Consider the following 72,089-nt stretch of genomic DNA (forward strand, 5'->3'; position numbering starts at 1 on the left):
GTAAAATACTTGCAGGCACTCCCGACCTCTCTCCAAGAACTAGCTCTGGTGCTCAGTGCTGGGGGATCTGCACTCTACACTTTAGAAGAAACAGAACCACCACACACAGAAATCTGCTGAATCCCAATTGATTGCATACTTCCCAACTGCAGATCTTGAAAAGGCTTTATTTAAAAGGTTTTTTTTTAATTGGGGCCCCATTTTACTCAGTTGGAAAGACCATAAGACTGAAGGCCACTTGCCTAATAATGTTGGCCACCTACAGGCAGTCAGAGTAGTGCAACATGGCTGGTAACTGCCATGTCTGATCATTTCACCTTCTGGCACGGATAAGGAGCATGAGCAGGACCAGACTAGCTGCTATTGAATGACTAGTACTAGAGAGTCATGGAAAAACAGACATGGCAGCAGCCAACCATGCTGCACTACTATGCTTTTTTTGACCAGCTATGGGGATGTTGGGCCGTATTTGGGATCAACCATCATTTTTACCGGCAATGCCTGTAAAATACCGGCCATGTGACAACTCTAAATACAGTTCATTTATTTTTATTACAGATAATAATTCACATTGCTGTATTTCAGAGCTTTCTGAATAACTGATTTCTGTATAATAGACCTCATACCTGTAAAGGTATGAGGATTCGTACGATTTTCGAGAGTCCCGACATTTTTCATCCGGCCGAGATCGGTCGTTTGGTCGATAGGACAGGTTTGATTTTGACCTGACCGTTTCCCCGGAGCCCATTGCGCTCTCATCGTAATCCGATCGTTCGGCCATAGGGCCAAACGTTCAGATTACCCCCGATATAGCCATGCCCGTTAGTGGCATATCGGGGAAAGATCAGCTTGTTTGGCGATGTCGCCCTACGAGCGGATATTGGCGTCTATGGCCAGCATAATTAAAGGATTGGGCTTAATCATCAAGCAGAATATAGCTAGAGATAGGGTTGCCCTCTGTGGCGTTTTTAACTGGGCATCAAAACTTAACAGTAAAACATTGAGAATACTAGATAGGAATCCAGCCAGTGATGCAATAACCTTGCCCTGGTGCCATAACTCCACCAACATCATTGTGCCCACCTCTGATGTCATCATGCCTGTTCCTACATCACTGCCCCACCCTCAATGTTATCTGCCCCCGTTTAAGGGTTTAGCCATCAGTAAAGGTGGCAACCCTAGTTTACAGGCCTATAGCTGGCCATAGACGCAAAGATCCGATCGTATGAATCCTCGTTTTGTACGTCCGGCGGAGATTGGTCGTTTGGTCGATCGGACAGGTTAAAAGATTTCTGTCGGCTGCCGATAATATCTTTGTATGTATTGCTAATCGTATGATTTTCAGAGAGAGACTGTCACTAGCTTTGTCAGACATAACTATCGTACGATTGCTGTGAGGGGCAGAACATCGGCTGATCTGTTCTTTAACTACTTATTTGATCGGAATGGTTAGTGGCAGGTCAGGAGATGGGGAAGTCCGATCATTCGAGGATTCATACGATTCTCTTTGCATCTATTGCCAGCTTATGAAATAGAACCTTTTCTGGCGTGAAACACGACTGTCTTGATTAGAGATTTATATTATTTGCTTTATTATATGTGACATATAGCAACTTCCCGTTCTTGTGTTACTTGTCAATTACAAAAACACAGTTATCCATGCAAAAATATTACAGCTTTCCCCATAGCAGGAAAGACCAGTCCAATCAACAGCAGAAAAGACGCTCCAGCCGCCGTACTGCGATCGAAGCGTAAAGTCTAGTCCGGAAGCGCTGGCGAACATTGGCCAAAGCCCCCTGTGCTGTCACAATACGTATTGAAGACGCCCTCCCCTCCTCCCAGCTTCTGTTGGACTACACTTCCCAGCAACCTTCAGATAATCGATGAGTTTTTAAAGCTGGACCAAATCAGTAACAGGGGAGCTGTGAATCAAAACACCCCTAAAAACAGAGCGTTCAGCTAAGGGGGAAAAAAAATAAAAAACGGAGTCGGACGAGTCCACGCCCACTGCAGCAAAGCGTGAGGGGAGTTGCGCCTCTCCAAGTCCCTGCCCGTCGTTCCTCCCCACACACACACCCAGCGGGCGGGAAGGCGTCAGCTCAACAGCGCCTCACACAGCGAACGACTGAGCCAGTGCAGCGAGCCTGGGGCGTCGCCTCGTCATCCGCTCCCCACCAGAAAGGCAGCCACACCCACGGAGGCGCAGACGGAAAGAGCAGTGTAATACCCGCAGCAGCAGCTCAAGAGAAACTCTCCCGACCGCATTTAATAAAAGCAAAACATGGCAGCGGCAGCGGCCTCGTCTAACCCCGGCGGAGGTCCGGAGATGGTGCGAGGGCAGGCGTTCGACGTAGGCCCGAGATACACCAACCTGTCATATATCGGAGAGGGAGCGTACGGCATGGTGTGGTAAGTGCACGGCCCTCTCTCTAATCCTGCTCATGGCCTTCCCCTTCTTCAGGCCGCAGCGTGTTAGGATTTGTCTGTCCCGGCCCATCCAGCTTGTGCAGCCGCCTCCCCACGCACTCACCAACCTCTAACATTCCTCCAGAATAAATCATTATTTCTCTGTTTAGTGCAGACAATCGCCTTGTATCTGCATTGAGCAATCCCGTAGCCATTAATCGCTGCCAATAATCACTGCATGCGCCATTGCTTTCCGCGATATTATTGCTCTCTCTCTCCCTTAATGCAGATTTGTGCTGATTCCCCCCCATCGCTGCGGTGTTATGGTGCCGACCAGTCTCTCTCTGCTGTATGGGAACATGTAAAACTAGATCAGTCTGCTAAGGGCTTTAGGTGTAGCCTCAAACCCACCCATACAGCCTGTTGCAATCTCTTAATTAGTAAAATAGGTGTGTGTATAAGGCCTGACCTACCATTGCTGAACTATTAACTCCTCAATCCATTGACAGTCAAGTCTTTAAGAATTGTTGTTGGAGAACAGAGGGAGTCAAGGTTGTACTTGCACTTAATGCTCTGTATGTGCAGCGTATATGTGAAGTGTTGGGGGTTTGAGGTTTATGCTTAATCCACTGTGAAACATGCTCATAAGTTAAAAAAAAAAACAATTTTACATTTGTTTGGTGTTTATCGACAGTCGTTCATGTTGTTTTCCTCTTGTCTTACATTCTTTCTATCTCTCCTATATCTGCTGCATCACCCAAACAGCTCATAGTGTAGTTTAATGCCATCTCCTAGGTCTGCTGCTAGTCTTTTAACATAGAACTGGATCTATTAAGACTTTCTTATTGGACGTTTCATTAAAGCGGTGGATCACCTTTGCGATAACTTTTAGTATGATGCAGAGTGGGATATTCTGAGACAATTGCCAATTGGTTTTTATTATTTGCAGTTTTTCTATTCAGCAGCTTTTCAATTTGCCCTTTGAGTAATCTGGTTGCTAGGACCCAAATTCCCCTAGCAACCATGCATTGATTTGAAATATGAATAGGAGAAGCCTGAATATAAAGATGAGTAATAAAAAGTAGCAATAACAATACATTTGTAGCCTTACAGAGCATTTGTTTTTTAGATGGGGTCAGCGACACCCATTTGCAAGCGGCAAAAGAGTCAGAAGAAAAAGGCAAACAATTATAAAAACTATCAGAAATAAATAATTAAAACTGATGAAAAAATTGCATAGTTTGTTATAGAATGGCTAATTCTAAGTTACCTCAAAGGTGAACCACCCTTTAAGACAGTACCGTAACTAGAGGGGGGTGGGCCCTGATGCGTGGTGTGCAGCCGGGCCCCTGCCCCCCTCCTTATGGCCCGAATTGTAGGCATTTTAGTGGCGCGGGGGGCCCTCAGGGGGTGCGGGCCCTGGCCGCTCGCACCCACTGCTCCCCCGGTAGTTCCGCCACTGCTTTAAGACCCAAATGGCTTCCATGTTGTAAATCCTATGTCTACCAAAAAATATGGCATGCCTCTTGTACGGTAATATGTCACTGCTTATATAGTTAGTATAACATTGTCATTGCACTATAGAAGGAGAGAGCCTTTAATATGTGCCCTTCTTACTGCACTACTAAAAATATTCCCAAAAAACGTATGCATCACTGGAAATGCTCTGCACTTTGCAATATAGGGTGCCAGCCAAACCCAAGCTAGTGCCACTAGTAGACCCGACTGTGACTGGGGACTTCAATTTACCTTTCCCTTTGTAAAAGTAGAGCTGAGGTTGGCTATCCACACCTTACTGTGGTTCTGGGAAATTACTTTTAGGGACTTGGCAAAGAGCAAGAGAGATCTGAATACCATGAAGTGAATTAGAGCAGCATTGCTTGGCTCTTGTTTATCTCCCAACACACTTAATTGAAATTTGCAAACCAGCCCAAATCTTGAACCATGTCCATAGTATAAAGATATTATTTGGGATTACTGAGCCACCACACACTTATCAATAATTAGACAAAGATATTATTGTACATACCTTTTCATTAAAAAAATAAATATTGTGGCTTGATTTCTATAAAGGATAAGGGAAGGCTGTAATGTAGGGGGATATAATTTTTGCAGGCCCCCCCCCCAGTTACCTTGTTAATACTAGGGATGCACCAAATCCACTATTTTGGATTTGGCCGAATCCTTCGCGAAAGATTCGGCCGAATGCTGAATCCTAATTTGCATATGCAAATTAGCGGTGGCAAGGGGAAAACATTTTTTACTTCCTTGTTTTGTGACAAAAAGTAGTTATTTCCCCCCATCCCTAATTTGCATATGTAAATTAAGTTTTGGTTCAGCTAGACAGAAGGATTCAGCCGAATCCTGCTGAAAAAGTCAAAATCCTGGATTCGGTGCATCCCTTGTTAATACTTATTTGCAGATTTGCCCAGTGCTGATAAATGCCACCGGGTGTTTGTTTTGTTTTTTTCCTCCAAAGAGCAATACCAAGTTGGGGTCACCAGAGGTGCCTTACAAAATATGCCCCCTACATTACAGCCTTTACTTATGCTTTAAGTAGTAGTCAACTACCACATAAGTACATTAGTGTGAAACAATTGTAAATGGCAATAATCTGAAATGGTAGTATATCATTAATGTTAAAGGGGTTGTTCACCTTCTAACACTTTTTCCAGTTCAGTTGGTTTCAGATAGTTCACCAGAAATAGACCTTTTCAAATTATTTTGTTTTCTATTTGTGACCATTTTTCTAATACTGAAGTGTAAAGTTTCATCACCTTCTAAAGCACCTCTGGGAAGGGGTTTGCTAACTCTGTAACTGTTCTAAATTGATACATTTTGTTTTGAGTGGAACCCCTTAGTTTCATTAAAGGCAGCTGTTAGAATTTACAATAGTTGTTAATCCACAGATGCTGCTGAGAAACGTATCAACTAATGTAGCAAATTGTAACAGTTCAGATGCTCCTGGATCACTGAGCTGCCAGACTGAAATAGTAGAGACAGGAACATTAAACTTTTTATTTTGGGAAACGGTAAAAAATGGAAAGCAATTGAAAAAATACTTTATTTCTGGTGAACAATCTGAAAACTGAACTGAACAAAAAGTGTTTGAAAGATGAACAACCCCTTTAAGCTGAAGTTGTTCTTAATATGCTAGTTTTGTTAATATATTTGTGTTAAATTTATTTAAAGGGGACATTTTGATTCAAAATGGAATTGTGCAACTGTTTTATCACATTTTCAGATAGCAACTTTTCTCCACACGGGCAATAAAAAGACAGAAGTGGATACATGTGCCCAGTTTCTATGAAGCAATGTGTTTTTATTATTCTTGAATTCTTTTTGTATTTTTTGACCTTTTGAGTACATCTTACCAACTTGTTTATATATTAGCGGCAATGGCACACTCATGATGGGACAAAACACCTGGAATTGCTGCTAGTGTCCTGATGCTCAGCTGAGCTTCATAGACTGAATGGTGCACTGATGACGAGTCAGGTCTTGCAGACCTGTTAGAATAGGACCACATGAGCACTTGCCAAGCAAAACCCTCTAATTTTTTGGTTGGTTAAGCTTTTAGGAAAGCGCTATGCGTAGGTCAATAAGCTTACTGGTCCTCTAAAATGTTATTTGATGGGTATATTAAGGCCGAAACTGATTTGTTTCCAAATTTGGAACCACACCTATAACTGAGAAATAATTGGCAAGTACAGATACAAACCCATTATGTGTACAGCATGCCAACAAATAAAAGAAGGGAAAAGTACAGGCTTCTATGCAAGTACAGTCACATATATCATAGCCACAGTGGGATTTATTTCTTCTTTTAATAGTAAGAGTTCCACTTTTATCTACTGCCTTTCTCTCTACGTAAACAAAATGCTGAGTTTGCAGACCAAACTAGAGCATTTCTTTCCAGTACCACAGACTTTACAGAGTAAAGAACATACATAAATATTTCTACTCAGTGGTAAAAAAAAAAAAAAAAGGTATTTTAGCTAAATCTTAGGCGTTTACTGCTTCTATGTTCACCAAATGCCAAATAGGATATATAGTAATATGTAATGTATGTTTTTGTCTTTTGTGATGTTACCATGCCTCTTTTGTCCAGGTAGAAACACAGCGCACTATTTCAAAGTGTTTCCACTCTTCACAAAGAATTGTGGATTGTATTGTATAGAAAATGTCATTTTCACACACAACATTTCACACTTACTTCAACCCACCCATTCACAGTTTTAAAAATCTCAGATTAAAGATTATTTTTTGTTACACAATGTCTTTAAAAGAATTGAACATTTGTAGATGGGTAAGGTCTGTGGGCGGTTAATGTATCTTTGTTTTTATCTATTTTCCTAATTAAAATATTTCAACTTTTTGAATTTTATTTCCTCTTGTATCTATGAAGATGTTAACTGCTTCAGTTTGTTTCAGTTTTTAGGTTTATGTCCAAGTTAAATAGCAAGTAAAATCCTTGTTTTAGGCTGAGTATTAGTGATGTGTGGGTTGGGTAAAACCTGCGACCGACTTCCGGGTTCCCTTTATAGACGTGCGCCGCCCCGCTGATGACTTCACAAAGGGGGCGAGCAGGCGCGCATCTATAAAGGCGGAAGTCGAAAGCCGGCAGTGTAAGGTGGCGGCATTTGCTGGTAGTGGGCGGGTCTGGTTTTAACTCTTCTTCCTGCACTCCCCGCTCGCCACCCACAAATGGGGGTGCGAGGTCAGCCAGAAGCCACCTGACCCGTGGGTATCGGTCCAGCCCGCACAACACTACGTATGAGTACCAGTATGTATTTCACGGTTTTTCTGTTGGGTTTAAAGGAACAGTAACATCAAAAATTAGTGTTTTAAAGTAAGAAAAATATAATGCATTGTTGCCCTACACTGGTAAAACTGATGTTTGCTTCAGAAGCACTACTATTGTTTATATAAATAAGTTGCTGTGTAGCAACGGGGACAGCCATTCAAAGAAGAAAAAACCCAGGTTACACAGCAGATAAGCTCGGTAGAACATAATGGTGTTATCTACTATTTAACCTGTGCAATATAGCCTTTTTTCAATTTCTGCTATTGCTACACCGCAGATTGTTTATATGAACTATAGGAGTGTTTCTGAAGCAAACACATCAGTTTTATCAGTGCAGGGCAATAGTACATTATATTTTCATTACTTTAAAACTCAATTTTTTTGTGTTACTGTTCTTTTAAGCTATTACTAGGCAGCTACAAAAAAGCAATCATAAATATCCGTGTGACGTAAGGAATGCTTGCCACTGTCTCAGACTGGAAGGTCACAGTCCTCCTTATCATTTTATTGCCTCTTATTGTGCTTTATTCACTTTACATAAATGCAGCTACTGATGTGGGTATAGCCTGCCAACAAGAACTATGCATGAATTAATCCATAGCATGGAGATTTCTCATAGACCATAGGGTATCCTAAATCTTCGTCTGCATAAGTATTACTTGTACTAAGCAAAAAAGGTTTATTCAATTCTCATTTTGCTGCCAGCAAGTAAATTCTACCTTAAAGGAGAAGGAAAGCTCGCCGGCGCTAACCCCCCTCCCCCCTCCCGTGTATTGCCCCCCCTCCCTCCTCCCCCCTGGCCTACCCCTCCCGCTGGGCAAATGCCCCTAACTAGTTACTTACCCTTCTGCGCAGGTCCAGTCCAGGGAGTTCACAGGCGACATCTTCTTCCACACGATCTTCTTCCTGCTTTGACCGGCGCATGCGCAGTAGGATCATTTCGCCGGTACGATCTACTGCGCATGCGCGTGACTTTTGGCGCATGCGCAGTAGATCCGTACCGGCGAAATGATCCTACTGCGCATGCGCCAAAACGCCGGTCAAAGGAGGAAGAAGATCGCGTGGAAGAAGATGTCGCCTGTGAACTCCCTGGACTGGACCTGCGCAGAAGGGTAAGTAACAAGTTAGGGGCATTTGCCCAGCGGGAGGGGTAGGCCAGGGGGGAGGAGGGAGGGGGGGCAATACACGGGAGGGGGGAGGGGGGTTAGCGCCGACGAGCTTTCCTTCTCCTTTAAAGGTCCCCTAGTAACTTGAGTTGTATATCTAGGACTATAAGATGTATTCAATCTCAGAAAAATAAGATGTTATTGTAAGATTATTAGAACACTGTCCATGTTTTCTCCTGTGTGCACATGCTATTTAATCTTAAACATAAGATCGTTATCTTGCTAAAGAGGCCTACAAGATCTGTGGAATGCATTGTCATGTCTGCACTGGTTTTGCAGCTTTCTTTACAATTTGAAAACTTGTTCCCTTAATCATCTGTGTGGTTTGCTCTAAAATCTTTGATGTTTCCCTTTCTCTCCAAGGGAAATAAATCTCTCGCAAATGTATTTTTTTTTTTTTTTTTTATTTCTCGAATGACTGTAATTTTCTGATTTTTGTGTATTGTTTCTAAGCAGTATGTGCTATTTGACTAAAATAATTTGTACTTGTGTATTTATACCACCGCTACTAACATCAGGAGATTATACAAATCTTTAAGGACTACAAATGACTGTAGATTTTACTGTATCAGCCAGTAGGGAAACAAACCCTTTAATTGTAAAGATCCATGCATCTGACCATAAAGCTGTCTTTTTAGGTCATTCTAGTCTGTACTGCCTGACTATCTTATGCAAATGTCCGCTCAGGGGTCAACTCCTGCAATTCAGCTGTTGAACTGAACAAACAGAAGAGTAGAAAGGTAGCCATACACCGTTATTTATGGCCACTCTTATTACTATCCACTCATTTTGTCACTTATTGAGCTTAGGGACCCACTCACAATACTGCATATACATAATAGAAAATTCACAATATAAGGCTGATTAGCAGATAATTACTTCATAAAATATGTTACCTACATAAAATATATTGAGTGATATAAAGAAATTGAAGTGCTGATATTTTCTTAACTCATTGTTTTTTTCCTTATGCCCTATAAATGTGTTGTTGATCCTGCTTGCAATTACAGACTTGAATATGGTTGTAATTTTCAGGCCACCTTGCCACAACCACATTTATCACCTCTCATCCTCATTTATAGTCTGGGTACATATGCCTTTTATACTTTACTAACCCAATATATTGTCCCATAATGACAGTCATCATCATATGCCTTTTATACTTTACTAACCCAATATATTGTCCCATAATGACAGTCATCATCATTTAGCATTTAAGATTAACCCCACCAATTGCATTGTGGTATGCTCTCTCCCCAAAAAAATCAGGTAGGTTAACATATAGGCACAGGCAAGTTCATTGACTCCTAACAAAACTGGACAGAGTGTGTCAATTTAATAAGGATAGGCTTATATATACACACACACACACACACACACACACACACACGCTGCTTAGGACAAAGAATGTCCATCCCAGAATTATGTCCGAGTAGCGACAGTCTCCCATTGATCTAGTCAGGCAATACATGCAGAGATATTATCTTTAGCCAATATAAATCTTTTAACCTGTCTGATCGACTGAACGACCGATCGCTGGTACGAATCTTCATTTCATACGGTGGTATCTTTGCGTTTGTGGCCAGCTTAATACATTCCACTAAGGCTCACTGTTGTAAATGAGGTATTATGTCCATAAAGTGCTGCGAAAAATGTTGACACTACATGTATCTGTTCCGGAAACCTGTTGTCCACAAAGCTCAAAATCATGGAAAGGCCATCTCCTGTAGACTCTTTTCTCCAAATAATCCAAATTTATAAAACCAAGTTCCCTTTTCTCTGTAATAATAAAACAGAAGCTTGTACTTGATCCAAACAAAGATGCAATTAATCCTGATTGGAAGCAAAATCACCCTATTGGGTTTATTTAATGTACATGATTTTCTGTGTAGACTAAAGGTATGAACACCAGATCCCGAGCATTCCCATACATGTATATCTTTTAATCTGGCAGTATTCCATTATATATACTCCCCACCTCCATCATGAGCAGATATAAAACCGATTTTAAAGACTGTTCCCACAATACCTTGCATGTACTGTGATCAACAGATTGCATGTTACATGCTGTAATCTAAAATTTCATTAGGTGAAGAAGTATTAAGTATTTTACTTGTACTTGCAGGTTCCATGTATTTCAGTTAGTCTGGCATCAGCCTTGTAGATGAAAATATTTAGTGCTGTGTTTTGTTTTCGATAGTTGTGCTGCGCCACATGGCAAATCTCCAAGGTAGTCGACAATAAATATTTGAAAATAATTAGAAGTATTTATGTACAGGAGGACTACATCTAGTTTCTATGATGTGATTATACAGTCAAATTCTTGTCTGCTCCTTTGCCCATTGTTTGATCAAAGTGGCATACAGCTGGACGACAGCCAGTTTTTTATCTAATATCTTCGAAACTCTAAACAGCCAGATCACTTGGGTGCATTGACAAGCTTATGCTGTTTGGTTGTTGTGAATCCGCTTTGCCTGCTATAATAGAGCACAAAAAGTGCACCAGTTTTCTATTTCTATTTACCCTGTTTATAGACTGGCACCTCCCTCTCTGCTTGCTTGCTTTTTTGGAAATGGCCAAAGCATTGGTCTCACAGACTGATCCTCAGCCATTGTAGCCTACTGTAATGGAAGAGAGACTGATCCTCAGCCATTGTAGCCTACTGTAATGGAAGAGATCTCAAATATCAAAAAACTATTTTTGAAGCCATAATACTAATATTAAAGTGATAGATATGTAGAAGCCTAATCTTCCTTTTGACAGAATAACTCAACTAAGGCTAAGTAGAAAGGGGGACGTGGGAGCACTTAAAGTATAAAGGAGATGCAGCAGATTTGGCCAACTTTACAGATGCTTTGATAAAGCAGTATTTTACATAAGGGCTGTTTCCTGTAAATTATTTTGGAGACCTGCAATGTTCAGGGATATAGTTGCTTTAAAGGCAATCTATACGCGTGAATAATACAGGCCTCTATATAATTGAATTGCATAAAAACCACTAATATGTAAAACACTGTTTCATTTGAATAAAGTTTCATTTCAAATGTCTTTTTTTTCCCTAATACTGAAAACTGCCATTTTAAATACTAAAATCTGCCCTCTTTTATTTGAGGCTCTGTACTGTGCAGGCGAGCCAAGGGCACACAGATGCAATGGTACTGAAGCCAATGAATGGATTCTAGCGATGTGCGGGCTAGCCCGAATCCCATATGTTTACCCGCGAGTCGGGCACCATATCAAGTCTTCAGGTCGTAGGCTGGTTTGAGTTAAGTGGTTCCTTCTGCTCTCCCCACGACCTAACACGTCCGACTTCCGGTTGCACTTACCCCGCCCCTTTCATGAAGTTGGGGTGGGTCTTTAAATGGTGAAACCAGGTGCATGCGCGTTGGGGTCAGCGCATAATTAATGGACACAGTTCTGTCTTTTGCGCCCACGTTAATTCCTGTTACATTTAGCGTGTTGCAACCTGCATTATTTCCTGTCAGCTGATCAGTGAGTGACACTGAACGTCACAAAATAGTGGGCTTGGGTAATGATGGTAAAAAGGACACTATTATGTCACTATGTGACAATTGTCTAACTTTGTCATTGTTTCCTTCAAATAGGTCCACCAATACATTTGTATGGCAATAACCTGTAAGTGTGAATGCACTCTCTCTGGCAGGGGGTAAATAGTACAGAATGGCCTCCTGTGCCCTTATAGCAAAGAAATGACCAGCCCTCTTTTCTACCATTTGGGTCCTGGCAATGCAAATAAAAGGGTTCTGGCATATTTTGTTACATTTATTGACAAGGTGAAACATTTAACATTTGACTTTCAACCTGTTGTGCCTGGGACTGTCATCTCTTTGTAGGGATGTTTATCTTGTTTCCTACCTTATTTTTCTTTTGTCATGGTATTATTTTGTGTGCATCTGTTTATGTATATTATGGGATGGATCTGCTGCGAAAATAAAAGGCACCTATAACCTCTCAACAGGATTTTCCCGATTAAAAACTGCAGCAGCCCACTCATCAGGTTGGATAAACTCTATGCAGTCTTTATGTGGTTCTGCCACCACCAAACACATGCTGTCACCATCCACCATCAACTTAATATGCACATAAAAATGTGTAGTTATTGTATAACCATAACATACTTATGTTAGAATGGATTGTGTCCGTTCCCAGCTCTAATCTTGGAAGACTTTTGGGGGGGTGGGGGGTTGTTTGCTCACCTTTTGAGTTAACTTTTAATGTGATGAAGAGAGTAATATTCTGAGACAATTTGCTATTGGTTTTAATTTATCTGTAGTTTTTGAGCTCTCCAGTATGCAATTTCAGCAGTGTGGTTGCTAGGGTCCAAACTACCCTAGCAACCATGCTTTGATTTGAACAAGAGACAGGAATATGAATAGGAGAGGTGCCCTTTAAATATACATTATAGTTAGACCAGTTATTGAAACTAAACTGAACTTTTGTCTCCATTAATTAGTACAGGTACATTTCAGAGTAAATCTTGCCTCATAGAGATATAGATATTCGTACTTTTAAAATTATTACTTTTAACACTAGCATGGAATATCTAGAACTCTTTGCCTTTAAGAAAATGTTTTTCTGTCAAGCAATCTTTGTATAAAAAGACAAGTTAATATCTGTTATTGTAAGTACTGTAGTATTTTTCTAAACTATAATTATCTCAATTGAATTGCCTGGCTTAAAGATCAACTTAATAATTTAACCTAAAAATAAACCATTACATGCGGTTTTAAGCTTTAGCATTGTTCTGAAACGCCACCATTTAGTAGCCCAGAGAAAAGTGTGATTTTATTCCTACAGTAAAACTTGTCACACTAAATTGTGAATGTGGTGCCTGAAGGGGATGTTTACAATACACTGGAACATGATGTGGTACAGTGCAACTAAGACTGAGGCCTGCACTAAAACTGCTCTTTTGAATCGCACACTGCTGGGAACACCATAAAGGGAAAATAAGTTTACGGTATGTTTCTCTTGTCGGTGTCGGCCCTTTTTTTAAATTAATTTATTTATTTTTAATATGTTTGAGTACTAAATCATTGTTTTCTGAACAGCTTATCTTTTTTTATGATAGGCAGATGTGGGCCCTATGGAAACCTTTGTAACAGCCTCTGCTACTCGGTAGCTTATTTGTAAGAACACACAATTATACTAGTGCCTAGTGACCATATGTTTAAATGCATACAACCCCTTTCATATGTTCGCAAATTCTAGCTCTTCATGCAACACGATTGCAAGAGACAGTGGGTGGGTTTGTGCTAAATTATACCTGTACAGTTGCCTTTAGCAGCCAATCAATAACGGGCCAACTACAAGCCCTTTGAGGAAGTGTGTAAGTATAAAACGCATCAGGCCATGTTTATTCAACAGAAGTCTAAAAAAGAATTATAATTTCAAGCAGCGGTTATTCAGCATCTGCTGATTGCTGCTTGGACGTAATTACTATATATATATATATCTATCTATCTATCTATCTATCTATCTATCTATCTATCTATCTATCTATCTAATTTATATTGTACTTGTTTCCCAAATTTCTAGGTCCAGTTAACTAAGGAGAGTAGGAAGCTGAATTGCTTCCCTATGAAAAGCACAGGCTCCCTGACTTTCTACACCAGAAGCATTGCTCCGCTTTACTGCCAATTCTAGTGCTTTTGCAAAAATTGTGTTCAGGAGATGATTTAAAGATTATTTTGAAGTCATTTTTGCAGTACATTTTAGCAAATTGATTTACAGTAGATGCACAGTTTAAAAATAGAAGAAAAAAAGATATTCTCATACTCTGGATTTTTAAAAAAAAAAAAAAAAAAATTCATTGTCACTGGAAAGGAGGCTACCAATTTTTAATATGTAACCTACGATGGAGCTATGCCTTTGAGGGTTTTTAATGAACTGTTTATGAATATTTTCTAAAGCTCTTTATTGGAAAAGGCTCAATTTACTGTTGATTCATACAAAGAAGTACAGCTTTGTTGCTATGGCAATTTAAACTCCCATCACGTCAAGAAAATGGGAGAATAGAATTTAGAAAAGTAGCGATATTTATGGAAATAAGAGCATTTTTTTTTCTTAACTCTTAAGCATACTGCATACATTTGATATAAACGCTTATTAAAATATAGGTGTTTTTAGGAAAACAGTTATTGGTTTTAACATGCGTTTATTTAACTGGCAATTTGTAAATATGATTAGGAGCTTGCACTGCTTAATTAAAATGTCACTTATAGATTTCAAATAAATAGGGCTCCATGTTGGGAAAGAACATGAACAATGTCAGGAGACCTGATGGTCATTACAAGGCAGTTGGCTGTTGACATTTGCCAGTGAAATTAAGAAAAATATAGATTTTCATTACTAATGCAAATAGGAGATTTTCATTGCTGAAACCTTCAACATTAGAAATAAATGCACATGCATAAAACAAAAACAAAGATACAGTACTCCCCATTTCTCACTTGTGCGATCATTTTCTTGTGTTTGCATTTTTTGGATGGCTTGTCTTCATGGAAGATGGCAAAACAAAGGAATGCTACATTGTCACAACTTGTTTAGGATGATCCTTATGTCTACAAAATGTAGACTTCCACAAGCAGTTGCCACTTTAACATAAGGTACTCAAGATAAATAGGATTCTTTGTGCAAACTAAAAGACCTGTACGGTTATGGGATATTTTATGCAGACACCCATTATCCAGAATTAGCTGAAATATTCTAATGCCACGTGTACAAAAATAGTATATATATATTTAAATGATTGCCTTACATTTAGGCCCTGTGGTGCTCTCAGGGAGAACAAAAAAAGTTAAAGAGCACTCCCCCACATGCAGAAAATTTAACAGATTTCGCATACCATGTTCGATTTGTTGCCAGAAAACCTTTCATTTTTTGATGTGTACTTTTGTCTGCTGTTTAAAAGGGGCACTACATCTGTTGTTCAACATGAGTCCAATTAATAGGGCTTCTGTTGAACAAACTGTTTTTGCTGTTATTGTGAGCGTAAGGGATGTTGGTAAATTGTATATTATCATCATGGCCTTTAAAGGCTTTGACTAATGTGTCGGATTGTTGAAAGGTTGTTCAACTATTAAGTTTCTTATATAGTACACCAGAGATGCTTACAGTTGCTCAAATTTTATTTTTCTAATACAGTATTAACGTTTAAACGTTAAAGGAATTGTGCAGTGTAAAAATAAAAGCTTGGTAAAAAGTGCATTATAGTTAGTTGGCGAAAAATGTAATCTATAAAGTCTGGAGTGACCCAATGCCCAACATAATAGCCAGAACTTCCTGCTTTCCAGTCAGTAACCAATAGGTGACTGGGGGAGGCATATGGGTCATAAACTTTTGTATTTGACTTGCATGCTAAGTATCAAAAGCAAACTAAACAGTTATGTCCCATGTAACCCCCATCCCCTTCAAGTTGCTGAATAACAGAGAGATGTAAAGTAATGTATTGGCTATGTTAGACATTCATTCCAACCTTTGTAGATTAAATTTATTGGTAAACTAACTATATTACAAACTTTTTTTTGGGGGTAACAATATTTTTGACATTTTAAAATTTGACAATACAATGTGTATATCCGACCTGAAACAGGCCTTTTTAAGAAGTCATTGTTAAAGTACAACAAACCAATAAGTTAATCATAATAAACAAAGCACCGCTGCAAATAACATTCTTATTCTGATTAACAATGTCTTATGAAATGTGTATCAAGTATAGGTACACCATTTTTTTCATGAAACTTCAGTACAAAGTTAAGCAGGTTCCAGAGAGAGAAAATAATATACGAACAAATCAAAAAAGAAACACCCAAAATAAGTCAGATAACCATCAATATGTGGAATCGAATTGTCTATAATGAAGCCATGGATGGCAGATTATTAGGAATTTGACATGTATTGGTTAGGAACTAGTTAGTTTTCCTTTCATCATAATCCAATCAATGTTGTGTTTAAAGGCTGGAAAAGATATTGCATTAATTTCCATGTCATTGCAAAGGTTTGCCACATTGCCAGAAAGATTACTGTAAGTAGTTTATCTTGAAGTTTTGTAAAACCAGTGCATTTACTGTTTAATCAGGCTGACAATGGCTGGAAATAACATTGCAAACCCTAGTCCAAAATCGGACCACCTTGGGAAATTCAACCAAATGTGATCCATGGAGCCAATTTGAGGGCAACCAGCAAGTGGGGTTGGCCATTTTCACATTTTTGGCAGGTCTCTCAAGTGTAAGATGCCATCTAAAAAAACAAAATAGTTTTTATGATGCTTCTAACAGAATGGTTTTAATTGAGCTTGATTTAGTCATTTCCCAACAAGTGTTTTAGGCATCAGATCTTTTTTTTTCCCCCATGCCCAAACATATGCATGTTATTACAAACTTTGCACAGCCTGTATATTTACCTGGATTTTATTTTTACACTGAACTGTTTAATTTTTCTGTCTGATGTTTCTGTCTGGCAGCTCAGTAATCCAGCCGCAGACTCTGTTACAATTTGCTACATTAGATGTTATATTTCTCAGCAGCATCTGTGGAATGTTAGTTGGGCTTTCAGGGGTCTTGTGGGTCCTTACTGTTTGAAATGGCTGGGCATTTTATTTATCTTAGGTGATAAAGGAATAAGATACCTATGAATGAATTAAGCAGTCTTAAAGTGATACTGACACTAAAATCTAGTTTTAAAAATATGAATGTACATTAAAAGTTACCTATGGGTCATGTTGATTGTCTTTTGCTGAGAGGTTTGTTTTTGTAAGTAATTGTTAGTTGAAGTTCCTATATCTGACTGTTTTGCCAACCTGACTGTCCCATCTCAGCCTGTCAGTTAGTTTCTAATGCTAATGGAATCCTGCTGCATAAATATGGCAGCCTCCTCATACAGGAACATGGGGCACCAGACAGATAATTTAAAAGCATCCTGCGAATACTTAATGGCAAAGTTAGAAGTAGCTTTCAAAAGCAATATTATGATAGATGTAAAAAAAGAGTTTAATTTCTGGTGTCTCTTGTTGGGCTTAACTCTTGTGTGATTTCATGCACGGTTGGATTATTTATTATATTTCCTACTTGCCATACTTCATTGCATACCTTGCCATAAATTGAAGTTTTGTTAAATATTCTATTTTAGCCATATATAAAGTTACTGTGCTTCATATACAAGGTATGGATCGTCACTAGACTGGATCTTTTTCTGAAAGGCATTTTGTACAAATTGATTAAATTCAGCAACAAACAAAAAAGAAAACATTTTGCAAATAAACGCCAACATTTATGGAAAATAGAAAATTATTGAACAGAATTTGTTTCATAGCTAACACTGGACACCCTGTAATAGTAGATGATAGAAACAGTGGTTAATAATGCTAATTAATTGTGGTTTCTTTGTTTTGCAGTTCTGCCCATTGCAACATTAACAAAGTACGAGTTGCTATCAAGAAAATCAGCCCATTTGAGCATCAGACATACTGCCAGAGAACATTGAGGGAGATCAAAATCTTGCTACGTTTTAAGCATGAAAACATCATTGGAATAAATGACATTATTCGAGCTCCAACCATTGAGCAGATGAAAGATGTGTATCCTTGCTGTTAAAATTGTTTAAGAATTATATTTTCAAAAGCAGTCATAAAAAATGATTTTCCCCCCTTTTCAACTTGTATAGTTTTCCTTTCTCTCTTTTCTTTTTGTCAATCCATCATTATTGCCTTACATTAAACAATCCAGGTACATTGTGCAGGACCTCATGGAGACAGATCTCTATAAACTCCTGAAGACTCAGCATCTTAGCAATGACCATATCTGCTATTTCTTGTACCAGATTTTGAGAGGATTAAAGTACATTCATTCAGCCAACGTTCTACATCGTGATCTTAAGCCTTCAAATTTGCTGCTTAATACTACCTGTGATCTCAAGGTGAGAAATATGTCTTCAGCACAAATTGGTATTTATTGTTGTATGTCATTAAAAGAGAACTCTTAACAGAAAGCTTACTTGCACGGAAGAGTCCACTCCCCTCTTTAAAAGAGAATTCAACCCAATTCAACTTGCTTCAGAAAAATGTCTATAGTTTATATAAACAAACTGCTGTGTAGCCATAGGGGCAGCCAATCAAGCACAGGACACTCATTAGATAACACATACGTTCTGAAGAATCCCATTGTATACTACTGAGCTTATCTGTTATCTGCTGTGTATCATGTGCCTTTTCTCCTTTTTCAGCTTTGAATGGCTGCCACCATGGCTACACAGCTGCTTGTTTATAGAGTTTAACGAGTGCAGAGCAACAGTACATTATATTTTCCTTACTTTAATACATTTAAATTTTTTGGTATTACTGTTCCTTTAAGGTAGGAGTACTTGAACCATGTTACTAAGAAGTTGAACCTTGCTTAATCAGCATTTGCTTGTACCGGTGAGCCTTTATTGAAGGTGAAAGTAATGGCAGACAACACATTTTGTTACCATTGTTTAAACTCCAGAGCAGGTGAAAGAATGTCTGAAGTTACATTCCTACTAGGATTACTGTAAATCACCATTAGTAAAACAAATACATTTCATATTCATTGCATAGTGGCACAAGGTTGCCTTCTTATGATGCATGTGTTTTATCATGATTCACACTAATCCTGCTATTACTGTAGCATTGGGTGTTTTGTCTGCTTACAACACTTGAAGCAAGAGAAAATTGCATAGTGTTATAAAATACAGAATGTATACATTGTTAATGTTCGGTACTTTGTATCTTCCAGATTTGTGATTTTGGATTGGCTCGTGTTGCAGATCCAGACCATGATCACACTGGCTTTCTCACAGAATATGTAGCCACTCGCTGGTACAGAGCTCCTGAGATCATGCTGAATTCCAAGGTAGAAAATCACCATGTAACTAGATTATGACTGATCATCTGTACATGTTTTGTTTGTGTAATTGTCTTGTAATTTAAAATATGCTTTGTACACTTAGGTTGTTAAATCAAACAATTGCTATTCATGTACAGTAAACATTATGGAGATATTTAGATTATGGAGCAATTAAAGTAGTAATATTTTAAAATATTCGGCAGTAAAAAAAACAAAACCCCAAAACAATGAGAAATGGTAAAAGTGAAACCAGAGTCGTCTGTTTCTTGGTTGCTGGGGGAAGGGGGTGTGTGTGATATCACTCAAACTTGCAGTGCAAAAGTAAAGAGTTACTGATGTTGCTCAGAGCACAAGTCACATGACTGGGGCCACCTGGTAAACTGTCAGAGGAGCATTATTAACTGATGCATTTTGTAAAAACATGTTTTCCTATGACAATCTCTATACGACTTAGTTCAGTAAAGGTATGTGAACATATAATTTTAAATGTATGAGAGTATTGATAGGTCTGTGCATATTTACAGTATGTATGTATGCACTGGGGGTTGTTTGGAGGGGTTGAGTTAGATGGGCTTCTGTCCTTCTGTTAAACCTAGATTAACTATGTAACTGTTTCAAATCAGAAATTTGCAGTGCTTTATCGACCAACAGCATGGTATGAGCTTTTTTACAATACCACAAATGTTAATTTCGGGAAGCACATTAATAAACAATTTATTTCAAAAACTTAGAAAAAATGTCGCTACCTATTTAAAAAATGCAGTCTCGGCAACAGTCTCAGGTGTGTGTTTAGATCATACAATTTGTCTTTAATGTTTAAACCAACTGTGCATATTCACATACATATGCACTGACTAACATACAAACATTTCGCTTGTTTTTAGGGCTATACCAAATCAATTGACATCTGGTCTGTTGGCTGCATTCTCGCTGAGATGCTTTCTAATAGACCAATATTTCCAGGGAAACATTATCTCGACCAACTTAATCACATACTGGGTAAGATCTAAAATACCTATTACTAAGTATTTACATATGTATTTATTATTTTTTGTATCTTTGTGTCTTAAGATATGTTAGTTTGTGTGTTTGAGAAAACAGCTTGACACATTTCTCTAAATAATAGGCACAAGCACAACCTTCAAAAAGTTTAGTAGTCAGGGTGGTGGCTTCCTGATAATTAAATATTAATAGAAATGCAAACCATTAACTACTGCACTTGGTACTGAAAGAAATACTGTAATCCTGTTTCTTAATTTTCCTTAATGCTTGTTAGAACATGCATATTATGAACAACAATTTTGACAAAGATTCATTGATCTCCTCCGCCCATCACATGTGCAGATCTTGCGTTTCTCAACTCCTGCTGAGCAGGCTGTGTGCTGCCTTGTAGCCTTCTGTAATTATTTCACTATTGTGAAGTGCAAGTGGGTAATCTGTGTGCCTTGCAGAAAAGTTGGCTGAATGTAGGACTTACCCCCTATATATGCTCAACGTTAACTTTGATTATTTAAGTGACTGGTATAATTGCAGTCACCATTTTAATCTCGATTTTGATATTTCAACTAATTAATTAGTTAATGGTGTATACATACGTGTGACACTCTAAAATTGAATACTTGTATAATCGCAATTAAATCAACTGATCTCCTGTTTGAAGAGCATTGCTTTGAAGCCATTTTAGCAGTTTTACATTCAAGGATCCACAAAAAATAGGCAGTGTTCCTCCGCATCAAACTGCAGGTTCTCAATAGGGTTGCCACCTGGCCAGTATTCTACCAGCCTGGCCAGTAAAAATGATGCGTGATGGTAATGTTATTAATGGGGATTTTTTTTTTTAAATATTGGAAGGTCTGTATTTTTTCCCAGAAAAGGTGGCAACCCTAGATGCCAGCGTTTTCTTATGGGAGGTCCACATGGGAATAGCTCTCTCCATGGGAATAGCTGTGGTCATTTCATAAACGTTTTGGATATCCTATTGGATTCCTTTCATTCCACTGCTTCTCAAGGTAATCGAAAACTTAGCGCAGCAGTAGTTCTCATTGTCTGGTTCCCTAACTTTTAGTCTGTCAGTCGACAACTTTTTCATTTGCAAGAATGTTCTGATCTTCTGGCTCAGAAGCCCATTCATCATGTTTATTTAACAACATGGCTTATGAATCCAATCTTCTAAAGCAGAGGGGCATTCCAGACTGGCAGAAGCTTTTGGGCCAGAAGCACAGTTGGAATGGCTGTCTGGTATAACACAAGCTATTTATCAATGTACAACTAAAGATGCCTTCTGCCAGAATTGTTCACTATACACAAGATACTCCAGTGGGGTTCAACTGTGTTTCTGCTTCGAGAAACTAAAAGATTTAAGTTTTTCACAAGCTTTTGGCTCTTAACCACTACATTAAGACCTTCTTTCATGAGGCAGCCCATCCCGTCATGGGACCTTCACTTGTTTCTGAGGACCTGCAGCAATCTCCCATTTTGACTTGCTACGTTTTGCAGGTAGCCTTTCTAGTGGCCATGGTTTCCATTAGCACCTAAAAAGTAAAAGTGCAAAAAAAAAAAACTCCTTTCAGGCATGTATTAGTGCAAAATAATCACAGCAACCCGCAAAATAAATAACTAAAATATATTACATTATATCGTACCAAAAGGCAGTAATCTGCCTCTGTCAGCACAACTCAGGCCAGTCACTCCCTTCTGGCGAGTTTTGCACCATTGGATGCTTCATCAGAGGAGGTGTTTCCATTAGAATGGTATAAAAGCATGGTGTCTTCTGCCTTTTCTGGTTTTCCATACGAAAAAGGCAGTTCGATAAGTTAAGTAAGAGTAAAGAAAAGGCATGACCGCTACCTTCAATCCCCAAAGCCATGTACTTCTTTTTCATCATTGAGGACACAACTTTTTCTGTCCTAATCCATAGTCCAAAAAAAACAGAACCAAGCAGTTTTACAAGATCGATTCTCTTTCTCTCTCTCTCTCTTTATTCTCAGTATGGCTCTTGACAGGGCCAAGGAACCTCTTCTCCCTCTAATTCTGTTGTGACTGCCAGTTCATTTGTTGGGTGTTTGAAGTATACAATGAAATGTAAATCTACTACCTCTCCCATTGTTATTCTTGCAGAATACAAGAGGGGCAATTAGCTTCACACTGCATGCAAAGGTATAGAAAAAGGCTATTCTGCTTGCAGGCAATCTGTTATTTCATTACACATGTGTAACACAGCTAGCTGGACAACATTTAAAGTGGGAGAATGTGTGTGTTGTTAAAGGACCAGTAATATCAAAACAATTTTACAAAACATTTGTTAAAATACAACCAAAAAAAACCACCAAGACAAAATACATTTTAAAATAGCAAAGCCTTTATTAGGAAATAACTTACAGAAACGCCGCTTCCCCTCCTCTTCAGAAAAGGCGACAGGGCTGTCCTGTGGCACTCAATTTCTCCTCCCTGGCTATTCTACTTGCATCCTGTCCTCTGCCCCCATCTCCTTCTCCAGCTCTCGGTGCCGATACCTCTTCCTGGGCTGCCAGTACATCATCCATCCTTCACAGTCAGTATTGCTTCACATGCAGCAATTGATATGATAGTTGTTCCAAGTAATACTTACACTATAACGTTACGTATAATGTGTGCCCATCTAGTAAACTGACGTTGCGGCAGGTCCGAGTGCCCCAGCATGACTTTGGTGTGTAGCAAGTTGACAAGTAGAGTGTGTTTCATTAGGATCCTAATTCTTTTTGCCCCGTGTGTTGGAGATTTCTGGCCCACAGCCGGCACACTTCTTAGGATTTGTCACTTCTCGGACTGTCTGGGGAAAGGCTGGGGGCAAGTACAGGACAATGTGCTCACTGTCGGGTCTATATGCGAGTGATAGTGCAGCACGTAGAACTAGCTCTGCCAGCCGGTAATTGCTCAATAGCTCATTCGGGAAGTGACTTTTCCATGGCGCTGGAGTAACGAGCGCACCGGATACAGCAAACAGAAGTAGAACAGGCAACTGACTGTAGCGAAAGACAGATGATTTACTGTAGCGGCGGTTTACTAGATGGGCACACGTTATACGTAACGTTATAGTGTAAGTGTTACTTGGAACAATTATTATTTCAATTGCTGCACGTGAAGCAATACTGACTGTAGCGAAGGATGGATGATATACTGGCAGCACAGGAAGCGGTATCGGCACCGAGAGCTGGAGAAGGAGATTGTGGCAGAGGACAGGATGCAAGTAGTATAGCCAGGCAGGAGAAATAGAGTGCAGCAGGATGGATTGTCGCCCTTTTCTGAATAGGAGGGGAAGCGGAGTTTCTGTAAGTTATTTCTTAATAAAGGCTTTGCTATTTTAAAATTTTGTATTCTAATGAATTTTTTGTAAAAACATTTTTGATGTTACTGGTCCTTTTATAAAAAAAATAAAAATGGGTAAACAGACTTGAGGAGGGTGCTGAAATGTGAATTGTGCTGTCTTTTAGTAACAGTCTGATCATAGCCACTGGAGAATGTGTGTATTTCTGCTTGTGTTGGGTGTCTACACTCAACACAAGATTTAAGTCACATATATACACAGAATTTGTGATAAATTATATAGCACTGACAAGGTCTATGGACAATTAAAGGCACTAGGCTGAAGGAACATTGACTTCTAATATCCTCGTATCTTAATATACACGTTTCACACAGTCATGTGACACAAACTGCATCACTAAGCCCTGGTTATAACAAATGGCATTTATAAGAATATAATTTACATATTTGTGGTTTGTGTACTATAATTGTATGTTTATAACTGTGTTTTGACTTTCCTTTTTTCTTTTTAGGAATTCTTGGATCGCCATCTCAAGAAGACCTAAACTGTATAATCAATTTAAAAGCTAGGAATTACTTGCTTTCCCTTCCTCACAAAAATAAGGTGCCATGGAACCGACTTTTCCCCAATGCAGATCCCAAAGGTAATTTTTTTTGGGGGGGGTGTCAAGCTTTCAGTTTTGCTGGTTGTTTACAAATATCTTAAGCAGCTTTTGCCCATTCAATTCTAAAGAGTTTGCCTAAGAAATGCCAGTTTGTTTCTATATAATCTACCGTTGCATCTTCCATATTTTGCTTTGTATGTTCATGTCATCCAGTCTACTTGATTTTTTTTTTCCTATGACCATGAGAAAGATTCAAAATTTTTAGCATATGGCCAGCCATAAAATTGTAGTTGCCAAAAATAAAAGAGTAAGCTGTAAAGCTTAAAAGTACAGCACCATCTTTATTTCCCATAGAGGGTAATTTGCAGTCTCTCTGCTTGTGTCAAAATTTTCTTTTCAATAGCCACAAGCCAGGCACTAAAGACTAGCCTGCTTAAACACAGTTGAGTCTGGCCACGTATCTTGTCATAGACGCAAAGCTGTAGTCATATGAAAAGATTTGTATGATTTTTGGACCATGTTGATCACCCCCAACATTTTTTTTTGTACCATGTGATCGGTCGTTTAGTTGATCAGATAGGTTAAAAGATTTATATCGGCTACCGATAATATCTCTGCATGTATTGACGATACCAGTAGGAGACTATCGCTACTATTTGTTGGACATAACTTTCATATGATTGATGTCTGTCTATTAATGGCCAGACCATAGTCTGATTTGTTAATTTTAGTACTTTATTTAATCTGAATAATTAGTAGCAGGTCGGCTGATTGGAACAAACAATCGTCTATCGTTTATGGCAGCAAAATCTGCATGTCTATGGCCAGCATTACTAGGAGGAAATAAGTGCGCTTCGGTTCACTTTACTGATATGTTATCGCAAGACTTTTAACTTTGGGGGGTATCCACAATGGCAACCTGGTTCAGCTAAGCCACAGACCCAAGGAGAGGCTTTAGTTCTAATTAAATCTGCCAGTGTTTGCACCTTTCTGATTTCCAGTAGTTTGGTATCGTTAGTCTTGGTCTGTGTTCTGATATGTAACCATATGGCTACTAGTAAGTGCTCATCTTGTGTAATTCGCCTTGTGCTACATGTTCAGTATGAAATGTCACATATAGAGGGGGTTATAGAGGAATTAAAAGAAATATTTCAGTTTGCATACCCCTTAAGTGAGCAGTACAGAAATCAAATACAGTTAGGTCAAATGTTAAGGAAATGGCACACAGGGCATTTTGCGAGCTGCCGTGCTTTTGGACAATTATGGTGGTCACTCCCTCCCTGACTATAGCTGCTTCCCTTTTATATGAATAGAAAATGCCAATACTGACAGGCAGTGATGCAGCTTGTAGGCTTGTAATGTAATAATGACCCCTTTATTGCTCCTAAAGACACCATTGTGGTCAAAATGGACCATGTGCCAGAATTTAGAGACTATCCAGAAATGCAAACTAGCATCTATGTCTGTCTTGATAGTGGAACAGGAAGTGATCCAAGCAATAGTGATTGCTTTTCTTGCTGAATAGAATGTCCGCCGAGTAAACATTTTACCACTTATTATTCAAGGACAACTAATGCTGGGCAATGAAAGTCCTTGTATGATTTCGATATGCAGTACCCCCCCTCCCCCGTCTGCATCTTTGTAAGCCCTACTGGACACTGCCTGTTACCAGTTCTAGAAAACAGTAATATTTTTGTTCGAAAATATAATTTTTCTGGTAAGGCTTTTTGTGACAATCCCTGAATATTTATCTCAAGCTCAATTAAACACACTAATCTAGGGGAGGGAGCATTTGTTTAGACAAGAGTGGGTTGAGCACAGCAGAGAAGATTGCAAGCATACAGGAGAAAAAATGTGCGTGTGTCTAGCATTCCGTTCTTGGTGAAAAAAAAATCAAATTAATATTTACACAGATCAGTGGATTCAATAAATCTTTACTTACAAATACAAACATCAGAACTAGCCTTTGTACATTTCCCGTGCAAATTAAGTGTTCTTATGAATATTCATACCTTTTGGGTTTTATTTTAACAAACAAACCTAAAACCAATATGGAGGGGAGGGGTGGTTAGGCCGTGAAGAATGTCCTGTATACTTTGGTGTATCTGTACTTTGTTAGTTTACCCATTATTCTGCGGTGTGGTTGAGTCTAGATTGTCAGCCCACGGACCCCAGACTTTCTCGAATTTGTCCGGGCAGCCTCTGCTCATGTATGTCAACTTGTAGAGGGGGAGAGCCTTGTAGATCATCCATCTTTTTAGGGTAGGTGTAGATGGTAGCTTCCATGAAATAATTGTTTTCCTAGTATAGGAGGATGCAGGAGAGTGCGCAAATACTTGTCAGGCTCTATATTTTACACCAGCCCCAAGAGACAAGCTTCTGGGGATCTCACATTTGGCAACTCAAGGGGTTGTTCTATAAAATTAGTTACTTTTGCCCAAAATTTATCAATCAGTGGGCAGGTCCAGAAAGCATGTTTGCATGTACCAGGGTTAACTCCGCATTAAAAACACAAATTATTTGGCATAAGGCCTATAGAGTTAAGTTTCACTGGTGTAAAGTAAGTTTACACAGATCTTTACTGCTAAATGGCTGTGGTTGGCCTGGGCTGGTACAGAAACCCAAAATATAATGTACAACATTTCTTTATTCATCTTATATCGTTATTTTTTTTTCTTTAGTTCTTTTTTAAGTGATGGAGGGGTGGTACCCTTCCTGTGTATGGGCATTATTCTTGCAAAAAATATCAGAATGAGGAACCTCTGTCTAGCATGTTTTGAGGAAATTGTATGGTCTAGGATCCCCAGAAGGCATAGGCAAGAGGCAAACACCCTGGTGAATTCAAAGTTATCTACTAGGTAGTTGATTTGGGTCCATAAGTTATGAACATGTGGGTACTTCCAAATCAGATGGGAAAGTTAGCTTGACAATTAGAAGAAACGGAATGCTGGCTCAAAAGTACCAAATTATTAAAGTTTGTGCAGTTGTAATAATTTCAGGAGTTTGTGACACTTGATAAAGGGTTTTACCCAAAACATGTAGTGTTTTACACTGCTAAAATAAATAAAGATTTGCAGTTTGAAAATCACTACCTGAAAGCTGTTTATTCCAAGCTCTACCATTATTCGTGTAGCCTGGCAATTAATTTAAATCTGTTTAAAGGGGTTGTTCACCTTTAAGGTAACTTTTATTATGTTATAGAAAGGCAAATTCTAAATTTTCAATTGGTTTTCATTGTTTTATAGTTATTTGCCTTTTTCTTCTGACTCTTTGCAGCTTTCAAATGGGTGTCGCAGACTCCCTTCTGAAAAAACAAATGCTCTGTAAGGCTACAAATGTATTGTTATTGTTACTTTTTATTACTAATCCTTCTATTCAGGCCCTCTCCTATTCATATTCCAGTCTCTTATTCAAATCAGTGCATGGTTGCTAGGGTAATTTGGACCCTACTTACCAGATTGATTAAGATGCAAATTGAAGAGTTGCTAAATAACTCAAAAACCTTCAATAATAAAAAAAAATGAATACAAATTGTCTCAGAATATCACTCTCTACATCATACTAAAAGTTCTCAAAGGTGAACAACCCCCTTTAAATTAGCAAAAAGTACAGTAGATTAGCAAATCGTAAAAAAAAATTGCTTCTGAATGTAAATGTATTTCAAAGATAAACTTGAAGTACAACACCTTTAGCTATATAATAGGCCGGTAACAAAAAAGAAATGAAAATAATTGATTTGTATTGACATTCTAGTTATTCCTGTCAAGTAATTACAAATATAGTTTTTTGTAGCAGATGATTATTGTTGAATGTATGCCAATCTTGATAAGTGCTAAGCTGTTTTCACCCACTCCACCCATTCCATCCAGTCTGAGCCATTGTTTCACGTACACCTTCAAAAAATACATATTCATGACTTAAGTCAGAGTTGTGGAAACCTCTTTTAGAAAAGCTGCTCTCGAATGAATTAAAAATTCTAAAGAAATAACATTAATAATAGGGTGGTTTCTCTTCATACCTGAATTATTGTTCACCTACAACCTTATTTGTAAAGGCAGGAATATATATGTTGTATGCCGTGCCACAAAGGCAAGCCCTGGGCAAGGCTTAGGGTAAGGCCACACTGGGCGTTTTGGGGAGATTTGGTCGCCTGGCGACTAATCGCCTCGTCTTTGCGGCGACCGATCTCCCCAAAGCCTTCCCTCACTCTGCGACGGCTTAAATGGAAAACTGCCGGCGCTAATCACACGCGACGGTTCGTTTTCGAAAGTTGCCTCATGAGGAAACTTCGGGCGACTTAGGAAAACGAATCGCCGCATGTGATTAGCGCTGGTGTTTTTTCATTTTAGCCGGCGCAGAGTAAGGGAAGGCGTTTGGGGTCGCTGCAAAGACGAGGCGATTAGTTGCCAGGTGACCAAATCTCCCCAAAACGTCCAGAGTGGCCTTACCCTTAGCTGTATTTTTTTTTTTTCAGCTACTTCAAAGGGTCAGTGGTCCTCCTCCACCCCCCCCAGTTCAATGAATAAGGCTTGTGCTGATCATACTCTGTTCTTATTTTTAGTTGTAATACAAATAATGTTTTAGGTAGGGATGCACCGAATCCACTATTTTAAGATTCCGGACCCTATTTTGCATATGTACTTGTTTGTGTGATGAAGAGTTGTGAGAAAAATAGGCAAATGGTATGTTCCATACAAGTCATATTAAGTGCAGTTATGTTGAACAAGGGGCTGTACTGCTCCTTTAATATAAATGTTTGAACATCAAAGGGGAGGGCAGTGTGTGCATCAAATGCAAATTTGTATTTTTTCTGTTGTTACATAGTGGGATTATTTATGATAAAGGTGATCTTTAACCATATAACTTATTTGTGAATGAGTAAAAGTAAATTGAATTTATTTGAAGGAGAATTCCAATAACTAATTTGCCATAAAACTAGAATTAATCTGTAGGGTTGCCACGTTTCTAATGTGGAGGAGCTGATAGGTGATGTTATGAATGCAGGGAGGGTCTGTGATGCTATTAGCACAGAGAATGTGCAGCTCTATAGTGACTCACTCTAGCCGGTGATTTACTAGTCTGGTCAAATCTGCCTGGTGACAACTCTGTTAATCTATTTCTCTGTATGTCCGCTTATTGAGTACTTTGGTACTTGTGTAAGAATAATAGACATTTGTGCATAGACATAAATTTAAATTAACTTGGAATAAATTAACCATTGGAATAGCTTGCTCTTAATAACCCAGATTTAAAAAGCAAAACGCCATATTACGACTCTATTAGTTCTCTCTGCAGCTGCCATATTTTAAAGAAAAATAAAATTACCAGCCCAGACTGTATATCCCACCTATTTCTGCAAAATAATCACTGTGCAAATGTGTGAATACTAAGCTGCAACTTGTGCCCAGACCGTGTGTAACAAACTAATATACAGAAACTGTTCTATAGATTCCTGTGGTCATAAAGTCCCCTGGCCCTTAAGTCACCCATACATGGGCCGATAAAAGCTGCCGACAGGCCGAGTCGACAGTTTATTGGCCCATGTGTGGGGCCATCCGACGGGCTTGCCCGATTGATATCTGGCAGAAAGTTGGACAGATCTCGATCGGGCAGGTTAAAAAGTCCCACGATCCGACAGCTCGTTTCGGATCCAAACGTCTCTTAAATTTAGATAAAACTGGATTATAGCACATTGAGTTTTTGCTTAACTTAATACACCCCAAACAGATGATGAAACTTGTCCAAAGGCTTCAATCCTCTGAAAATAAGAAGTCCTTTTAAACTTGGACGATCATAACTGACCCAAAACAATGATTTTGCCTTCTTCCTGTTTGATATAGCAGTTTGACTACAGCTGCTTTTATCGCATAAAGCAATGCAATGGACATTACTGCCTGTCGCTGTGATGCATGAGACACATGCATTGGTGACGGATGAATCTTTACTAAATTTCAGCCATTATTCTATGTTAGCCTGTGAAACTTGGTAGAAAGAATTTATTTCGGTGATGTGAAGGAGAAAAGCTGTTCATCTGCTGAGAACTGAGAATGCAAGTATTGTCACTGGTGATGCTATTATGCTTTAAGAAATGATTACTGAACCTTTTTTTTTTGTATTTTTTTATTTTCCAGCTCTAGACTTACTGGACAAGATGCTGACATTCAACCCACACAAAAGAATTGAAGTAGAGGCAGCTTTGGCTCATCCTTATCTGGAGCAGTATTATGACCCAAGTGATGAGGTAACTGCTTGATTTGCCCAGCAGGAAAATTAAATATAAGGATATTTTGTTATATATTATAAGTTACCAAAGCATTCCATGACCATATAAAGCACGAGGCCGAAGACAGTGTTTTTATACAGGTCCTGGAACTCCAAGGTAACTTCTAATACATTAATTTTTTTGCAACGGGGGGTACTTTATTCTAATACACAAGTTTGTTAGTCGCAGAATAACAGAAATTACATCACTAAAATCCGATTATAACAGATGGCCTCACTAAGCACAGTTTATATGTATTTAATTTACATGATATTCATGGTTCTTGTGTATTATATAGTGAATAAAGTACCCCTATTGTAAAATATAAGGATATTATAAGGCACAGAGGAGTTCCTTTTATACAGGTCATGGAACTCCAAGGTGACTTCTAATATCCTCATATTTTCCATAAAGGTGTACTTTATATATTATAATACCAAAGTTTTAGTGAGTCATGTGAGAAAAATTACCTCACTACTCACTGTTTATAACTGATGACATCACTAGTCACCGTTTATAAGGATATAATTTGCAAGATATTCATGGCTTTTGTGTATTATAAAACATAAGTGATGATCTTGTGTCTTGTTTAACTTCCTAAAACTGTAGAAAGTTACAAAATGCAGAGAAGTCAATTGGTGTTTTTTTTTTTTTTTTTTGTGGCATACCACATAATACATTTTTTTTTTTTTTTTTTACCCACATTGTTTTTTATGGCCATTTGAGTCTATGGCCGTTATTTATAACTCAGACAGGCAGACGGCACTTCTGGAATGTGGTTTATTAGGGTTGCTGCTGTTGGACACCTAACGCGTTTCTGGAATGTATCCCTTAATCATAGGCTAGCCTATGATTAAGAGATACATTCCCGAAACGCGTTGGGTGTCTAACAGCAGCAACCCTAATAAACCACATTCCAGAAGTGCTGTCTGCCTGTCTGAGTAATATGTACCTACAGTGGGGACACTGTCGACTGAGCACCTGGATGAGGGGAGGTTCGGTGAGCTGAAGCGTTCTTTATTTTTGTCTTATCTATGGCCGTTATTCCCATGGCGAAACCTGGCGAAAAAATTTGCTCATCGCTAATGACCTTGTATAGCTAAGCAGCATCAGAAATAATACACTATTGTAAAATCCATAGAGCTAAAACATTCACATCATGGTCCCATGATTGGTCACATGCATTTATTACTTATCTGCTTTGGAAGTTGTGGCTGAATAATCACAGTTGTGTTGTATGTCTGTAGTATTCATGTGGAGGTGTGGAGCCACGCACAGGTTGATGGCAGGGCAATTAATCTCAAATTATAGAATAGGTGCTGTTTTATTCCACAGTGTATACAGGTAGCAGTTTAAGATTTTCTTAAGATTCCATCTTGAAGTAAAGAGGTACTTTTTCTGCGCTCGTGAGTTTAGAATGCAGAGGTGTGCAAAGTTTTATTCTACCTTTTATGCACTCGTTAGAATTTAAAAAGGAATAGTTATTTTCCTGTTTAAAAAAAAAATAACAGGAATGGTTGGCCATAGTACAGCAGTCCTGTATAATGGGTTTTTTTTTTATTTATTTTTTTACAAAGGAACATTTTTTTTTTTTTTGGGTCTGTTCATGGGCATTCATGTGACGGATAAGATGCATTTACCACAAGATTGAATGTATAGCAATATTAAATGTAATTGATGTGTTGAATATTATATTTGTTTTCTACAATAATCTATTGTGTTTTAAGCCTGTAGCTGAGGCTCCCTTTAAATTTGAAATGGAACTCGATGATTTGCCCAAGGAGACACTGAAGGAGCTAATTTTTGAAGAAACCGCTAGATTCCAGCCAGGGTACTGACCACCATCTTACCACAGGTAAACTGTCATTTATTTTGTTTGTTTTGTTCTGTTCTGTTATGCTTTAATGGATTCAATATAAGATGATAATGTATTAGGAATAGCACACAAAGGGCCCTAGGTGAGGGCTCTACATGACTGCATGTTAAGCCAAATAACCCTTTACTGGTGGCCCATGTACAAGTATAGTTGGGGAGAATTAGTATTTGTACTTCAGAACTACACATTGTAAAGAAGAAGAGTTGTGTTATCTCACCCCTAAATATAAATGAGGGGAGGTGGCATAATTTATTTTAGCTTAATGGGGAAGTTCATCCTTTCTTAACATTTATTATGTTCTCATTATTCTATTATCTATTCTGTGAACTTTTTAATTGGTCTTCATTGCTTTAGAATGTGTTTTTATTTTTTTAATTATTATTGCCATTTCTGTCTCCTTCCATTCCTCAGCTATTAAAAACTGTGTGGTATGTGGGGGTCGGTGACCCTGGCAACCTGCCTGTGAGGTTTCAGGCCTACTACTATCCATCTTTTATTTTGATTCAAAAACTGCTCCTTGGTTGCTGGGGCAGCAGGTACCAGATAAACACATGACCTTCAGAGCAAAAATGTAAACTCAAAAAAAACTTTATGAAGACCAATTACATACTGTGTTAAGCTGCCATTGACGTGCAGATTTTATTGGTATTTTCCGGATAACACATCTTTCCATACTTTGGGTTTTCATACCATAAGTCAGTTCTATAACTGGTTCTGCCTCCAATAAGGATTAATTATATCTTAGTTTGGATCAAGTACACAGAAATCAAGTACACAGAAAAAGGGAAATCTGTTTTAAAAATTTGGATTAAATGGATAAAATGGAGTCTAAGGGAGATGGCCTTTCTGTAAGTCAGAGCTTTCTGGATACTGGGTTTCCAGATAACGGGTCCCATACTTGTAGTAAAAGAACAAATCCGGCAATGTTCTGGCCATCAATTGGCAGTCAATCGTAAAAAAGTTATATTTGACAAAATAGTAGTGACAGCAACCCATAGATATCGTCAGATAGGCAATACATGCAGAGATATTATTGTTAGCTGACAGAAATCTTCGAACTTGTCTGATTGCCATGGTACGAAAAATATTGGGACAATGCACAATGGTCTGAAATTCGTACGACCCTTTGTTTCAAAAGGCTTTAGCCTTGCATCTATTGCCAGCTTTAGAAGTCTGTTGTCTATGGCACAAAGAGTTAATGTTAAGGTGAACTTCCCCTTGTGTCTGAGTTATATGTACCTACAGTGGGGACACTGTCGACTGAGCACCTGGATGAGGTGTGTGAATTAGATATTCAGTTTAACATATTCTGGAGATATTTAAAGTAGGGATACACTGAATCCACTATTTTGGCTTTGGACGAACCCCTGAATCCTTTGCGAAAGATTCGCCGAATACCGAATCCTAATTTGCATATGCAAATTAGGGGTGGGAAGCAGAATTTTTTTTTACTTCCTTGTTTTCTGCGAAAGTCACACAATTTCCCTCCCCGCCCCTAATTTGCATATGTAAATTAGGATTGGGGTTTGGCTGGGCATAAGGATTCGTCTGAATCCTGCTAAAAAATGCCGAATCCTGGATTCGGTGCATCCCTAGTTTAAAGCCAAAATTCTTATTGCAAGTTGCTCATCAGTTGTACTAATACAGTTTATCATTCCATGGGTTTTGTGCTAGGCAAAAAAAAATGTTTACTGCTACTTGCTCACCAACTGTTTGGGATTGTTCTTTGGCAGTAATAGTAGAAACTAGAAATGTAATATATGTGTGGGTAGAAAATCCTGCATGCTTCCCCTTGTTTTGTGAAAAGATTTGCGATTACATTTACAATTCCTTTTATCTGTTGTATATTTAAGGGCACAAGTGTTATAGATGAAATGGACTCTAATTCTATTTCTTAGACTTCACACCTTTAAGTTTTGCACTAATGGATAAGAATTGATCTCTTCTACAAACTAGGCAATTTTTTTTTTTTTTTGTTTTTTTTTTGTTCTTTAGGTTTTTTATTATTATTTATTTGACAGTTTACAATTTATGGCATTTGCATGCCATACTTTTGTATGTTTGGTTTAAAAAAAAAAAAAAAATCCCCATGTTGGTCTTCTGAATTGATGGTTTACAATTTGTACATTTGCATGCCATGCTTTTGTATGTATGTTTAGTTCAATATTGCCCCATGTTGCTTTTCTTTATGCACGATATCTATTGCCTGTATAGAATCTTTTTGCTTTTGTATAATGTTAATTATGTATGCTTTTCCTTCAAGGGAAAGGATGTGAAGGACTTTGCACGCTGAGACATCGGTGTTGTTCTTGCCAGTTCTTCCTCCTTGGGCGTGTCCTGTGCTCCATCTCAGCTTGTCCAGTCTATAACTTCTTTGAGCCATTATGGAGGGCACTTCCTGGTAGTTGTGGCTTTTTATGCTTCTGATGAATTCTTTCGATATGGAGAATTGTTCTTGACACTCCTTTGTGAAAGTGGTGCGGCAAACACACACCTGCTGAGACCTTCATTAACCGCTTGTACATTATTATTATTTTTTTTTTTGTATTGTTTTATAAAGATGCAGTGATTTCTTTCCATTTTTCTGGGTATACAGCACCCTGACTTTCACCGGCCCTACACACTGTATCAAACCACACATTCAAACACTGTGGTATTTGGCCTTGGGTTTTTTTTTTCTTTCTTTGTTCTTTTTTATTTGGGAGAGTTAATTCTCTGGGCACTTTAAATCATTGTAACGCCCTATTTACTTGCACATATCATTTTAAACAAATGCAGTTGTAAGCTTTGAAATTCTAATGGAGCTTTTCATATATATATATATATATATATATATATATATATATATATATATATATATATATATATATATATATATATATATATATATATATATATATATATATCTCTATATATATATATATATATATATATATATATCTCGGTTACTAGCTTTCTCTAGCACTTAAGCAGAGCCGAGCAAACTATTTTAACCCTTTCCATGTTTAAGGGACCTTGTAGGTTGGAAAAAAAAATGCCCCCTAATAAAATCTATATGTGTACATGCTTGCAAAATTCAACCTCTCATTCTTTTAAGATGTAAAGCTGCTGCAATATATTCAAACAGGGGGAAAAAAAACTTTGGGCATTTGTGCCATGCACTGGCCTTCTCTGGTCTGCGTTTTTCATGCATGGAGAAATAGTAGTATGTTGAGGAAGAGTAAAAAGCAAGTGAAACCAAAATGTCATTAATGTTAGCTGAGGAAGGTTAGAATGAGGCAGTTCAGGGTTGAATTGTACACTGTCTATACAAAGTAATGCTAATGGCTATAATGCTAACCTGAAGAAAGACACTGCATCTGTAGGTAAGCGGTGGGTTTGTCGAGTGAGGGCTCTTGTTTCTAACCAACATCTCTACTTTATTATTCACAGACGTATATCTGCTTCATTGAGTCTACTACCTACAGTTCTGTAGTGTCTAAAAGATATAGTAACCTTTTTTTCCTGCCCACCTTGGAGCAACCAGCCAAACTAGCACTCATATTTTTAAACTATTAACATTTCTTTGCAAGTATTTGTTCTTGGAATCGTATAATGTGGAGTTTACTAGATGTTATGTCGAAGTGCGGTGCCTCCTACCACCCCCCCCCCCACCTCACTGCTTTTTGTGGTGAAAGATTTGCCTTGTTTGAAAATACCGTGCCCTCGCATGACTGTTAAGCTTTTCTGTGCAAAGATGATTGTTTAAGTGCCACATGCCTTTGATGATAACAGAAAATTTGTTACCTCTAAATTATGTTCAACTGAAATGTTATCCTGTAACCTACATGAGGATGAAACTGCTCTGTTTTAATCCTCTTCTTTATTCTGTCTTTCCTTGTCTGGCAGAGTTTTAACAATTTGTCTACACTGCCTGGGAACATGAACAAAAAATTGCACTTGTAAATGAAAATAAATTGAAATCTTCTCATTAATTTACAGGTTTATTATTTTTTTTAATTTTTTTTGAATTGCTTTTAAAGCCGTTTCAGTGGATGGTTTTGTGACGCTTGGTTTCTTACTGTAACTTTCTGATTATTTTGTGACCAGTTAACCGTTTTATTTTCTACATTTATCAGTGAACTATTTGTCCAACTAATTCTCCAGTTTATGGTGTCCGCTAGAAACAAAGCCATTTTTGCACGTGTGCTTTATTACTTTATTATCCGACAACCTCCCTTTTTTTGAGCTTTGCTTGAGAAGGGGGGGTTTGCTTTGCATCTAAACCAGACTACACACTTTGGTTCAGCAGATCTGCCATCGTAGAACTGCTGATCATTTTCAGATCATTGATCACTTACAAGCCACAACTGAATTTTCTCAAATAGTACTACTACTACTATTCTGCTTTGGCTTCTTTAAGCCGAAAGCTGGTGCTTTAATCACACAGAGCTGAAGCATTTTATTTTGATATGAATCAATTTGGGCATCAAACATGGAGTCATTGCTTGTTGGAAAGCTGATATTTTTTATATTTCTTGATTAAAACACAAACACCACCAAAGAGTTAGGACAAGATTTTTTTGTGAACTGTTGAAGGAATCTTCTGGAAAACATGCTGGGGTTGTGACCTATATTCTTGGAGTGACATGTTATCTCCCACACACATTGTATATGATATGCTCTAGAATGGTTTTGGACTCCACATTTGTATGATCAGACTAACTTCGTAGGATAGAAATGAAAGTTTACAGCTATGCACTGACACTGTTCAAACATGTTTTTCAAGTTCTCCTCAAACCTATTTATCATTTTAATTGAACAAGGGAAAGCAAAAGCCATATCAGTCTGAAAGGTGATTTCCATAACTCATTCCAAGTAAATGTATACCAGGAAGTGCTCGAGTTGATATTGGATTCATACAGCTGAAATCTCTCTACTGCATTTACAGCATTGCACCACTTCCTAGTTAACAAGCTGGGTGGGACCCTTATTCACAACTCGCACTGCTTTTGACTCTCACTGGCAGTTGATGTATTTATTGTGAATGGCTTGTATCCAAGCTGATGAGAATGTTCAGGTTTGGTGTAATAAAGAAATCACAAGTTTATGCGGAATGACACAGCTCTTCCCTTTTCTGCTTCTATTTTAATTTATATCAAGAAAAACATATTCCACTGCTTTGATTAGAGGTGATTTCAGGAGCAGATGGAAAGCCTTAACCCCTTACTGCTTTTTTTCCCTTCTTGTGGCATTGTCCCCCCACTAACTGCACTTCAAATTCCGCCTTCACGCCTGCTCTCTTCTAAAGCAAAATCAACGCATTTCTTCGTACTGGTTGCAGTTCCATATTGAATGGACTCTTGGAACAGTGATGTCAACTGTAAATTGATAATGCTTCACATCTCTCAACGGCTCTACATCTTTGGGATATAAAAAAAAAAAAATTGCCAATCCCCAGTGCAACCATTAATAATCTGGTGACCGTCTTTCCTTATTTTTTTTCTTATCCATATATTGCCCTGCAAACAGATTCCTTAAAGAGCTTGTACTTGCTTTGTACTGTTGGTGCCTTTTTAGTCTTGTATTCAAAATGTGTGTAGCTGATTAAGTAGACTAACTTTAGAAATTTTCACTGCTTGGTGGAATGATAATTTACTGCTTTCATGGTAGGTGTTAAAGGAAGATGCAGATCCATCTGGCAGTGAATAACTTACAAAAGAAAATATATTAAAAATATTTTAATACAAGTTCCTGTATGTTCCTTTAAAATGTATTGTAACAGCTAAAACATGTATTTTATTGTGAAAGGTATAACCTTTTAAATCAATTAAGGCAAAATTGTAAGAGGTTTATAATATTTTTTTTTGTTAATTCTATTGATGTATTTAACTTTTTCCTTACTTGGTTGAATGTTCTATATTTCTGGCTTAAACTTGTAAAAAAAAAAAAAAAAACCTTGTAAAACTAAAAATTCAGATTAAATCATTAAATTGTATTCCTGTATTACAAAATAGTATGCATTTATATACATGGATCCATTCACTTTGTAAAAGATTATTTTACCAGTTGAGACTTAATTGATATGTATTCCAGTGGCCATTTAATCTTGCTGCACTTAAAGTAACACACTGACCTTAAAGGGGTTGTTCACCTTTGAGTTCACTTTTAGTATGTTGTAGGAAGTGATATTCTAAGACAATTTGCAATTGGTTTTCATTTTTTATAATTTGTGGATTTTGATATTTATTTTATTTAGCTTTTTATTAGGTGGTGGTTAGCAGATTCAGCTATCTGGTTGTTAGGGTCCAAATTGCCCTAGCAACTATGCACAGATTTGAATAAGAGACTGGAATATGAATAGAAGAGGGCCTGAATAGAAAGTGTAAGAAAATGTAACAATACATTTGTAGCATTTGTTTTTAGAAGGGGTCAGTGACCTGTATTTGAAAGCTGGAAAGAGTCAGAAGAAAAGGGCAAATAAATAATAAAATAACGATAACTATAAATGAATATTAAGAAGGTAAAGCCCATGTGACTCCTACCGTCCGGTTTCCCTCCTAAATTGTGATGTAAAAATATTTGCAAAAACATTGGCCAACAGACTTAAGAGGGCAGTGAGGGGAGTTGTTCACCCAGGCGGGCTTTATGCCCCATAATGCCATGGATATAAACAGAAGACTGTTCAATAATTTGGAGGCAAACCATGACAACAAAGGAAATAGAATAATAGTGCCACTAGACACTGCTAAAGCATTTGATACGGTCTCCTGGTCTTACCTTTGGGAGGCTCTCTGACTGTTTGGTAACGGATCCCATTTTGTGACCTGGGTGAAGGCTCTGTATCGGCATCCCGCAGCCAGAATATTTGTGAACGGCATGCTGTCAGAACCCATTCATCTAGAATGGGGCACCAGACAGGGGTGCCCCTTGTCACCCCTACTTTTTTCATTAGCTATAGATCCCTTGCCAATACTAATTGGAGACCCCCCCCCCCAACATAATAGGTCTACAGATCAGTAAACTAACGCAATAGGTATTGTTATATGCAGATGATATGCTGGTATACCTGGCCAACTCCTGAGGGGCATTAGACTCTGCACTAGCCTTGGTGGAAAAATTTGGTAACTACTCAGGGTTGAGTGTGAACCAAATTAAGTCTGTAATTTTCCCTCTAGACCCGCTCCCCAACGATCCGTCACTAAACATTGGCCAACTCATGGTGGTACATTCCTTTAAATATCTAGGGGTCATAATTACAAGGAAATGTAAAGATTACGAGGAGTCCATCCTTACCCCAATAAACAGAGCTTTATCCTCAAAGATTGATATATGGGCACAACTTCCCATTACCCTACCAGGAACAATAAACCTATTCAAAATGGTGTTCCACCCCAAATCTCTGTATGCTCAATACAACTCCCCAGTAACCCCCAGATCCAAGTGGTTCAAACATGTAGACAGAATAATCATATTTCTATGGGCAGTAGATTGCTCACGCCTAAACTTTAAAATCCTACAAGCCCCAGTTACTCGAGGGGGCCTGGCCCTTCCAAATCTGAAAATGTATTTCCTAGCCAGCCAATTGACTTACGCCTATAGTGATCTTCACTATACTGGCAGCTAATATTATGGTATCATTCGAAGCCCTGGCCAACCTCTTGTACCGGGGAACCCCAACACCACAAGCTACTACCACTCCAATGCTAACCGTGATTGGTGCATTCCAAAAGGCCCTCAAACAAGCATAAGGGCAGAGGTCTGTCTGGTCGAAATGGGAACCCTTGTGGAGCAATATATCCTTCCCACATCTCTCTTCCCTCCCTGATATAGATATATGGGCCACACAGGGTATTAAGCTACTAAGTGATATTGTGTTGGATGGGGATATAAAAACTGTTTAGAGAGTCAACATTTACCTCAAAGCATGTATTTTTTGGTTCTCCAGCTCTGACATGCTTTCCTTGCGAAATTCCCTATCAGGCCAATAGAGATACTGGATACCACTCTCGAGAAATACATCAGAAGAAAAGATCTTGTTAAACCCCTATCCCACTTTTATACTATCTTAGGGCAAACCACCCAGGACCCACTTGCCAAAACCCTAGGGAAATGGAAAAGGGACATACCAAAACTTATGCAAGAGTTGTGGGAGCCCTGAAACAGATACCAGACTTAACAATACCCATCAAAGACAGATATATTCAAATGAAATTTCTAAACCAGGTATATCTCACTCCATACAGGATCTCCGAAATATTCCCCCAGGCATCTGATACATGTGTAAAATGTGAAAGAGATATTGGTTCTTATATGCATGTGTTTTGGCAGCTTCCCATTAATCCAGTCCTTCTCGAGAGATTTTGTGTATTACATATCAGATGTTTTAGAGCTACCAAGAATATTGTCACCTCAGATTTGCCTACTTGGAGTAGAGGAAGATATGGACATTAATAACCACACCAGACTGTTTTATCTTCAACTTCTTTATTATGCTATCTTCTTAATTGGAAAGCATCTCTCCCCCCCCCCCCCCCCGCGACAATACCATTCTGGCACAACCTGATTAACAACTCCCTGTCAAACCAAAAACTGATATCCTGCATGGGGTTGCCCGCAGAAATTCTTGGGTATCATTCCACGACGCAGAAACAAACTCCACGGAATGTATGCAAGATCAAGTTGACATTTGAAATGTTTGAATCCTTTCTCCTCCTCTCTCCGCTCCAAATCTTTCCCTTCTCGTTTTTCTTCTTCCTTTTTAATGTTTGTTTTTAAAATGCAAAAATAAAAGCTTATACAAAAAAATTACTAATGAATACTAATTGAAAAGTTACTTCAAGTTGGTCATTCTATAACATACTAAAAGTTAACTTAAAGGTGAACCACCCCTTTAACCTGCACATTTTGTAAGGTACCATAGGTCACAGTTGGCACACAGGATCATTTTTTGTCAATACATTTATTGGGTGGTTTTATCTTACACTATTTGCAAAGACAGGGCAGTAGCGTCATTTATATAGCGGATAATAAATTAGAACAATGCTATTAGAATAGGGTTCCTCTTGTACTTTTGTTAAATATGATTTAAGTATGCTACATGGCTCTGAATGTGCCTGTGTATTGAATCATTTTTAGTCCTGAAATGGCAAAATCCTTTATACATTTCTCTGAAATAGGATTGTTTATTTAATCAAATGTCTCGTACATAGATACTTGAGGGTTTATTTAAAGGGGACAGTTGCCCAAATTAGTGTAGAGCTTTTAGTAAAAAAAGTGTTGACATACAAAAACTGTACAGTTTGCTTTATAAAATATGGACAAAAACATGTAAATGGTACCTTCCTTGTCGCAATATATCCTTTAGCAATTATTAAAAGTAACCATGTCGATTTTGCAACAAACTGTTAAACCAAAATTTAGGCTTAGATTTTTTTAAAAGCGTTTCAGTTAAAATAGTGACACACCATCTGTTACTGAACCACAAATCCCAGAATGCCATGACACACTTTTGGCAGGCATTGTATCAGCTCCACAGTCTTAACTGAATCTCGCTAGCAAATGAATCCAGACTGGGAGTAGACATTTTTTATACCATTAACTGCAGCCAACTGTGGGAAATCTGTGCAACCTGCAGATGACAAAATCTCCTGCAATATACAATAGCTTTGCATTGGTGTCTGTGAATCACAGGTGGTAAAGAAATTGGTTTCTCCTGCATATTCTGGCAGTTACACAATGACACTGACACATATTGTGAAGTATTTACAAGATATTTGTTGCCTGTGTGTAACTTGCATTTCTCGCGGGTGACATCTTTGTCTGCCTTTACCCTTAAAAAATCTTTTACATTCCTTCATTCATACAGTTAACTTCTGGCTGAACCTCAAGTACAGAACACTTACATGCCTGTGTTTATCTGCAACCAGCTGTGCAACCCCACATGAAAAGTTTCAATAATTAAAGGAAGAGTAACATCAAAAAATAAGTGTTTTAAAGTAATAAAAATATAATGCAGTGTTGCCCTGCACTGGTAACACTGATGTGTTTGCTTCAGAAACACTACTATTGTTCATATAAACAAGCTGCTGTCTAGCAATGGGGGCAGCCATTCAAAGGAAAAAAAGGCTCAGATTACACAGCAGGTAGTAGATAAGCTCTGTAGAACATAATGGGGTTATCTGTTAGCCACTATTTAACCTGTGCCATATAGCCTGTTTTCAATTTCTGCCATTGCTACACAGCAGCTTGTTTATATGAACTATAGTAGAGTTTCTGAAGCAAACAGATCCGTTTTACCAGTGCAGGGCAACACTTCATGATATCTTCATTACTTTAAAACACTTTCATTTTTTGGTGTTACTGTTCCTTCAATGCACAGGTCTGCAGATCAGAGAAGATCTTCTCACACACTTCCATTTTTATAGATCTGCTTTAGTTCCTCTTGTTTCATTTTGAGTTAACTTTCAGTATGATGTAGGCGAAGGTGATATTATGAGGCACCCTAAAAATGGTTTTCATTATTTGTAGGGATGCACTGAATCCAGGATTCGGTTAGGGATTCAGGCAGGATTCTGCCTTTTTCAGCAAGATTTGGATTCAGCTGAATCCTTGTGCCTGGCTGAACAGAATCCAAACCTTTTGCATATGAAATCATGTCGCTTTTCATCACAAAACAAGGAAGTGAAATTTTTTTTGCCACTTTCAGCAGATTTGCAACTGCCAAATGACCCTAGCAACCGTGCATTGATATGAATAAGAGACTGGAATATGAATAGGAGAGGCCCTGAGTAGAAAGATGAGTAATAAGTACCAATAGCAATGAATTTGTAGCCTTACAGAGTTTTTTAGATGGGGTCAGTGAACCCTATTTGAAAGCTGGAAAGAGTCAGAAGAAAAAGGCTAATTAATTCAAAAACTATAAATAATAAATTGAAAATCTGCTTAAAATTACCCATTTTATGCTAAAAGTTAAAGAACTATCGCAAAAATTTAAATTAAATAAAAAAATTGAATATAAGCTTCATCAAGCTGAAATAAGAACTTACATACAATTAAAAATTCTGTACTGTTTCTAAAATAATAGTTTATCTTCACTATTCCTCCCTCTGCATGTTTCTCTTCATTCTGTCTTCATGCAGGAGTTGGGTGTAGATAATCATTGACAGATCCAGTATATCTTATAAGGGGGGCTCCTTTTGCATAGAAAATGTATTAGAGCTCACTCTATTAAAATCACCAGACATGTCTCTACATGCAGGATTTGTGCAAAAGGCAGTTATTTTGTTCGATTTTATTTGTACTGGAATCCGTTATTTGAATGAGCTCTAATACATCTGCTACAAAAGGAAGCCCCTCTATAAGATATTTTGGATCTGTCAGTGATTATCTGACACCCAACTGCTGCATGAAGACAGAATGAAGAGAAACTGATGCTGAGAGAGGGACAGTGAATATAAACTTGATTATTTCAGAAACTATGCCGACTTTTTAATTGTATTTAGAAAGTTTCTTATTCCAATATGATGAAGCTTATACTAAATTTTCATTTTCGCGATAGTTCCCTTTTAACTTAAAGGGGCTGTTCACCTTTCAGAGAACTTTTAGAATGTTAAAAAATGGCTTGTTCTAAGCAACTTTTCAATTGGCCTTCATTTTTTTTCTTATACTTTTTGAATTATTTGCGTGTTCTGGCCAGCTTTCAAACGGGGGTCACTGACTCCATCTAAAAAACAAATGCTGTGCAAGACTACAACATGTATTGTCACTGGTACTTTTTATTACTCCTCTTTCTATTCAGGCCTATTCACATTACAGTCTCTTGTAGGGTAACTTGGACCCTAGCAACCAGATTGCTGAAATTATAAACTAGAGAGTTGCAGAATAAAAGGCTAAAGAACTCAAAACCCACAAATAATAAAAAAATTAAAACCAGTTGCAAATTCTCAGACGGTCACACTCTACATCATACTAGGGATGTACCGAATCCACTATTTTGGATTCGGCCGAACCCCCGAATCCTTGGCAAAGGATTCGGCCGAACCGAATCCGAACCCTAATTTGCATATGTAAATTACCTAGCGAGGAAACTTCGGGCCCAAAGGATGTGATCATAATGGAGGCATATGCAGGCCTCATCTGGTGGGATATTCTAATCTGCCTGATTGGTAAATCTTAATTGGGTTGCCATTTATGTGGTGCAAGGACCCCCATACACTGGCCAATATACTGCTGAGTTTTCAGCTTTATCAACTCCTGTACAGCAGTTTTCAGTTATTTACATCTATCCCAATCTTCCCTTTATCAAATTTCCCTATCACAGGCCCCATAAATCTTGGAGTCAATTTTATCACAAACATATTAACCTGTTATTCCGTTTTTGAAGTGTGGATGGAAACCATATAAGCTTGAGGAAAGTACATAAATATCTGTAAAGTGCTGTGGAATACAGAATTCTATCAAGGATTCTTACCATTGTATAATTTTCATTAAATGGTGCTTGCGGGTTCACTACTAAAATGTGCTTATTGTGTTTATTCAGATAAAAAGCCAATTGCTAAATATCTTATCCCTAGAGATGTGGTTTCCAAACTGGTGTGTTTTCACTGGGGGAGCCTTGCAGATATGTCAGGGTGGACTCTGCGTGAGTGGCAGTAAGAGTAAGGTTTGGGAGATTGCCGATCCACTCTTCGTGATACACACCTGAAAACTCAGTGTCAAGTTGAAATTTGGGGGTGTATTTACCAGAGAGTGACATTAGAGCTTGCCACAGTCTGCCAGATGGAAAATCCGCCACTCTTAGTGGGTAAAAGTAGAGTTCACTCTTAGATATATAAATAATAGCGATGCCATGGTTTAAAAAAGGGGGTTGGCATATACAAAGAATTAAATGATTTTAACCTGTGTGGTCCATAATTAATTCACTCTTAAATTAACATACTCTTAGTGACCAAAGTGTTTTGTTGCTACTGCTGTCCTATATATTGTGGTCATTGAAAAGTGCCAAGCTGCCGTGAAATAACGCCTTACTTTTGGATTCCTTACTCAAGAGAAATCTGCAATGTTGCATATTTATGTATTACTGCTTTAGTTATTCTAGCAAATTTCTACACCACCCCAAGAAAACAGCTGTGCACCTCCTTCCTCTATAGGGCAGTTAAGGTGAACCTCAGCAATAGTCTATTAAAATGTAGCTAAGTATTTAACAATAGTTCTTTACATTGCTGTCTTGCCCACTATCCTATAGTATCTACTATCATAGGAGTGGTCATCATTTTAACTGTTAGGGACACCCATCAAGCCTTCTTTTCTGTTTGTATCTGAAAGTGGTCTTCAATTTGCCAAAGAAGAAAAAAAATTACAAAGTACAAAGTAGACCAGTCCCTGGATTCCTGTGAGTATTTGTACCGGTAAATATAAATAGTACCCGGAATGCACACCATGTCTTTAAATTGTCATGTCTTATTGCAGAAAATTGTGCACTACATGTTTCGGTTCATCAGGTGCATATGAAACATGTAGTGCACAATTTTATGCAATAAAGACATGACAATTTAAAGACACGGTGTGCTTTCCGGGTACTATTTATATTTACTTGGAATTTCATGAACTCTGACATGGGGACTGCAGCCTGTTAAGAAGCACGAGAATACGGATTCATACAATAAGGACAACCTTGTAACTATTTGATATTTGTACCGGTAGCCTTGCATTGTTTCCCTTGCTAAATCTGCAACCAAACCTTTCTATGTAGTTTGTATTTCAACTCTGTAACCATATTTTTATTGTGAGTGCAAATTCAGCTTTCCTTTATATCATCCAGCAGAGCACACATTCCTAAGGACTTTGATCACTTTTAATAGATCAGATATGTAGCAAAGTTGCTTAAAACCTTTTAAAATTTTATAAAATAGAAAAGCAATATTAAGCGTTAATAGAACCACTTATAAGAGAATTACATAAGCCTATCTTTGCAGCAAATTCTCTTAATACAGCCCACACTCCTGTATGAGAAGTTCTTTCTGGAAAAAAAGATGGCACCTCCATAATGCCTGCAAGATGTACAGGAACAGCTTTAATGCAGAGATAAGGAACCCAACAGACCTGCCTGCTCAGTTTCTGCAGACAACAAAAATATGAGCCTGGAAGCCAGAGCAGATTGCCAAAATATCGGCACAACTTCACTGACTTTGCCTGATTTTCTGTTCTTGACCAAGTGAAAATCCATAGATTATTGCTGCTCTGAGATCTCTAGAATATCCAGACTCTAATATCTGAAATAGAAAAGAGGATACGTGTGGATCTGTTTTCTCCGATGTAACCTATATTGACAGTTTGAAGTCAGTTTCAAACCAGATGATCAAGAGAACTGTATGTAGAGGAGCAGAATAATTGGCTTACCAGGACCAGCAGAAGAAAAAGCTTTTGGCAGACCTGTTCTGATGAGATGTCTTCTCTGTAGCCTTTGGCATAACTCTAAATAAGCCCAGGACTGGCACACAACAAGCTACAAGCCTCCACATCACCTTAAAGTGATACTGACACTAAAAAATACTTTTTAAAATATGAATGTACATTAAAAGTTACATGCTGATTGTTTTTTGCTGGGAGGTTTGTTTTTTAATTAATTGTTAGTTTAAGTTCCTAAACCTGACTGTTTTGAAAACCTGACTGTTTTGAAAACCTGACTGTCCGATCTCAGCCTGTCAGTTAAAGTTTCTAATGCTAACGGACTCCTGATGCACAAATATGGCAGCCCCTCATAGGTGATCACAGGGTGTCAGATGAGATAGGTCATGTAAAGCATTATGCAAATACTTTAAGGCAAAATTATAAGAAGCATGCATAGTCAATTTTATGGTAGATGTAAAAAAAGGTTCGATTTCTGGTGTCAGTATCTCTTTAAGGGTTGACTCTCTAATACAAAGAATATTTTGATGCATAGCCTTCACAGCAAAAGATAACACAAGCACTTGTGTTCGGGCGACTTCAGAATTTGAATTGCCGCGAATGCATTGGCGCTGGCGTTTTGTCATTATGCAGGCGGCAGGCAGGGGGAAGGCAGTTCAGGAAGATTGTCGCCCCGCAGAAGAGGCGATTGGTCGCCAGGCGACTAAATCTCCCCGAATCTGCCCTGTGTGCTTGAACCCTTAAAGGCATTGTTTATCTTCCAAACACTTTTTTCAGTGCAATTGTTTTCAGATTCAATTACTTTCCATTTTTTTAAATTTAAGTTTAATGTCCTTGTCTCTGGTGTTTGTCTGGCAGCTCAGTAATTCAGGTGCAGATTCTGAACTTTTAAAATTTAAAATCTCAGCAGCATCTCTGGAGTATTAGCAACTATTGTATCAACAGCTGCCTGTAATGAAACCCAGAGATTCTGCTCAGCAGGGACAAAGATAAGAAATGTATCAATTTAGAACAGTTTTACAGGTTTGGCGCCCCCCCCCCCCCCATCCTAGAACTGCTTTCGAATATTAGACATGACATACATTGAAAATAGTAAAAGTAATTGGAAAGAAGCTGTTTTAAATTTTGTTAATAAAGAATTGAATCTTTTAACTCCATGTGCGCTGCTCATATCTGAGAAATTGTGGATGATTGCCGCAGCACATGGCCCTGATAATTTCATGTGTTTGCAATAGGCTTCATTCCTGTGAACTACAGACTTTCAGCTTTAATTCAGTGGGTTGTACAAAAAGATTGGAACTAAAGCCTTTTTTTTAACAAATCACTTAATTTCAGGGGCTCAAAAGTAATTGGACAATTGAATGTTATTTCATTATCAATGAAGCAGATAAAAGCCCTGGAGTTGATTTGAGGGGGGTTGCTTGTATGTGGAAGACTTTGCTGTGAACAGACAACATGCGGTCATGGTGGATGATTGCAGAATCATTTCCATGGTGAAGAGAAACCCCTTCACAACAACCAAACAAGTGAACAACACTCTCCAGGAGGCAGGCATATCAATATCCAAGTCTACCATAAAGAGAAGACTGCATGAAAAGAAATACAGAGGATGCACTGCAAGGAGCAAGCCACTCATAAGCATCAAGAATAGAAAGGCTAGATTGGATTTTGCTAAAAAAAAAAAAAACATCTAAAAAAGCCAGCACAGTTCTGGAAAAACATTCTTTGGACAGATGAAACCAAGATCAATCTCAGAATGATAGCAACAAAAAAGTATGGAGAAGGTGTGGAACAGCGCATGATCCAAAGCATACCACATCTCTATAAAACATGGCGGAGGCAGTGTGATGGCTTATCCAGACAGCTCCAGCTCCCGCTCCCATACCTATAATGTAAAACTTACAGATTACAAAACTTTTTGTAATCTGTTTACAAACATCTAACTCTGGTTCCTTGCCAAACTTCAGCATGCTTTGCAGTTTTGCTACTGCTATATAAGAAAATAGATTTTTCTACTAAGTTTGTTCCTCTAGTTTCCATATAGAAACCAAGTTATTGCAATTCACTAGTGCAGAATAAAAACAGTAACTGACTGATATGTGTAATTGCACTGGTGCTTAATTGGCACATGCCGGTTAAAAGCTGATTGATGTATTAGGAAAAACAACCCCAGCCTTTCTCCCCACTGAAACAAGCAGTGTGTTACATCGACAGTGATTGCCAGGTGCACTGATCAGTCTGCTCCATGTTATTAAGCCTTTCTACAGTATTTTTATTTAATCGCAGTTTCTGTTGAAATATTCAGTCTCTCTCTATAGCACTTTTATTTTCCTCTTATTTAAATGTACTTGAATCCTCTTTGCAAGTTAGAAATTGGGTTGCTGTATAATTAGGCTTCTAGTTTAGTGACCGTTTCCCTTTAATTTCTTTTGTCCTTCTTATAAAACACAGAAGGCGTCATTATTTCATGCTTTACAGATCTTCACCAGCCCACACTACAATCTGATGCCTTTATGCATTTATGGTTATAATATATAACTTATTGTACCACTAATATCCCTGGGAATGTAATGTTTTATTTCTGCTTGTATGTATCCCATCGTACAGCTTTAAATTAATTCTGTCCTTTTGTCCTGTGACAAAATGTGCTTATAATTGGGAAAGATCCTGGTGAAACAAGATGAGTGGTTTGCTGTTGAGCTGAGAAAGCTCCAGCCTATGTGCAAGAATACATGGGTGCACAATGGCTTTGCTTTTTTCTGAATTAAATCAAATGATGCTACCACTTTCAACAAATGGTTTGCTGGCATGGCAACACACAGCATAAAAAAACTCACACAAGGAAAAAGAAAAGCAGCCTTTAAGTGCAGAGATGATGGTTTTAACCCTAATAGTCCTGGACGAGCCTGAAAACGATCAGAGAGAAGTGCATTGCAGGCTTTTTCAGCACTCACTGTGTTAACCATCTTTGTTGCTAGAGGCTCTAGCACAGAACCTGTTGCTGTGGTAGCACATGTCCTTGGATACAGGGAGCTGCAATGGGGAATTGTGTAAATTTATAGATTTTTCTTTCTACACTAAACAAGGTGCCAAGTACAGGAAGAGGTGGAGAATGAAATGACCTTGCATTGGTTTGCAGTAGATGCCAAGCACTTAATTTCCCTATGTACAAATCTAAGCATTACAAGCAAGAGATGTTAATGAGCATAAATAATGTATTATATGAATCTACTTATGCATAAAGAAGGACAAGCAGGTGGTTTGCAACAGATTGGTAAATAAAGCACAGCAACAAAACACTTTTATACATGAGAACTCAGTAATATAACCATGCAAAACAGGCCTGTCAACCCCTCTTCAAGATGCCGCATTTCTTTAAAGACAAACCTGTATGTATACACAGTAGATGTATATAAATACACATATGTTTGTTTATGGACCATAATTGTGTTTTTTCTTATAGACTGAAAATGAAGGGAGAACAAAATATATGATTAGGACTTAAAATAAAAACTCCACAGGGCAGGAATTCATGTGAAAAATGTTTAGTTTCTGTAAAGGGCTTTTAAATATATTTGTACATGATATAACCAACTACAGTTACAGTCATGCAAAAATGCACACATATGTTATGATGATGACTAGGGTTGCCACCTTTTTCCTATACCTCTTTCCAGGGGGCGGGGCGCTAGCTGACATCACAGGGGGTGTGACTGTGAGTATACGCCTGTGGGAGGGCTTTGCCTTGGGCTCGCCAGTGCTTTGTTCCGGCCCTGGTATTTATGGATGCAGTGGAGCCCTGAAGCCTCATTTAAGGTGAAATTAGTTCCAGGGTTCCCACATTTCACTTTGTGCTTAAAAAAATCTTGTGTACATATTTCATTTTAACACTCAGCACAGCAAATGATGTCATTCCAATTTGTTTTCAGAAAGATGGAGTTGTGCAATTGTGACCAGTGAGTCAAAACCCCTTTCAATTGTGCATGCACTTTTTGATGATTTAGACACAATTGCCTGCACTGACCTCAATTACAATGAACACAACTTCCCCTCAAAGTGGCAATTACATTGGAATTATTTGGTAAAGTAAAAAAAAATGTGTTTTAAATTCTTTTCCCAATACCTTTTAACAGTCCGGATTTTGACAGCTCAGCCCACTGTCCGAGATTGTTCGTGAAATGTCCCAACTTTCTCTTTGATCTCCTGCAGTGAACAGCCAGAAAAAGATACAACCTTTCTGAAATTTAATAAAACATGAGGCTTTTTTTGGCAGAGAGCTCAGAACACTCAGCACATGAAGCAAAGATACAATTGTAACTATTTAAGATAAGCAGGTCTCTTGGGAGAACTGAAACTCACAGCTTAAAGGGCAAATCACCTTCATTAGCAAAACTGTACTAACACATAAAAACATTGTCCTAAAACTCCCAGAACTGTGTTCAAACTTTCTATCTCCTGCCAAATTTTGTAAAATTGACGTTATTTAGGGGGTCAGATCTTTTTGCCCCTCTTTCTGTTTTTTTAAATGTTGGGAGGTATGTCTTTCTACTTTTTAATTCAGTGGCAGACACTACTTAGGGGCCTGGTTATAGCTGTGTAAAATTAATTCTGCTGGGAAACTGGTGTAAAATAAATGGCGAATTTATAAAGGTGTATTTTCTTATATACTGCCTGATCACTGTATGTTACATGGTTATATTTATGGCGTAAACCATGGAAAACGGTTAGGCAGCAAGTAAAACTGTGGTAGAAAAACGCCATCAAAATTTCTTTTCTGCTGGAGGAACAGAGGATTTGCAAGAAGCTGCTGCTTTTTATGCTGGAATTTTATGCTAAACTTCTTACCAGATTCTTTATGGCTCCTATACCCTTCCTGCACCAGCTCCCTCTCTGCCTGCTACTGAGGGCATAGTGTAGGGGGAGCTGTTAGAAAAGCCTTTTAACAGCCATTGGTTCTACATTTCCTGTTAGCTTTACACTACTTCTTTTTTTCAAGCTTTAATTCTCCTTTAAAATAACTACTAAAAAATGTCCAGCACCCTCTATTTGTCCACACTGAGTTTATCCCTGAGTATTCAAATCACACAGTTGACAGGTATATAAGACTGGTAAAAATGATTTTAGAAGACGTATTAAGACCAAACACAAAGAAATATAAAATAACGTGTACACAGTTAAAGGAAATTAAAGTAGTGCAATTAAAACTGGCAACAAGGAACCAGTATCAAGAGGCCTCATGCCAGTTGGTAAATACTCGATATTAAAAAAAAAAAAAGATTGTTTTTCCTTTATAGGGATTCAGTGAAGAGACAGATGTTAGAATTTGCATTGGCTGAATTGTTTATTAAAGGGATACTGTCATGGGAAAAAAAATATTTTTCAAAATGAATCAGTTAATAGTGCTGCTCCAGCAGAATTCTGCACTGAAATCCATTTCTCAAAAGAGCAAACAGATTTTTTTATATTCAATTTTGAAATCTGACATGGTGCCAGACATATTGTTAATTTCTCAGCTGCACCAAGTCATTGGAGTAGCACTATTAACTGATGCATTTTGAAAAAAACATGTTTTCCGATGACAGGATCTCTTTAACCAATATCCTAACACACCATTATTTTAACATTTACGGACACCCTGTTGCGGTAAAGATTGTTTCAAGGGATTTTACTGGATAATGTCTTTAGAGATTCTTTATTAAGAACACTATTGTTTCTAAGAGGTACAACTAATTGATAAACAATAAACAAGCTGGGACCTACAAGGGACGTTCTGTAAGGTTGTACTGTTATGCATACTTGATATCAAAAGTTCATATTTTTCAGTAGCCAATAAAGGCTGGAGTTGATTGAACAATTATCAATGATATAGTGGATAGAAATAATTTCTTATGATATACTGGACGCAAAAAGAACATACTTGGGTTCTAATGTTGTGCCAACATACATGTATCTCTTCACAGCAAACTTGGAGGAAAATTGTGAATATCAATAAGAGCTTTTTAAGAAAATGTCAAATTTGAATATAATAAGGCAGGCAATATAGAAATGCTCTGGCCTGAAGTAAACAACAAGTAAACAAACAAGTAAAAGTCCAGGTGAATTGCTCTGGTATAGATCTGGTATTAAAAAATGTTGTAGAGCTCCCACAGATGATAAAATGAAGGGGTTCTACCATTACTGGTTAAGGCAGCCAAATCTCTGATTGTGGGCCCCCTGTCCTGATTGACCCTGGGCATTGACCTATTTGCCCATTTATTAAAACAGCCCTGATGTTGGCGTATAAAAGTGCTAAATCACTGGGCACCATTAACTGTCAGGTACAAACCTTTCTTCCAGTACTGGGAAATACAATATCTTGAAGGTAGGTGGAGACAGACGAGGACACACAGTAACTATGCTGCAAAGTTCATTTATTAGACACTACATGTTTCGAGCATTAATGCCCTTTATCACGTGATAAAGGGTATTAAGAAAGGTGGAAGAAAGGTTTGTACCTGACAGTTAATGATGCCCAGTGATTTAGCACCCTTTATCATATGATAAATGGCATTTCTGCTCGAAACATGTAGTGTAAATGTAAGTAAAAAAGTTTTGCTAATGAAGGTAAAATCCCCCTTAAGCTGCAAGTCTCGGTTCTCCCATAAGACTTGCTTATCTTATTAGTTACAATTGTATCAAAGTGCAAGTGCTGAGCATTCAGGGCTCTCTGCCAAAAGCCTCTTTCATTAAGTTCTAGAACACATTGCATCTTTTTCTGGTGTGCAGGAGATTGAAGATAAACTCGGGACTGTGGGCTGAGCTGTCAAAATCAGGACTGTTGGGACAGTTGGGAGGTATGAGTCACTGCAGTCTGACAGTATGTAAAGCTGGAGGGCTCCACCATTGGTTTTTTTTTTTAATTGTGTGGTGCATGTGCAGGAAACAGAGCTTGGGCGTATCCTTACACACCACTCAAATGCATGAGAACTCACAGATAAAAAGAAGTGTGCTCAGTGAGCAGTTGGAACCTGAGAATTCTGGACAATGGCAGGTGTAAAACTGTTCTCCTGTCCCACATACCACATTGAACCTTGGGCTTAGTCACAGTAGGAGGTGAAACTATTCTGTATGGCATAACAAATGATGCTCCCCATGTTTTACAGAGGATGCATTTCTGCACTGCTTCAGGCTGTTCAGGGCCCACCAACAGAGGATTGATTCCGGATATCCACAGCTGCATTGACTTGCGGTTAAAGGGATCCTGTCGTGGGAAAACATGTTTTTTTTCAAAACACATCAGTTAATAGTGCTGCTCCAGCAGAATTCTGCACTAAAATCCATTTTTTAAAGAGCAAACATATTTGAAATTTGGCATTGGGCTAGACATGATATACATTTCCCAGGTGTCAACAGTCATGTGACTTGTGCTCTGATAAACTTCAGCCAATCTTTACTGCTACACTGGCAAGTTGGAGTAATATCGCCTCCCTCCCTTGCCCCCCAGCAGCCTAACAACAGAACAATGGGAAGCTAAACCAATAGCAGCTACTAGACACTTCTGCTGAAGGATTTGTTTATATTGTTAAAATCCCTAGACATGAGCATAGCACCCAAGCAGGAAAACCCCTGCTTCTTCCTGATTGAGTACTATCCTCATGTTTACCACAAAGTGGGGCTAGGGAGCACGACTTAGGTTGATTGTAGGGGAAAACAATAGCTGTCTCAAAGCAGGTCCATCCTGAAGTGCTGGCTCCTTCTCAAAGCTCAACACAATGCACTGAGATGGCTGCCTCCACACCAATATTACAGAATTCAAGAATACAACTTTAAAAAAGATGCATGCAGATTTAAATCAATGACACATAGGCCGTTGTTTATGTATTATGCTTTATTACTAATTTATTTTCTTTTTTCTGACAATATTACTGAAAAACAATAAACCAACAAATAATAAAAAAATACAACTTTAAATGGCAGAGTGAATTATTTGCAATGTAGTTTAGAAATAAAAATTAAACCATAAAAATCATGAAAGAATCCCTTTAAGGATCCAAGCTCATTTCATCTGAGGTTAATCTGCTGTGAGGATGGATTTGAGGCGTAGTATTAAACATTCGTCTACTACTTTATTTGATGAGGCAATGCCAATACAATAATGCAGCTTAATATTACATTTTTCTGTACCAAGCCTCTTAATAGACCATTTGAAATGTAAAATGCTTTTGTTGTAGGTTATTATATAGCATTGATCATTCTGGAAATGTACTCAAGCTGCCATAAGGGAGGCCAGATTTCAGAAAGTAAAAATAGGCAGCATTTGCATATCATATCAGTTGAACAAATTCTGTTTCTCTTAGTGGTAGAAAAGCAATTTTACTAGACAACAATCACTACTTCATTTAAATCTGACTATGCCAAACAGAGTCCCCCAAGCGCATACAGTCATGTTCAAAGGTTTGGGTGCCACTGGTCATATAGCCTGTTTTGTTAATGTTCTAAGTAAAAAGAAACTAACCTGGCCTCTGCAGGCAGACAAATGAAACCTGATGTATTTCTGTATATGCTTTATTTACTGATTGGATCATAAAAAGTTGCATGTTCAAAAATGTGTAAGTAGTGTCGATCTGGCATACCCGGGGCCCACCACCATACAATCATATGTTGCCTCCTGTCTAACCATGTTTTGTAAGGTCTCTTACAATACACGACATTTACAACAAATTGTATGTTACTGAACATCAGCCTGTGAGTATGCACTCAAAGGACTTTCCCCCTAAACTCTATTGGTTGGTTTGCTAATCATTAAATTGTCCTTCACTGGATACAATTACACAAAGCAAAACAGATCCATTGGCTTTGTGTAATTGAAGGGCCACACAAGACCATCTGTCAAAACTCAATGTAAGCAGACATTCCAACCTGCTGTATCTCTTCTCTGGCTTGAGAATTTGCCAAGCAGTTGTTTTATTTATTTTTAAAGAATTAAACCATAAAAATGAATGTGGCTAAAAATGCCATATTTTATATAATGAACTTATTGCACCAGCCTAAAGTTTCAGCTTCTCAATAGCAGCAATGATCCAGAACTTCAAACTTGTCACCATCTTGGAAAGTGTCTGCGACACTTACATTCTCAGTGGGCTCTGAGCAGCTGTTGAGAAGCTAAGCTTAGGGGTTGTCGCTAATTATCCAGCAGAAAATTAGGTTTGTCTGTAATATAAGATGATGCTACAGGGCTGATTATTAAATTCTGTAATTATCTGTATTAATTACTAATCAACCTTATATTGTGACATTTCTATTCTATGTGTACTGTATATTGTGAGTGGGTCCCTTAGCTCAGTAAGGACAGCAGCACAGAGCATGTGCAGTGAATCAGCAGAAAAGAAGATAGGGAGCTACTGGGGCATCTTTGGAGATACAGATCTTTACTGCTAAAGAGCTGTGGTTGCCTTGGGCTGGTACAGAAGCACAAAACATAATGTCTAGCCTACTACTTTAACAAGAAAAGATTAGATTGTTAGGAGCAAAACTGGAATTCCCTCCCATCTCAGGCTTTATCTCACTTCAGAAAGCACAATGCCAGAGTGGCAAGTTGTCACCTTTAAAGAAAATGCTAGAAATTGTTTTACATTTTGATGCTCCCAAGGGAAATGTTTATTTATATACCTATTGTGGTGCAGTTATTGCACACCCTCCCTTAATTTTATGCATGGAATGGATGGAAGCTGCATCTTAAAAGCTTTATTTCATCAGTCACAAATGCTTTTTTCTAAGCTTATGCTTCTAATGTTTTGTTCAATGCGCAGCCAACCATGGAAGTTAATTGTAGGACACATCTGCACCGCAACTGAAATAATGCATGCACATAGACATATAAGTCTGTTTGCCTTTACTACTAGTCAGGCCACATCTGTACATATCCATAAAGTATAATCACACAACAGACTGTCTTACTAGAATAGAGAAAATGATCCATGTTTCCCTGCATCTGCACAATGGACTGTAAGAAGATCAAGTTAGTAGTTCTTTAAAGGGATTCTGTCGTAATTTTTATGGCGTAGTTAGCATTTTTAAATGACACTGTTTACATTACAAATAATTCACTCTACCATATAAAATATTATTCTTAAACCAGCAAATGTATTTTTTAGCTCTAATATTGGTGTGTAGACAGCCATCTCAGATAATTGTGCCTGATTCTGGGCTTTCAGAAAGAGCCAGCACTTTACAACTGCTATCAGATAAGCTATTGTTTCTACTGGAGGAGTTGTGATGGGATTTTTACTATTGAGTGCTGTACTAGTATCAACTACTAGTCGGGGCATGGGAGCATTTTTAGCAATGCAGGTGTCAGGGTGCTGCTATCTCGTTACTTTCCCATCGCTGAAGGGCTGGTGGGGAAAAAGGGGGGGGTGATATCACTCCAACTTGCAATGCAGCAGCAAGAGAGACTGAAGTATAGCAGAGCACAAGTCACATGACTGGGTACACCTGGTAAACTGACATGTCATGCCCTATGTCAAAGTTCAAAATTAAAATTTTAAAAATCTGTTTGCTATTTTGAAAAAATTATATTAGTGCAGAATTATAGGGCAGCAGCACTATTAACTGATGCATTTGGAAAAAATAAACATTGTTTCCCGTGATAGAATCCCTTTAACTGCTCTCTGGATACAGACACTTATAAAGTAAACAAGTTTGTATGAAGTTGTAAAATTCCTGATAAGAGGGGAGAATTGTCAAGTTAAAATTGTGTCCATAAATCTAATTTATGCACACTAGAAAAATAATTAACTTAACTAGAGAAAACTTCATTATAAAGATTAGGGTAGTGACTGATTCACATCTGGCTTAAATGAGTTAACTGGCAGGGGAGAATATATGTATACTGGGACTTGCAATATTACCACAATTTGGCTTCTGAGAAGGAAGTTTCAATTGTGAGGCATAAACAGTTGTTGCAACCAGGATATTGCTACATCTCAAATTCTCATAATGCATGCCATTGCTTTTTGGCAAGTTTTCATTAAAAACAAAATTGTGTGACAAAGAGGAAACCTTTTTAAACTGTTTCATTTACATTAAAATATTTTTTACAATTTCTATGGGAGCAACATTTGGGCCATGCATGTGTATATAGCACTAGTGATGGGCGCAAATTCACTGCAAATTTCCGCTTTACGCCGACGGCAAATAAACTCGCGAATCTAGTGAGAAAATTCGATGTGTCAAAAAATTTTGGACACGCGTTGGAATTAGCCTGCGGAGGCTATGCGCTGACTGCCACTGATGCGGTGGAATAGGGACTTTCCGGCAAGCTACATTGGCACGCTTCCTGCAGTAAAAGTGGCTATACACGGAGAGATCCGACTTTCGGCCAGATCTTGAATGGGTAAGCCCGTCGAAATGGAAGTGAACAACATCCAGCCATTGTGATGACTCCTCGGGGTAAAGAGTTTTTATTCCAAAGCTCCCAACTTTTTACTGGGGTGCTATGCCCAAAATTCAACATTGTTTTTTAATCCATGTGCACTTATTTGTGAGTTGTAAATTTAACTTATGTTTATGAAAGCGAGTTTTACTATTACTTATGTCATCACTAAATAATACGTTTTACTAGATGGCACTAGTTCATACCCACTGAGATTGACCTTAGTACTATGATACGCTTTCACAGAATTTGTCTACACCCCTTTAGTTTTGGCACCACTGTTGATTTTAAATAGGGAGGTTGTTGTGTATGTTGTATTCATGTCCTGAAGATGGCTCGAGTTTAGGAGCTGAAACGCAGGGCTGCCATCAGAAATCACAGGGCCCCATACGGAAAAATTTCCTGGGCCCCCTGGGCTGCGCCCACCAAAAGCCCCACCTGCAGGTCCACCCCCCACCACACAGGTCCTCCCCCCACCACACACTAATAAAAAAAATATTGGTGGCTATGGTTCCTACATGTTAACAAAAAAAGGGTTACCTTTAAGGGGGCCCTGCCATGTTACACTTACTTCATTAGTGTGGCCCACCTGCTGTCAGTGAGCTGCCAACTACAGAAGGGAGGAGGGGAGCACAAGTGGCTGCATCTTCTTCCAGTGACAGCATTTTCTTCCCTTATTGGTCACAGAATTTCAAGTCCTGGTAAACTTGCATGATGATTCGATGAGCTGGAGGAGAAGTTCAAACCTCAGCTATCCAATCCCTGAGCAGCTCAACCGGGACTTAAACTCAGTGACCAATAAGTGGAAGTAATGGACAGAAGATACCTCCCCTTGTGCTCCCGCCCTGCCTTCCCGAAGTCAGCAGCACTCAGAAAGCAGGGGCCCGGCTAATCAAGGAAGTGCAGCGTGGCCGGGCCTCCCTTACCCTCGGGGGCCCCCTACAACTCTCCCCCTGATGGCTGCCCTGCTAAAACGTCAAAATAAACCACAAGTTTTTTTCACTGAGAAGTCCTGTGAGTGTGGTTCATTTTTTGCTCATATATATATATATATATATATATATATATATATATATATATATATATATATATATATATATATATATACTCTATATACAGTCATATGAAAAAGTTTGGGAGCCCCTCTTAATTCTTTGGAGTTTTGTTTATCATTGGCTGAGCTTTCAAAGTAGCAACTTCCTTTTAACATATAACATGCCTTATAGAAACAGTATTATTTCAGCAGTGACATAAAGTTTATTGGGTTAACAGAATATATGCAATATGCATCATAACAAAATTAGACAGGTGCATAAATTTGGGCACCCCAACAGAGATATTACATCAATACTTAGTTGAGCCTCCTTTTGCAAATGTAACCACCTCTAGATGTCTCCTATAGCCTTTGATGCAAGCCTGGATTGCTGTATTTTTGACCATTCATCCATATAAAATCTCCCCAGTTCAGTTAAATTTGATGGCTGCCGAGCATGGACAGCCTGCTTCAAATCATCCCATAGATTTTCCATGATATTCAAGTCGGGGGACTGTGACGGCCATTCCAGATTATTGTACATATGCCACTCCTGTATTTTTCTTGGCCTGCCAGACCTGAGTTTTACAGCAACTCTGCCTGTGGCCTTCCATTTCCTGATTACATTCCTTACAGTTGAAACTGACAGTTTAAACCTCTGAGAAAGCTTTTTGTAGCCTTCTCCTAAACCATGATACTGAACAATTTTTGTTTTCAGATCTTTTGAGAGTTGCTTTGAGGATCCCATGCTGTCACTCTTCAGAGGAGAGTCAAATAGAAGCACAACTTGCAATTGGCCACCTTATATACATTTTCTCATGATTGGACACACCTGCCTATGAAGTTCAAGGGTTAACAAGCTAATTCAACCAATTTGGTGTTGCTAGTAATCAATATTGTGCAGTTACATGCATTTAAATTAGCAAAATTTTTGCACAGCCAGTTTTGCACATTTGATTTAATTTCATACAACTGAATACTGATTCACTAAAAATCTTTGTTCAGAAAACACTCCAGATGTTCCTGGGAAATGAAAAACATACCACTGTTATCCTTTTTGTTGAAAGTTGAGTAAATTATTATGCAGTGCAGAGAGGGGTTCCCAAACTTTTTCATATGACTGTATATATTCAGCAACTGTGATGCATCTGGTGCATTCCACCCTTAAGATGCTATTATGCAGGAATTTTTGGCAGATGCTATATCCCACCTAGCACCCCGTTCAAACCTCTACCATCTTTAATAACTTTTATTATTGTTGGAATTTGCCATAGCAACAGTTTAGTAAATTCTCCATCCCACCACCATGTTTTACTGCAACAATTTGATTTGTGTTGCAGAGAAACTTTGCCCAAGTTACTACTATGTACTGTATTTACTGTATATGGCTGAAATGACAATAAAATCCACTTGACTTGACTTGACGTGACAAAACCCTTAAGGCCCTGGGCACACAGAGAGTTGGCTCTGCTGCTCTCCACCTCTGTTCTGTAGGCAGAGCTATGGAAGAGAGTGGATCCCTTACTGCCTGCCTAGAAACCGCAGGCCTGCAAATGTCTTCAGTCAACTGGGTAAATATTTGCACCTAAGATGCTCTTTTTAATTCTGTACTTTCTCCCAAAATACTTTTTATTCAGTTTACAATGCAGGGTGAGGCTGGGCTGGCAGGCACTGGGAAAAAACCCAACCCAGACCCAGTCTCCATCTGCTGGTGCTCCCCACTACCCTCTTGTGGTGGGCCTTGCACACCCCAGTCTGATCCTGTTCCAACTCATATTATAAGATTTTAGCACATAACATACTAATTCTCTATTTTGACATATAAACAGTTGCCAGTTTGAAACATGTGTAAACTAGTTCTCAGGGTTTTTCTGCCTATAGTAAATCTAGCCCCAGACTATAGGTTTGCTATAAAAACACCCCCACCTGCACATCCACATTGATAAACTACTACTGCAAAAGAAAGGTTAGAGGTAAATACCCTAATCATTGTGATCTCTGAATTCTACACTTTTGCAGTCTTGCAACTTAAAATGCTCTGCTCGAATATACAGTATAGTATATTTCTAAGCTTCATTTACAAAACATTTACAAAAAGCCTCTATCACTGGCATGCAAAGTGTTTGCATGGATGTGGCTGCAATTTCACATTTTCCTTAGCAGGTTGTGTCAATAGTAACAACTGACTTGGGTTAAGTCAATCTGATGCTAATGATGTTATTAAAGCCTCATGCCAGAAGTGACCGCATTCCAATATAAATGGGGAGGAAATTACATGCAATACAAATTGATTTACCAAAATTGATGCTATATTGTATAAAGTATAAAATCAATACTGCCAGTGATCATAGCAATGATAGTAAAAGAACCTGCAAACAGCTTTTATTATTTAAACACTAATATCACAACTGATAACTTATCAAATGGCTCTTTTTGAGAACTACTTCTGACTTCTTTTGGCTCTACACCCTAAACCACTGAGCATAAGATGTATCAGGAATTGGCCAGTAGCAGAACTATTGTTGAGGGGGCTGCACTATGGCCTGAACTCAGAGGGCCTATCGAAAGGACTAAAATGCAGGAACAATGCCGCGTTTATGTGGCATGCTATAAACTGCATTCTGAATAAAGAAGAATGGGGGAGACGCAGTGCAACTCTTGCACCCAGATCTGTAGGTTGTAATATACATTATTGGTATTACAAGTTGCTTGATCGCAATCATTCAAGTAATCACAAACTATAAACTTAAAAAATAGTGACTCAATGTTTAGTGATCTTCTAAGTTAATTTCAAATTGAATGCTTAATGGAATAAAATGTTCACATATGCTGCAAGTTCACTGGAATGGAATGTTCCACAGGACAGAAAACTTACTAAAATTCAGGCAGATAAACTACTTTGTTTTTATAAATGTAATGCAATGTTCTAGTAAACATTCATTTTCTCGTCACTAGTTGTTGATGTGTATCCTAATGGAATGTTTAGTGAAAGAGAATGTTCATGTATGTATCATGTCCACTATAATAACTGAACTGAAATCATTAGGTAAATGCAATGTTTACTTGAATGGAATTATTCAGGCAGGGCTGGTCCTATCAAATGTGGGGCCCAATTGGAACCATGTTGGCAGGGCCCCTAGACAAAGTGTTGCTGGCTACTGACACACCAAGTATTTAGGAAAATAAGGACATACAGGCACAAAATAGAAAGGAAAGGGGCAGACAAGGTAAGAGAGTGAGAGGGATGAAATAGGGGCACATAATAGGGGCACACAGGGTAAGAGAGAGAGGGAGGAAATAGGAGAGTGGACTGGACCAATTAGTTTGCGGCAGGCTGGGCTGATTCAGCTTGGGAGCAGGCTTGGTTGGATTGGGGGCAGGCAGGGCCTATCAAAGTTGGAGGAAAGCTGGGCCTATGAGAGTTGGGGGCGGGCTAGACCTATGGCGTTGGGGCATAGGCTGGCTTATCAGAGTTGGGAGTGGGCTGGACCTATGGATTTGGGGATGGGCTGGACTCTCAAAGTTGAGGGCAGGCCAGGCAGCATCATGTGCTGAGGGAAATATTATCTGTGCTGCCCTCTGGTGCGCGGCCCCCAGAGGTGCGGGGCCCTATTGGGCCCAATTGGTCCAATAGGCCTAAGGCCGGCCCTGTATTCAGGTACACAGAACGTGCAATAAAATTAATGTTCAAATGAACGGAATGCTTACTTAAATAAATGAACTTTGTTGTGTTGTGAAGAGGATGTTCAGTTATGCATAACACGGGGTAACGAAAGTCTCCAGAAAAGGAATTTTCATTTTAACTGTATATTTATTAAAAACGTCTTCTAGATGTTGAACTAAATGTTTAGCAATATGGAATGCTTAGCAAGACAGAATCGTTTGTGAAATAGGGGTACTCAGCTACAGGGATTGCTAAATAGAATGTTCAGGTAAATTATAAGTTTTATTAAATGGAATGTTCACTAAAATGTGATAGTCAACTAAATAGATCCTTTAGAATCCCCTTGAATTGTTATCCCCATTAATTTCTGGGGGCACCCATGTGACTCACGGGTCAGGCCATTATCATTTGAAAACACTGGCTACTGCATTTGTAAGCAATAATTGTCAGGGGCGTTTCTGCCATGAGGCAAGGTGAGCATCTTGCCTCAGGCAGCGGTCCCCCTGAAGCCACTTCTTGTAACTTTAAGAGCCAAATTTCCGGTTTTAAAACTGGAAATTAAATTTTTCTAGCACAGAGAGTGCAATTTCGCTCTCTGCACTAGTGATGTGGCTCCCCCTGGACCTGTTCCGTCGATGTTAAGGTAACCACGAGGGGCAGCATTGCAAACGCAAAAACACATTGTGCGTGTGGCACAGCAGGGGGGCTGGAGGGGGGCCCTGAATCTGCAGCTCAGTGGGCCCCGGGCCCCCCGAGTCTAGCTGCTTCTAGGAAAGCTTTATTTAATTCCTGGATACAAAAAGAACCCCCTCATTATCGGACACCATTTCTTATATGAACTAACTAAAACTAAAGGGAATAATTCCAAAGATTTTTGGTCTCCTTATTTTGAAATTTGTAATTCAAATACTGGTGGGTGTCTTTCTTTTTTTTTATTATATGTACATCCACTGGCTTAGTTCATTTTAGTTAGTTCTTGTTAGTCTTCTTAAATGGTATTTCGTTTTAATAATATTATGCCATTGTATTGAATATAACATATTCCCTTTATCTGCATAACATTTGCTGTCATACTGATCTCATTTGTTTAATATGAAAATCAAATAAAATATTTTCAGTGTGATGTCTCCGGTCCCTTTGATGTGGAAAGAGAGGGGAAGGATAAAATGATATATGCGGTTGTTGTGTCTCATTTTTGGCTCACTTTTTGAAAATACAATGTCAGTGTCTCCTTTTTTTTTTTGTTTGGTCTCGTAATTTGTGTTCTTTTCTCGCGCAAAGTGAAACGAGCCGTGGGGCAAATTTTTTATGCTTCCCTACAGGTTTGTTGACTTTACTTGGAGGTTCTGGCAGAGTAGATCTATTTGGGGAGCTGCAATCAAGTCATTATACCACGATATAGTGCTGAATGAACTTTCTTTTGCAAATTGTTTTACGCAGTTTCAAGAAAATGTTCACCACTGGCGAAACGCAGAAGTTTGCTACGAATCTGTAGACGGCAAAATGTTTCACCCCTTAACTAGTTCTGACACGCTTGAAGATTTAATCTGCTAATGGATGGTATGGTGACAGATTAGGAAGTGACAAAGAGCCGCAACACATCTCCTCTTGATCCTATAATTTGAGCTGGCTGCCAGAATGATTGTAACAATACAAAAGGCAGGCATGCTATGCAAGACCCCTCGTTCAATATTGGTCTGTATTATTGGGCACAATCGTTCAGATACCTACCAGTTTGTATGGATGCCTTTAAGGAATATACAAAAGGCACATTAGTTATGAAATAGAACAATAGTGCTGCATACAGCTCTTCTATGTCACCAGCATGACCGTGCTGTCAATAACTTTCTACTGGTAAACTCTGCTGCCATCTGGAGGCCAAATTCCAGGAGAAAAAAAACAAAGCAGTGCTGAAAAGTGTAGTTTCTATCATCGCAAACAATCCAATTAATCTTGCACTATGTAAATATCCTATTTCTCTGGAACACATCCATAAAAATGATGCAGTGGATGATGGACGCCAGCTTTCAGATGATATTTCTGTTGCTGAGTCTGCTTTTCATGAAGCTACATAATCAACATCCCAGCCCTGCTGCTGCTACAGTTACTTTTTAATCTCCCCAATCTCATTGTATCCTCTGGGACTTTGTGCTGTAATTGGCATCGCTGCATGCCTTGATGACTTCTAGAAAAAATATCTGCTTTCCTATAACTTTTATTTATTTCCTATTGATTACATTAGTATCACACCTCATTTCGTTCTTCTAGCTGGGCCTGCATGTAGTGGCAACCTTACCTGAACCAGAGCAAGCTTCTATATATTCTTTTGTGCTGAGGTATTAAATGAGTGCACTGTATGATTCATATTTTAATTTTATAGGAGTTATATGTACATATGTATGTCCTGCCAGGGGTTCTTTCAGTCCTTCTCAATATGATTTACACATCACACTGAGTTGATTCTCTCTCCACCATTTTTATATATTTCTTGGAATTTCACATAGTTTAGTCTCTAAAGAAGTATTATTTGTCATTATTAATTCTGTTCTGAATTTCTGTCTGATTTTATGATAGGGTTGATTTTCATTTCTTAGATGACTATCTTTGGACATGTTCCCTGGATGATTCTCTAAATCTTCTGTAAATCATATTAGTTTAGTATGTGATCAGGGGTGTAACTACAGTTGTCGCATGGGGGCCTAGGGGGTGTAGGAGTCCCACTAAGGCCCTAATTAATGAACAATTCCAATATATATATCGGTATACATACATATAAACTGTATATATATATACACACACACACAATATTTTGAAGACCTAAACTTAATTTGCTATGGGGCCCAGTAACAACTAGTTATGCCACTGTAGGTGATAAGAAACACATAGAAAAGGGTTGCCATCGAGCAAAGTGCAGTCAGGGGCCCTGAGGCAGAAGGGGCCACAGGAGATGTAAAAGTGATTTGTGGGTCACAAATGGGACAGGAGTTGCAGAAAGTGGGGAATTGGGGATTTAGATGGACAGTGAACATGATTTGCTATAACGGGGCTTTACCTGCCATAATCCTGTGTCCAGACCATTTATTTCCATTGGAGTGCCATTTTACTTATTGACAAGACCCAATTCCCACCAGGGGTCCAAGTGACGGGCTAATAACTGGGGCCCTTGTAGGTTGGGCCCTTCTGTCTAAGTAGTCCATTGATTGTGGCCCTGGATACAGGTATATAAGAGACAAAACTGCAGTTTTCAAGCATTCTATGCACAACACCACAACACACAAGTTTGCATGAATGTGTTGTAAATAAACGGCACCCCCCATAAATGAAGAATATTTAAATGAATTGATTTGCTGCTTATTTCTATCCAGTACATGTAATAATGTTTCCTATGAAGCATTAATTCTGTTATTGCTGCAGTTTGCTTGCTAACAGCGCTGATACATTTAGGGGCCTATTTGTAATGCTGTGTAAAACAGTGGAGAAAAACATCACCAGTGATGTTGCCCATAGCCACCAGTGAGATCTTTGCTTTTTTCTAACTTGTCACTGTTGAAATCAAATTGCTGATTGGTTGCTTTGGGCAACATCATCATTGATGATTGTCTCCAATGTTTTACACAGTATGATAAATAGGCCCCTTAACCTTCTTTTGAATCTGAAACCCAGCTTTTTACATAATGCATGTAATGAAAGTGGAAATTTTTGATTTTTTAAGGCTTTTTTTTCTTTTTTTTTTAAGTAAGTAGAGAGCATTATGTTGTTACAGGCCAACTAATTATGGCTGATAGATGGTGATGCACCTACAGTTTGCAGCTGGGTAAGCTGGTCATACTGATAATTCTAGTTCATGCAGCTGACTTTTTAATTCCAATTCTTTATATTACCACTAGATGGAAATGCTGCTTTGCTTCCCAGCACAATAAAACTAGAAAGTAAGGTCAGTTTCTAAAATAGGGCCTCAAAAGCACAGCAAACAGCAGTTTTATTATTTAAAAAAAATACCAAACTTGAATACCATTGTCAAAAACTTCAAAGATGAACAAACCCTTTAAGAGTGGTGGCAGACGTGAAGATTCGGGGGAGATTAGTCGCCCATCGACAAATTTCCTCTTCTTTGGGCGACTAATCTCCCTAAACTGCCTTTCCCACCGGCAAGAATGTGAATCGCTGGTGGAATGGAATACGGATTGTTTCCTCGTGAGGCAACTTTGGAAAACTAAGCAATCTGAATAGTCATTTACATGCAGAGAGTAAAGGGTTTTTTTCACCTTTGAATTTACTTTTAGTATGATGTAGAGAGTGATATCCTGAGACAATTTGCAATTACTTTTCATTTTTAGTTATTTAGCTTTGTATTCAGCAGCTCTTCAGTTTGTAATTTAATTTCTGTATTGTTTTTACCAAGCAATAAATACCGCCAGGGACACTAATCTCGAGTGTCCAGAACAGAGAAGGTAGTGAGCGAAATCTGCCCTTAAATCTTTTTGCCTAATGGCAGCAGTTACAGTTTAATAAAAATGACAAGTCTTTGATAAATCATCCCTATATAATATCACTGAATTTACATTTCAAATCTGTGCTATACCTGTATTTAAATATTAATTGGTTCATTTCCACTATAACAATCCAGGTAATTGCAGGAGCAGGAAAACTATCATGCTTTTCTCGTCCATTGCAAGATCTTCTGTTGGAAGTACAAAGGGTATAGTAGTTGTGTTGCTATTACACTGTAATGGAATGCTTTACTGTCACATCATTGCAGACACTTTTGTTTCTCCTGTTCTTTCCAAGACTGCCATGCTAGGGACCTGACTACCCTACTACTTTAACACTTTCCCTTCCAGGTAGGGGAAGATTGTTTTGTTCTGGACTCCACTATGACTCTGCTGCCTGCCTGTTCCAATCACTGCATTTAGTACAGACCTGAACCAATGTTTCCTCTTATTCCTTCTCGGTTATGTGTGCAAAAAAATTCTTTTGTGCGTACAGTTTTTAAAAACTGTGTGCGCAGGTCAGAATTAATACAAATCTTTTTGTGTTTTCATACAAAATTCTTTGTGCACACCACAATTTGTTGTGCGCTGGCCTCAAAATTTGTGTACATGAGCGCACATCTTAGAGAGAACATTGACCTGGACCATTTATGTTTTATATTACATTAGCCTCAATTATTAAAGACAAAAAAACTGATGCTGGACAAGGCCCCTTGTATTATTACAACCTGCCCAACAGAAAGATATAAGAACCTGCAGTCATATGTACAAGACAGAAAGATCTGCACTCAGGGGAGTAGGGTAGGAGTAGGGAGTCGTTTTTATTTGGGGTGGCTTCCCATAGAAGTGAATGAAGAACTTATAATTACCTGTGTGTGTGTGTGTGTGTGTGTATATATATATATATATATATATCAGTTGGTATCTTTGGGGGGAGGGTAAGCCTTCCTAAATCTTTAGTATTCTATGTCTGACTGTATTGCGTAAAGCTTTACAAGAAACTACAACTATGACTGCAGATCATCCATTTAACACAGAACAGAAAAAACATTGTTACATGACAAATTCATCATCAGAAGTCATCTGTCGCAGAATAAATTGCTGTTTAGCCATGTGCCTTTATGTGTGTTCCGGGCAGTCACGGACTGAGGTGTCTGGGGCCGCCCCACCCCAGTTGCAAATACCAGTCATGTCTTCCAAATGCCGACCACCCCTGTGAGTACTGGTGTCCCGCAATCCCAGTACAACCCTGGTTCTGCAGGTAAATACTTCTCTCACACTATATACATGAACAATGTGCCATCTCCAAATAACTGGCTACATTTGGGTTACATGTGTCCCAGTTTGAACCTTCTGTGTGCTTAAAGAGAAGGTATAATAGTGTGTGAAAATGAAAGATTGCTAGAATAAAAAAAAAAATCACAGCTGGTACCAGTTAAACAGCATGCCATAAGCATAACCTATGTGGTCACCTGCAAAGGATTCCTGCAGACCTAGCACATACATGCTTTCATTACCTTTATAAGAGGAATGCTTATGAAATATGCCTAATTAATGGTTGTGTAGGTATTAGTGCAGCCCTATATATTTTTCCATAAACTTTCTCTTTCAAACACATGATGGGATGTTTAGTGTGGACCACTTTAGGGGTCATTTACCTACCGCACCACAGTGTGCAAAGGGCAATTCCATATATAATTGCTATTTTTTTCCCCTACAACAATTTAGCAGTTTTTTCCCCCATAAAGCCAGTGTTATTGCAGTCTCACAGGGGGAGTTGCACCAAATGCACTTGTGACTGATGCATCAAAATTGACACAGTTATACTTCCGATTTGACACAATTTGTATGCAATGGTTCTGAAATTTTTCTTAGTCCAGCTGGTATAATTTGTGTTGTTTGGCTTGACATCTTCACAGGCTGCTGTGGGAACCCTGGAGCTACTACCTGGTTCAGTGGTAGCATACCTCCAACTGTCCTGTTTATCATGGGACAGTCCCAATATTGACAGCTCAACCAGCAGAATATGTGGCAGATGCACTTAGATACTTTTGTTACAATTTTTTAATAATAAGATGAGTAGGTCTCTTGGGGGAAACTGTGACTTGCATATTAATGGGAAATGCACCCTCATTAGCAAAACTATAACACCTAAAAACAACAGAAATGTGTTCAAACTTTCATAACCTGACAAATTTTGTAAAATGACCATGGTAATTAGAGGGTGTGGCCACAAACAGGGGCGTGCTTAAAGGGCACGCCAAAAAATTGGCGAGGCTCCACACGGCAAATCTTTTTGTCCCTCTTTCTTTTTCCAAAATGTTGGCAGGCATACAGTAGTGGTAGCTCTGGTCTATAGGCACAAGTGTGTGAAATTCAGTACAGGAGGCTTGAGGAAGGCAGCATCGCCACCAATAAGGACGTGAAATGAATACAAGTATCATTAATAATTAACTTTTTTTTGTACAACTGACCGCAGACCACTGCTTGTGGTTGTAAATTACCCCCTTTTGTCATCTAATATAATAATTCTGGCAAAACTGACATACTATAGAGATAGTGTATATCATTCATGTTAGTCCCTCCTTAGTGGAGCTTACAACTGAACATCCCTACTATGCACACAAACTATGGGCAGTTTCATCAGAAGCCAATTAGCCTGCCGGTATACTTTTAGAAGAATCCCATGCTTACACAGGGAGAATAAACAAACTCACTGCAGATAGTGCCCTAGTCAGAAATAAACCTAGAACCACTGCCAGGAATAACACTGTGCCACTGTTCTGCTAGAGAAGTTACACCCTTACTTGTAGGAAACATATCCTTTGTACAGTACAGACTAAAAGTAGCAAATGACAGTCCAAATCTACAGAACCTGACATAATTAGAGTGTGTGTCAGGCCTTGTTACAGGATGAATCATGAGCAAATATATTTTGTACTGTAATAGTTATCAAGGTATAAAGGTATGACAATGGAAAAAACAAACTGCCAGCTCTTTTTGTTTTGTATATTTTTTTAGAATCCTAAATAAGTACCTTCAAAAATATTTGTCATGATTAATGTACAACTTAATTAAACAAGATTGCCATTCATTTAGTATTGCACAACTGTTGTTTTTTTTTGCTCTGGATATTTGAGCTATAATTGTGGGTGTGGTGTGGATAAACTTGTATAAAAGTATACAGCATTTCAGAATGAGATAAAGGCCATAGCTTGCTTGTGAGTCATGAAAATAATGTTTCTTTAAAATGAGTGTGTATGTCCGCTAAGGAAAGGAGATTTATGCTGCACTGGTACAGGGAGTATGGTTAAAAACAATGTTATATATATGTTATATGTGCTATATAAATAAAACATAGTAATGAAAAGTAATTTCAGCCTGTGGCTTATTGATCAAAATGAAACCAGCAGTGATTATTACATGACCATGAATTCTTTGTGAGATTTACTGCTAACAATCAACTTACAGCAAAACCATCAAGCAAACTTCAATAAATGGGACAACACTGTATAATTGGACCTATCCCTGGAGACCACTGCGTACATCCACACAAAGGTAATGAAATCCCTTCAAGAGGATTCAACACATGTAATTCTGAAGGCATGGTATATAGTCTCAAATGAGGTCTTTTACATGTGCCAAAATTCACACAAGTTTAGAATAAGACTAAATGAACACAAACGTACCATAAAAAAATATTAACCCAAGAATAAAAAAAGAGCGAGTCAGATACTTCTAAAAGGAAAACTTTACTGGCAAGACATAATCGCACAGGCCATAAGATAGACCGTGAAAGTCAGAATTTCTCTACAATGTGTCATGAGACCTGTGCATCATTATAAAAAATGTCTTTTAGGGATAATGCTTTTGGATTTGGATACTTGATACCCGAGACCCTAGAGGTTTAAACAAGGAACCTAGGATGCTTTCTATATTGTAATCCTTGATATGGCACAATAAAGTTAACACATTAACACTTAATACCATCTAACGAAGCTTCTGCTGTGTAGTCATTGACCATTTTAACAACTTGAATCATGTCCAGGATATTTCTCTGTCTTGCATAGAGGGTATTTTAAATGAAGAACTTCTATAACATGAGAAATATGTTGTAGTTCAGAGGATGAGAAGATTTGTATATCACCTAAATACACCACTACGTAGGATAAGAGAAGAACTTGAACAATGTCATTAATAAAGTCTTGAAAGACAGCAGGGACATTCCACAAGCCTAAGAGCACAGCAAGTTATTCATATCAAACATTCAAGTATTGAAAGCAATTTTCCACTCGTCCCCCTGTTGGATGAGGATGGGATTGTAGGCTCCACTTAAATCTAATTTTGTGAAGATCTTGGCACCTTTAAGATGATCCAAAAAACTTTGTTCAAGCCTTGATAATCTATGCAAGATCTCAAACATCCATCATGTTTCTGAACAAAGAAGAAACTGGCTCCAGCAGTGGAGTTGGATTTTCTACTGAATACTTTTGCTACATTTTCTTGAATATTTCATGGCTTTGGCTTCGGATAGGTTCTTCCTCTAGCAGGAACTAAATCAATGGGAAAGCCATAAGGTCTGTGTGGAGAGATAACCTCTACAATTTTCAAAGATCTCGGTAAAGTCTCTATAACAGGAGGTCAGAAGTTCGGAGTGGAAATTGCTGAGATGGAAATTGGAATTGAACAAAAATAATTGGAAAAGCAAAAGGAACTGCAGGCAATGATATCTCCAACAGATCAATCAATGGTACGGTTATGCTGTTGCAGTCATGGGAGGTCCAGACTAAAAGG

At 38.4% G+C, this 72,089-nt stretch overlaps 1 protein-coding gene across 2 annotated transcripts; it reads left to right on the forward strand.

Annotated features, from left to right (window-relative positions):
• Positions 1–1,842: 1,842 nt before the first annotated feature.
• Positions 1,843–36,281, forward strand: mapk1.L (mitogen-activated protein kinase 1 L homeolog). Of its 2 annotated transcripts, NM_001087875.1 has the most exon segments (10): positions 2,236–2,409; positions 17,795–17,977; positions 18,126–18,315; positions 19,152–19,268; positions 20,147–20,261; positions 24,077–24,208; positions 30,301–30,410; positions 32,159–32,286; positions 34,571–35,170; positions 35,250–35,342. In NM_001087875.1, coding segments are annotated over 8 exon segments (1,086 nt in total). In that variant the 5' UTR covers positions 2,236–2,281; the 3' UTR covers positions 32,270–32,286; positions 34,571–35,170; positions 35,250–35,342.
• The last annotated feature ends 35,808 nt before the right edge of the window (positions 36,282–72,089 follow it).

The sequence above is a fragment of the Xenopus laevis genome, chromosome 1L (genome assembly GCF_017654675.1).
Source record: "Xenopus laevis strain J_2021 chromosome 1L, Xenopus_laevis_v10.1, whole genome shotgun sequence".
NCBI lineage: Eukaryota > Metazoa > Chordata > Amphibia > Anura > Pipidae > Xenopus > Xenopus laevis.

Bases quoted from the DNA above. Each gene is read 5' to 3' on its own strand.
- mapk1.L (XM_041567692.1), top strand. From the start codon at position 2,282: ATGGCAGCGGCAGCGGCCTCGTCTAACCCCGGCGGAGGTCCGGAGATG. The intron at 17,978-18,125 runs GTATCCTTGCTG...TAAACAATCCAG, and splicing joins ATTGAGCAGATGAAAGATGT to GTACATTGTGCAGGACCTCA. The intron at 19,269-20,146 runs GTAGAAAATCAC...GCTTGTTTTTAG, and splicing joins AGATCATGCTGAATTCCAAG to GGCTATACCAAATCAATTGA.